A 72,089-nucleotide genomic window follows, 5' to 3' on the forward strand; every position below is an offset into this window, starting at 1 on the left:
TAGGGACAATGTTGAGTGTTCAATAAGCCTGCCATGCACGTGTTTTTTGGAATGTGGGAGGAAACCGGAGTACCCGGAGAAATCCCACGCAGGCCCGGGGTGAACATGCAAACTCCACACAGGAAGGCCGGAGCTGGAATTGAACCCGGTACCTCTGCACTGTGAGGTCGACGCGCTAACCACTGGACCACCGGGCTGCCACACACACACATGTTTCCCAGTTAAATTATTCACTTGTGGGATGTTCCAAACAGGTGTTTGATGAGCATTCCTCAATGTCTTTTTTGCCACCTGTCCCAGCTTTTTGGAACGTGTTGCAGCCCAAAAAAAAAAAAAAAGTTAAATATCTAATCTTTTTAGTGTATTCAAATAAATATAGGTTGAACATGATATGCAAATCATGTGTTGAACGCAACTCACCAACTTCTCTGGAATTGGCTTTGTATTAATAACCATGGTCCTCAGTTTTGTAGCAAAGCAACATTTAGCCACTTCACATTTGGCTTCCATATTGATAATCATGTTACCCTGTGCTAAATTCTAATTAGATTGTATAATCACATTAGATGCTGTAATGTTACCGACTTGCTCTGAGCACGGGTTAGTTATTGATTTTATTATTGAATGTGTTAAACAATGTTTACCAGTCAGTCGCTGTCAGCCTATGTAATTGAAGTAATTATATAGCTGCATGTCTTGCATTCACAAGATGATCATGTCAGCGCAATGCCAATGATCAGATCTATTTATGAAAAAATAAAACAGGCATAACATGGACCAGGTTTACACGCACACACACACACATACACACACACACACACACACACACACACACACACTCACACACACATACCGGTTAATGTGTTTTGTGGGGACCACTTTTTAGTTCATCACTTTCGGGGACCACCCTTTCCAAATGACATACAGCTCTGCAAAAAATCAGGGATACACAAGGTGGCGGTGTCTGCTTATAAACACCTTTAAATATCAGAAAATAAAAGTCATTATGAAGTCATGTGGTTGGACCGTGTCAATTGGGGACTTCAGAAAAGTCCAGTTTACATGCGTTATGAGGACTTAATTTAAATATATTTAAATGTATTTACATAATTCACACAGGATCTATACCAAGTACATGTGATTATTGGGGACCTCACACAAAAAGCATTACTCATCAAAAATGGCAAGCATCTGAACCTAACTGTCAAATGAAAGTCAATTCATGTGAATAATAATCGTTGAAATAATCTATTTTGATATGTTTTGTTTGTTAAATGTCATGTGACTCGAATATTTCTGCTTCAGAGAACGGAAGACATCTCCGGCTTGTTCTTCCAATCAAAGAACCGGTCAATATCCGACCAATATGATGAGTTTTTATTTAACGGAACTGAATGTGTGGTAAAAAAAAAATGTAAAATGTCTATCTAAAACAAAAACATCAAACAAACTGTTGACATTGTCTCAAAATACATTCAAATTTAAATATCCATAATGGAAATAAAAGTGCCTAATCAGTGAGTTTTTGTTGAAAAACTTGTTTGCACAGCAATTTCCTTTTGGCAGTCGGCATGTAGTTATAAACATAAACATTTGAGGGTTTGCCATTCTCGTTTTTTAAGGGCTTCTGGTTCAGCCCTTAAATATCTTTCACACTCCATTTTTCCTGGGACGCGAAAAGATTTGATGAGTCTCATCGTGTGCCTTTATTTCACTTTTCTCCCAGGGAGTTCTCTTCCTCTTCCTTGAAGTACTGAGAAAAAAAAAAGTTTTGTTATTGAAAGATTCAAGGAGAGTACATGATTGAAATCCAATCTAAAGCTCTTTACATAGATTCACACTGTCATTCTAACATCACAATGCATACTGTCATTTGGACTGACATTTTGCTGTTCAATGAGCAACATAAGCTGCACTGTTGCATCCTTTCACAACATTTTCAGAACAAACGTACCATTCAGAGATGATTTTGAAATGCACATGAAAATGAGATAATCGTGTGTCAGTGATAAATTACATTTAAGTAAGTATGCCCACACCTGCTCTGCAACTCTTGCCATGGTCAACTCCAGAGTAAAGAGAATCCAACCCCTCAAAGGTGTTGTTAAAATAAAACACATTGTCGGAACATTCCTGTAAACACTGTCAGTGACTTATGGGTCCCACAGTAAAACATTTCACTTTTTTTTTTCCTCACACACAAATCTGAAACGTGTGGTGTGTGGGGACACCGTGAGGGTCCAGAAAAGAGACATAATTCCAGAAGATAATGATCTCTGTGCCAAATTAAATCGACCTAAAATAGTCCGCTCGCATTAACCTTTCCAATGCATTATGTGAAATTGCCTGTTGTACATACATACAGTACCTTATCATGAAAATTACTGTCCATCATCACAAATGCACAGATATAGAGATACCAAATATCATGAAACAGTGATGGATATGACAATACCTGATGTATGTTGCTTGGACCAGCAGTATCGCAACAGTTTTCTTGTAAAGTAGTCTCATTGGGTATTGTCTTGGTCACCTGAAATACAATTAGGAAAACAAAATTGGAGGATATGATAGAAGAAACCGAACTGAGCCTCAAATAAACCGTCTAAAATTTAGATGCACAAATCTGAGAGAACAACGTCATCTTTTAAAACTGTGTTTTCTACATGTTAAAATCAAAAACATTGTGGGGACATTCTTGTTAACACTTTGTCAGTTCTTCCCCCCTTGGACACCGTTTTTTCTCCCCTCACACACACTTGGTAAACGTGTGCTGTGGGGACACCGTTTTTCCTCCCCTCACACACACTTGGTAAACGTGTGCTGTGGGGACACCGTAAGGGTCCAGAAAAGAGACATAACTCCAGAACATAATGATCTCTGTGCCAAATTAAATCGACCTAAAATAGTCCGCTCGCATTAACCTTTCCAATGCATTATGTGAAATTGCCTGTTGTACATACATACAGTACCTTATCATGAAAATTACTGTCCATCATCACAAATGCACAGATATAGAGATACCAAATATCATGAAACAGTGATGGATATGACAATACCTGATGTATGTTGCTTGGACCAGCAGTATCGCAACAGTTTTCTTGTAAAGTAGTCTCATTGGGTATTGTCTTGGTCATCTGAAATACAATTAGGAAAACAAAATTGGAGAATATGATAGAAGAAACCGAACTGAGCCTCAAATAAACCGTCTAAAATTTAGATGCACAAATCTGAGAGAACAACGTCATCTTTTAAAACTGTGTTTTCTACATGTTAAAATTAAAAACATTGTGGGGACATTCTTGTTAACACTTTGTCAGTTCTTCTCCCCTCACACACACTTGGTAAACGTGTGCTGTGGGGACACCGTGAGGGTCCAGAAAAGAGACATAACTCCAGAACATAATGATCTCTGTGTCAAATTAAATCGACCTAAAATAGTCCGCTCGCATTAACCTTTCCAATGCATTATGTAAAATTGCCTGTTGTGCATACATACAGTACTTTATCATGAAAATTACTGTCCATCATCACAAATGCACAGATATAGAGATACCAAATATCATGAAACAGTGATGGATATGACTATACCTGATGTATGTTGCTTGGACCAGCAGTATCGCAACAGTTTTCTTGTAAAGTAGTCTCATTGGGTATTGTCTTGGTCATCTGAAATACAATTAGGAAAACAAAATTGGAGAATATGACAGAAGAAACCGATACTGAGCCTCAAGTAAACCGTCTAAAATTTAGATGCACAAACCCGAGAGAACAACGTCATCTTTTAAAACTGTGTTTTCTACATGTTAAAATCAAAAACATTGTGGGGACATTCTTGTTAACACTTTGTCAGTTCTTTCCCCCTTGGACACCGTTTTTTCTCCCCTCACACACACTTGGTAAACGTGTGCTGTGGGGACACCGTTTTTTCTCCCCTCACACACACTTGGTAAACGTGTGCTGTGGGGACACCGTGAGGGTCCAGAAAAGAGACATAACTCCAGAACATAATGATCTCTGTGCCAAATTAAATCGACCTAAAATAGTCCGCTCGCATTAACCTTTCCAATGCATTATGTGAAATTGCCTGTTGTACATACATACAGTACCTTATCATGAAAATTAATGTCCATCATCACAAATGCACAGATATAGAGATACCAAATATCATGAAACAGTGATGGATATGACAATACCTGATGTATGTTGCTTGGACCAGCAGTATCGCAACAGTTTTCTTGTAAAGTAGTCTCATTGGGTATTGTCTTGGTCATCTGAAATACAATTAGGAAAACAAAATTGGAGAATATGATAGAAGAAACCGAACTGAGCCTCAAATAAACCGTCTAAAATTTAGATGCACAAATCTGAGAGAACAACGTCATCTTTTAAAACTGTGTTTTCTACATGTTAAAATTAAAAACATTGTGGGGACATTCTTGTTAACACTTTGTCAGTTCTTCTCCCCTCACACACACTTGGTAAACGTGTGCTGTGGGGACACCGTGAGGGTCCAGAAAAGAGACATAACTCCAGAACATAATGATCTCTGTGCCAAATTAAATCGACCTAAAATAGTCCGCTCGCATTAACCTTTCCAATGCATTATGTGAAATTGCCTGTTGTGCATACATACAGTACTTTATCATGAAAATTACTGTCCATCATCACAAATGCACAGATATAGAGATACCAAATATCATGAAACAGTGATGGATATGACAATACCTGATGTATGTTGCTTGGACCAGCAGTATCGCAACAGTTTTCTTGTAAAGTAGTCTCATTGGGTATTGTCTTGGTCATCTGAAATACAATTTGGAAAACAAAATTGGAGAATATGATAAAAGAAACCGATACTGAGCCTCAAGTAAACCATCTAAAATTTAGATGCACAAATCTGAGAGAACAACGTCATCTTTTAAAACTGTGTTTTCTACATGTTAAAATCAAAAACATTGTGGGGACATTCTTGTTAACACTTTGTCAATTCTTCCCCCCTTGGACACCGTTTTTCTCCCCTCACACACACTTTGTAAACGTGTGCTGTGGGGACACCGTGAGGGTCCAGAAAAGAGACATAACTCCAGAACATAATGATCTCTGTGTCAAATTAAATCGACCTAAAATAGTCCGCTCGCATTCACCTTTCCAATGCAATATGTGAAATTGCCTGTTGTGCATACATACAGGACTTTATCATGAAAATTACTGTCCATCATCACAAATGCACAGATATAGAGATACCAAATAACATGAAACAGTGATGGATATGACTATACCTGGTGTATATTGCATCTGACTCTGTAAAGAGGGTTGAGGAGCCACATTTGTGACTGTCAAGCTGGTCATCTAGAAATACAGTCAACAATGATAGAGATTCAGAATATTATTGATGAATAGGCCAATAGCCCATCTAATCAAGTTATGCAGGATTGTTATTTGCAACCCTGAAGAACTTGGATCAGATCTGCAATTTGCAAGGCAGGTGGAAAACTTCTGGTAAATTTGGTCATCCATAAAGACATAATATTTTTTTTCTGAGAGATAAATCATTGATCGAGTAGCACTTAACTTTCCAAAGTATTTTAGAAATTGAATTAGCACTTGCTTTGAGTTTAGGTTTCAGAAAATAATTATTTGAAATGTGTACCAACCTATTCCATACACCTGCCATAACTGATCATTTTGATCCATGCATCCATCCATTTTCTAATCAGTCTATCCTGACAAGGGTTGGTAGCATGCAGGAGCCTATCCCAGCTGTCTTTGGACAGTAGGCGGGGTACACCCTGAACTGGTTGCCAGCCAATCGCAGGGCACAGATAGACAACACCCATTTACGCTCACACTCACACCGAGGGACAATTTAGAGTATTCCATTCACCTGCCACGCATGTGTTTTGGAATGTGGGTGGAAACCGAAATATTTGATTCACAATACTTCGAGTAAGATTCTACTATTCTGATTCTTTCAAAAGTTACTTCCATCCTTATTACACAGAGCCATTCTTTATAATCTGCAATGTATACATACTTGTGTTCTCCATGGGCAGTCTTCGCCACCATAATCATCGGTCATTTCTTCTCCCTCTTGAATGTCATTGAAAGCAAACAAACATAGGTGTGGCACACCATCCACATCAATCCTTTTCATCTGGCAGTTTGGCCTCCTTGGTTCATCATTCACTGGTCGCCCAAATGACTCATCTTCTTGTGAAGCATCATTGCTTAACAAATATGTGAAAAAGAACAACATGAGATCATTATCACAATATTCTGATATGGTCTATAGTGGTGCAGAATAGGTGGATAATAAGTCTTAACACCATGTTTTCCCTCTCCACTTGAATGCAAACATAAACGCAGCACATGATTGGTGGTAAACTCATCTTCTGCTCTAGTATTCTGCATCATTTATCATATCTCCCCGATATTCAGCAACAAATTGTCCTCTGCCGATTGTACTCTTTGCAAATATTCCACATCCTGTAGCAGACAGCAACAATAGTTTTTAGGGGGAAAAAACAGGCTTTGCAATCCATTCTTCCATTATTGAGAGGTCCATGGTAATTTAGAAAACATATCTTGTCGAATAAAATTGGTTTTATTTGTTCGGTTTCACATGGTGTTCTTCTACTGAAGTAAGACAAAACATGGAATTAATTATTTATATAACGGCTTGTTTACAAACTGAGTCGGAAACTGGAAAAATAAACTCAGGGTTCATATTTAGTGTTCATCTGATAATAACTGTATATGTTTTATCCACAGTTTCTGCCATATCATGTAATAATTACGCAGCATATAACATCAGACAACGCCTTACCTTTGACTGCATTTATGTACCTCGCACACAATTTGCCTGTTTTGTTGGTCCTTAATGAAATGTGACGAATGGTGTCCTGAAGGGGGCTGACTCTTTGTGGGATTTCAAACTTGAGAGAGAAAAAGAGTTTGCATTGTATTCAGTCAGAATTGATTAATATATCGAACATATAAACGCAATATGAAAGACATGAAAAAAAAAACTACATAAAGGAAAAAATATCAATACATGTCTTGGTTCAGTACAGTTTACATGCTCAAAGGAAATAGCAACAAGTAGAAAGTTTGTCTGGTTGTACACCTTGATCTTGATAAATTTAGGGAGTTAGCTTCAACTTGTTTGATTGGAAATTGTTGAACTGTGCATATTAATATTATACAACACAGTTACTTTCATAGTGTTTTCACAACAGTGTAGCTGTCATCTGAATAGCTTTTCAACCATTTATGTGCCAAACATCTGATACCAGGGGTGCGCAACCTTTTTTGACTGAAGATCTGACTTTTGAAGCGACCAAACTCCCACTATTGACCTGATCGCGAGCATGCAAGCATACACACATGCACGCACACGGGTCTGCAACCACGCACATGCGTGCATATGCACGCACACATGCCACAATGAGCAACAGTCTTAACGGCCCCGAAAATGAACAAAGCTGAAACCTACAGGCACATAAATCTTTTTTCCTTCCCATGCCCCTCTCCACCCCTCGCGATCGACTTGGGACCAGTCCGTAATCTACTGGTTGATTGATTCTTCCACAATTTCCATTATTGCCATAGATGTTGCCCTTTTCTCTATGAAACCGTATTGATATTTGCAGATTACATTATGCTTTGCAATACATTTGTAAAGTTTGTGTGCAAATAGTTGTTCTGCAATTTTTGCCGGAAAAATATTGGTCTGTAATTTGTAAATAAGTGCTTCTCTCCGCTCTTGTAAATTGGAATAACTTTTGCTGTTTCCAGTTTTGATGGGAAAACACTAGTTTTGAAAGACGGGTTAAATAAATATGTGGGAGGTTGCACAATATATTTTTTAATACTTTTTATTAATGCCATATCAACATTAAAATAGTCAATATACTTTTTTATTTTTTAGTGTTGAAACAATCTCCATCCATTCATTTTCTAAACTGCTTATTCTTACAAGGGTTGCAGGCATGCTAGAGCCTATCTTTAACAATATTAAATACAAATTATTTACAGAACTAAGGAACATAGTGCAGGAATTGTACTTTATATAGTTATTTATTTCATATTCTTTGAATCTGGAATGTCACACAATTAGAAATATTATTGTTTCACAAACAGTGTGCATGCCCTCCATGTATTAAGATTATCACTGCTCATCTCACTTTACGAAATCAATACATTAGCTGAAATGCTTAAACTTTTAATTGTTCATAAACTCCATCATTATAATTAATGGGTAGAAAGAGCAGAGAGACCAGGCAGTGGCGTTTGAGTGTTTAGCATTTAGCTTTAGCCTAGCCGTAGCCGATCTCGGTAGCTCACGTTTTGTTTAGCTTGTCTCCATTACCTACGCTACTTGCTATACTCGACAAATATCCACGCCGGTTTCACTAGTCGCGCTAGTGCGTAATGAATTTTGAAACTGCGGTTAAAAAAAAGTTAAAAAGGAATAGTCACCGCTCGTTCGTCAACACATTTGAGTGTTTAGCATTTAGCTTTAGCCTAGCCGTAGCCGATCTCGGTAGCTCACGTTTTGTTTAGCTTGTCTCCATTACCTACGCTACTTGCTATACTCGACAAAAATCCACGCCGGTTTCACTAGTCGCGCTAGTGCGTAATGAATTTTGAAACTGCGGTTAAAAAAAAGTTAAAAAGGAATAGTCACCGCTCGTTCGTCAACACACTCAGTTGTGCTAGCCGTTAGCCGTTAGCCCGTGACTCGGCCATTAGCCCCGAGACGAGCCTAGCCCCGGCTCTCATTCAGGCCTGAGATGCGTGCACCCGAAAAAAAATACCTCGAGCTTCAATGTTTATAATACATTTGTCATTTAGAAGGGGGGGGGGGGGAGACTTCGCCTAGTTGAAAATGTAAGAACTATAATTACTGTATTTTCAGTCGCCAAATAGGTTAATAAAGCACAGGGGGAAGCTCTGGCATACAATAGTATGTTGAGATTGCTTAGTTATTGTTAATACTGCGTTGCCGCGATGCTTGTTAATTCATAGAGAATAGTGACAATATTCTTATTTTAGTATGTACATTTGTAACATTAAACAAATAAATAACTTGTTAATTCATAGGAACTTGCTTACCTTGCGTTTTACTTTTGCTTCTTTTGCTGCCATCTTCTAGCTTTGCAGGCTTCTTCTGATGCTCACTAATTGAATGATGACCCCCTCCCACTTGTAAAAATCCTTCCATTAGGGGACCAAATGGGCGGGGCATATGCAAAGTGTGTGTGTGGAGGAGTGAGTGCAATAGCACCGAATAACCATGTGGAGGGCTGCTGAGCACCATGTACACACACACAATCGGTAAAAATGGTGACTTGTGGGCTTTTGCTAAAAACTTCACAGGCACATTCAGGGCAGCCCTCTGATGCTTTTTATACGTTATTCTTATGGGGACCTGCTTTTTTGTCCCCATACGGAAAATGGTCCCCAAGACGTGACTGTGTTTCCAATTTTATGTTCCCACAAAACATGGAAACGAGTGCACACACACACACACACACACTTTAGCATCACCAAACACAAACAGATATACCTATACAGTATTTTCAAATATTGTTGCAATAATATTTATGGGCTGGAGGGCGTCACCCTTGGGCTCTCTATTGTTGAGATGCCAATGCATGTAATACTAGTAGGATGATGTGTAGGATTGAAATGTGTTTCAACCAGGGCGAATGTGTAAACGGCATGCTGAACGGAGCACCAACCTCTTATATTATTGATAATAAAATGACTTTTAGGTTTTCCTTTGGACATTTCTGTTGCCCAGAATGTAGTAGATTCGTGTTCAGTATTGGTTTTGAATAGTCATGGCTATAATATTGTCCTTTACAGTATATAGGTGTACTTTATACTGATATATAGCATCTCTAAGGCGGTTGCAATTCCCACCAGGCAGATTGTAGGAAATGTAATACAAAGACAGTGTCCACTTATGCTTCCTATGACTTGGATTCTTACAAGGGCTCAAGTAGCCACAATGTATACTACCAATGATGTCGTGTAGGATTTTTGAAGGTTGCCAAATGACCTTGATAACTCTCTTTATAGCATCTCTGGCTGCACTGCTTCTGCTCAAAGGCCAGAGAGACACAACTATGGATTTCATGCTAATGTTGTCCAAGCGCACAATCCTTGAAGTTTCTTTGACATGAATGTATCACACCACTTCCAGGAGGATATAGAGGAGGAAATTGCATGTTGGGCGGCCCGGTGGACCAGTGGTTAGCGCGCCGACCTCACAGTGCAGAGGTACCGGGTTCAATTCCAGCTCCGGCCTCCCTGTGTGGAGTTTGCATGTTCTCCTGCGTGGGTTTTCTCCGGGTACTCCGTGTCATGATTCGGTTTGGGACCAACAGGTGGCACTGTAGGGCTCCCCCTGCAGCTGCACACCTGTTGGTCATTAGGTAATTAGTGCTTTAAAAGAACTCCCAGCCCAACCACTCATTGTTGGGTCATTGGTGCTCTTTGCTACTGTCATGTTTGTTTGTTGCTGTGTGCTACTGTCATGTTTGTTTCAGTCAGGTTTTGGTCATTGTTATGTTTTATCTTCAGTCATGTTTTTTGTTTGATACTTTGGACTGTTTGTTTTGGATTTAGTTTTCTCGATGTTTTAATACAATTTGTCAAGCACACCCTGCTCCTCCCTCTTGCCTGCTTTTTGGGGTCCACCACCACCTCGCAACGTGACACTCCGGTTTCCTCCCACATTTCAAAAACATACAAAGCATCTAGCGAAGATTTGAAAATCAACCAGTGTTGCTCTTTAATGAAGAACAAACCAGAGTACAGGATGAATTGGGAAAAAATATATAATATTCGGTAAGCCTACCTTTTAAAGATGGTGGATGATTAAGAAGCTTGCCGTCCTATCCAATCTGCACACGTTGAAAACTGCTGGGTTCCTGAATTTGGACCGACCTTGCCATTGGTTATCTTAGATCAGATGGGCTATGGATGTGACCCTGTGTGTTGGATTGGGAATGTATACCACAAAAAGGTGAGTTTGCTGTTCATATGTCACTTTTCTGTTGAGGTGAAGGGACACTTGGATGGGCTGAACATTGGCACTTACTGTATTTAATGGGTCTGTATGTAATAACAATGTCTGCACTAAAATTCACCGCCCTGAAATAATCTGTAGTGATTTCAAGGCTTGTTTCATGGTTACTAAAGCCAGAGTTTGGCATGCCCCCTTTTGATGCATAGCTTGTTTTTTTCCTATCATATGAGCAAAAATAAATAAATAAAAGCACCTCCGTAAAATCAAAAATATTGTGCTGATCTTTTTTTTTTTCATTATTCAAAGCATCACTTTCGGAGTTACGCGGAGTAAAAAAAGTAAGCTAAAATAATGCTGATGAATTAAAATCTAATATATATAATATATATATAAGCCCACCCATCTCCCCCCAAAAACCAAAAATAGTTCTTTAAATGTTGTGTCTGTCTCTGTACGGCCCGATATCAAGAGGACCCTGGGCTAGCGGGTGGGAACCACTGTTTCAGAAGGCAAGTCTCACAGTAAAAAACAAATTCTAAAACTTATTTTGTCATTTGTCTCTGGAAGAGTACAAAGGAAGTCAGCCCTTTTTTATTCCGTGCCAAACCTTTGCTCTTCTCCCATCAGGAAGAGTGAATATTCATACTGTGTTTTATTTCAGGACCAATTATTTTGGAACCTCATTTAGAAATACATTCAAATTCATCACCTATTTTTGTCAAAATCCATCACTGACATGCGCGGTTATATTTAGGGTTAACGGAATTACCCAAATGTACCAACAACACGGCAGCTTTTTGACCAAGTGTGTTTCATCTTCTGCCTTTTCCTTTTTCCTGGGATAAAATATTCATTCCAAAAGACTGATGAAATGATGACAACCTCTAAATTAATGATGGGATTAAACATGTTGGGATATAAAGCACACATGTTCCTTTTCATCGTGTGAAGAAAGGACTGATGCCATGGAATATTTACGATATGCATTAGCAATTTGACCCGGCACCTAAAAAGTATAAGGCAAGACTACGAACCACAGCCTGATGGCATGTGAGCATCAGTTCACCCACATTCGATCAGTTCGCCCTACTCGTGGTCAAGATTGGATATTGGAGATCAGGCATCCCCTGTCTCACTTTTTGTCTTCTCATGCAATATGCTTAGTCTGCAGAGCAAAAGTTGTGACTTATTTCGTGGACTGTGCAACAGTATTGTATCAGAGTCAATGGTTATTTCCTTTAGTGCAGGGGTGTCAAACTCATTTTTGTTGCGGGCCACATTGTAGTTACGGTTTCCCTTGGAGGGCCGTTATGAATTTAACGAATTAATTTTTATATAAATGTTTAATCCCCTCCACATCTTACAGACACATCACACAACAAATTGATGAATAACTAGTTTTAAAATCAGACGTCAAGAATAATGACTCTTATTGTGGATTACATATGACAATTTGAAATTTTGGTTCTGACTTTAGCAAGCAACGTGGAACTTGATTTGCTTTTGTGGGCCGCATAATATGATGTGGCGGGCCAGATCTGGCCCCTGGGCCTTGACTTTGACACCTGTGCTTTAGTGCATGTTTATCAGATCCTAAATATTTTTCTTTAAAGTAAAAGTCAAAGACTATTTGTATTCTAAAGACAATCCAAGGTCTTCTTTGCCTATCTGTTCAAAACATAGTTTTCACGAGAATGTTTTTGCATCTTTAAAGCTACCGCTCATTTTATGTGATACAGTGTCAGTTAATGTAGTTTGTGATGTGTGACGATAGCTTTACAGTGTACATCTGGACCGACATCCATCTTCAAAATAAGATAAATTGCAAATATTGATCGGTCCAACGTGGCAGCTTTGCATGACCTTGAAAACACCAATGAGGACAAGACAAGCTACAAGCGGATTTATTTTCCTTGTGTTGGCACCTGAGGCCTTACCTTAGTCACAGAATAGATCATCACAAGAGTGTAACGAGATCACAACAAGATTGAAGCATCAAAAAAGTCTTTATACACACGTCTTCAAGGAAAGCAACTGTTTGGAAAAACAGGAGACACCTCCATCCAATTTCTGAACAATATACTGTATATTTCTCGGGGTCACGGGGATAAAGTGGGAAATGAAACCTGGGATTCCTTTGTGCCGCACGTGCATTTTAACCATCCCCGGTCAACTCTACAAAAGCAGCTAAGAAGAAACTTCGAAAACATCACAGCTTAGTTTTGATTGATCATTGCCATTGATGTTTTCATTTAACAATAAATGTATGTGTTTGTTAGTTGGTCACACAGATGAGGATTAAAAAGAAAGATCATAATTTCTGCGATAAACATAGGAATGCTGCATGAAAATCATCACATTGAGAACCAGGCGACAGAGGGGATTCCACACTACATCATGTCTAAAAATAGAGGCGCAAAACACAATTTTAACCAGCAAGAGCCAAATTTTCTGAGAGTAGCACAAACACACACCTTTTGTGGGTGATCATGTACCTAAAAATGGTGTCAACAGAAACGTGTCAGTTGTCACATACCTACCGTAATATCCAATCTGTCCATCTTGCACATGTTATTCATTCTGTCCTTATCATCCAAGTGAGATGAGAAGTCACTTGGATGGAACGTTAACTGATAAATGCAAATTTGATCACTGCTCTCCAGTGTAAATCCTTCCCATGCCACTGTGACAACCCTGCCAGAATGACTGTGTAAACAAATGCATCCGGGGATCAGTAATGTGACATCAGGAGCTCTTTCTTTCCATCAGGATTGGCTGAAAATCGTCATTGTTTATTGTACGGGTGTGTGATTTGCCCGCAATGATATGAATGACTGATAAATAAACAAATGGCAAAATAATGTGGAATTCAATACCTCCCTCTGGCATTAAACTAGGCCCCTTGAGTGTGTTTCTTCGTGAACTGGTGCAGCAGTGAAATGACTGAGAGAAAGTTCAACAAGTGGCAGAATAATATAAAACTATTCAGACTTCTGATAGGCCCTCTTTTGGCGCACACTGTAACTGCGGACATGGCGCTACATGGAATCACCTCCGGTTTGGTCAACTCAGAATAGAAAGTGATTGACAGAAAAATCAAAAAATTTGATTTTTTGTTTTCATTTTGTTTTGTAATAGGCCCTTGATGACTGTAGGCCAATGGCCTCCAGCCCAGGCAAGCATATTGGGAAAGGCGGGCCCGGTCGGGGTTGACTCAGCCCAGCACATGTCACAATATGTGACCTTACAATCTTAACTGAAATCAACTAATATGTGTATGCGAATCCATGGGTATCAATTTTATTATGTGTGAGCCCTTTGCACTGGAGAAAAAAAAATCCAGTGTGTGGTTAATTTTTTGTTTGGTTCACCCTTTGTTTTTTGGTGAGGATTGTGGAAAAATGAAATATAATAAGAGCACGTATTTTGCACATCTGCTTGTATTTTGTCCATGTTTAAAATTGCATTTTTACCATACAGTAGTACCTCTACTTATGAAATTAATTGGTTCTGGAAGAAATTTCTGAACTAGAAAATTTTGTAAGCAGAGACACCTTTTCCATGTAAATGTCCTAATCCATTCCAAGTGCCCCCCCCCCAAATTCAGACATAAATGTTTTCAAAAGCATAAAAATGCTTTATTAAATTACATTAATTAATTAAATTTAATTGCATTATTGCACAACAAATTAGAGGTGTGCATAATGTAAAAAACAAAGAATAGAGTAAAGAATAAAAATGATGGTCATTTCAACTTTTAACTGCATCCACATCGTTTTTTGCCCTCTTTAGTCCATGTTCTCTCTCAGAAGTGGTTTTTGCCTGGCATTTTGGGAAATAACCGATCCAAGGACGTTTGCTTTTCTCGGTTTTTAACATTCCTTCGAAAATGTCCATGGCAGACATCAGCATCGTGAGCGATCACCTGACTGGTGAAAAATTTTCTGGGTGATTAACATTTACATAAAACTATAGGAACACCTCGAGGCCCGAGGGGCAAATGACGACGCTGTATATGGTGAAGTCCCTCTTAGCCAATGGGATGCCAGGATGATGCTCGGTAATAGCCAATGGCAGAGGAGCTACAAGTATGTTGCGTTTAGAAACCTCGGAGCTCTGAGTAGCAACCCAGGCTGTATTTTTACCTTTCATGTCTTGAAATTCATTTCGTAACAAGAGACAATATTTTCCTGTTGAGGCGTTTCGTAACTTGAAAATTTCGTATGAAGAGACGAGAGAGTAGAGGTGCCACTGTACATGTGATGAGGAAGTGTGTGGTCCGATGTGGCCTCCCGGGAGCACTGATAAAAGTGCATTTACGGTGCCTATCTCTTCTCTAGATGCACGACAATGTTAGTGTGTTATGCACTATTACAAAGGATTACTTTCTGCTCCGAACAGAACAAAAGAATACTACATTTCATCTTTTGAAAAATAAACTTTAATCCAGGCATTTTACAGTCAGCATGCACTTGACCTATTGCATGCAGATAAACTGACAAAATGTTTTTTGATGCCCACCACACAAAGAAGCAGATCCCAAACATGCAGACATGAAAGGAGAGGTGTGAGAGTGCCAGGGACACACAAACTATGCTGGACCTCTTACCTTGCTCAAGGACACCTCAACATCATGAAGAAGCAGACTGGCAACAACTAGTTGCTGGGTTGTTTTGTTTGGTTTTTGCCCACAGTTTGTCAGGGTACTCAGACTCAGACTCCTGGAATGAAAGCAAAAGTGCTATTCCTCTGGTCCCTATGCATACAAGACTGGCCACATTACTAGCCCAAGAGGCTCATGAGAAGAACCACAAGGGGGTCGTAGCAACTCTCCCCAACACTGCAAAGAGCCTGGATCATACAGGGCCACCGAGTCATCAGAAGAGTAGTAAATGACTGCATCCACTGCCGAAAGCAAAGAGCTAGAGCAGAGATGTCAAACTCATTTTTGTCACGGGCCACATTGTAGTTACAGTTTCCCTTGGAGAGACGTTATGAATTTTGGGAAACCATATAAATGTTTAATCCCCTCTACATGTTCCATAAACAGAGCACAACTAATTGATGGATAACTAGTTTTAAAATCAGAAGTCAAGAATAATGACTGTTATTGTGGATTATGTATGGCAATTTGAAATTTTTCTTTTAGACTTTAGCAAGCATCATGGGACTTGACATGATTGATTTGTTTTCGCGGGCCACATCAAATGATGTGATGGACCAGATCTGGCCCCCGGGCCTTGACTTTAGCACCTGTGAGCTAGAGTATGCCAGCAAGTGATGAGGGACCTCCCGTTGGAGCGCACACAAAGGGCGGGCCCTTTTGAGTATACTTATTGACAAGTTCGCCAAGGGAAAAGTAAAAAACAAACAAAAAAAAAAACAAATAAACTTTGTTGTAATGCGTATGAACTGCCTTTTGATTATGTGTTGATGTAAGTAACTGACAGGTGACGGGTTCGCTCGACGTATAAAAAGCAGCATCGCAGTTATTCATTTGAAAAAAATCATTCACTTTGTCATCAGCATGGCCCCAATGGTGAGCTACGCTTTTCTTTGTCCGATCTGTAGAGTTATATTTTAGATTCAATTATTTTGTTTGTCTGCTCTGTCTTGGGTCCGTTGCGCTTTACGTTTGCTGCATCGCAATCACAGTTAGTTGTCGTTTGCGATCGGCAGTTTAAACAACATGGGCAAAAGTATTACAATCACAGTGGTGTCTTTACTTCCGTTTTTTTGCATTAATTAATTTCCCCCCCCCCCCTAATTTTGCTGTTGTCGACTGCAAATTTCCCCAGTGTGGGACAAAAAAAAAGTTATCTTAATGTCAATTATATATATTTACATTGTGATGCATGAAGATATATTTATTTTTGTTGCATTTATGTGTATTTTAAGTTATTACCTGCTGCTGCTGCTATACTTCAATAAATGATCAAAAAAGTACAAAGCAAGTAATCCTTCCGTGCTGACTGACGATCCCTATTCAGAGGGGCGTGAAAAACAGGAATAACTGAACACATACATAGTAACCTTCCGGTTCCAATGGTCAAAACCTCACAGATAAGCTCCTGCTGAAATTAAATTGTCTTTCTTTCTGCGGTGTTGCTTTACTATAATTAATAATTGCATGTTCAAAAATTCTTCTTGAATATGATTGATATTCCAAAACTTACCTGTTAAAATAAATGCTTATCTGACACATTTTGCTTGACACCAGACCATATGCCGATTTCCACCTTGTTTCTCTTCTACTTGCATCACACTTGCCACCGACAGTGGCAAGTGTGCAAGTGTAGTGAGAAATAATTGATTTAAAACAAAAATAAACAGACACACCAATAGTAAACTCAGGCTCGGGATAATTGAATAAAAGGGCGGATGAGTGGAGACAATCGCTCTATCCTGCTGCAAAGCAACTTGACAATCACAGTTAGCTGTGCTTTTAAGGATGTTCAAATTTATTGTCTATTTATGTACACCATAGACCAGCAATTGATGACGATATCAAGATGAAGGTAATAACAGACATGTACAATCTCACTTGTCATATTATACGGATGAAAATCATAACACTGTATCTATATCTGCTATAATTCTTAAATCACAGTTGGGATAAACAACAGCGTGTTCTAATAATAATCATGTCAAAGCAACAAAGTAAAGATGCACTGACACAGATTTAGTCCGATACGTGACTGGTCGCAATTTTAAACACAAAGTCAGTACACAGTACACATACCATAGGATTACTTTCAGAACATAATGCACCAACCATCTTGTAGAATTGACAGTACAACAGTTTTGGACACAGACGAAGAAATATATGACAAACATGCACCACAAAGGTCAAAGTCAAAATAGAACACTCTGTTACATTTACATCAGTGTGTGTGTCTTTAACTATGCGGACACAATTGATCTGTGCTTATGTTATTATTTCATCGTTTTTGGCCATGGCTGCTACATGGGTTTCTTTTGTGCTCAATTTATGTAAACAATATTGATTGGAACATGCTACGACAGAGAGTTCACCATAAAATGACAACAGATTGTAGTTCAAATGTATGAATACATATACATATTGACAATATACTGAATATAGAAAATTGTATCAGTACACCATCATGGATTGATTAGACACACGACAGCGAAAACAGCTATTACTATTCTGGGAAAATGTTTGGTCCATTCATTAAGAAGAACATTTACGATCACCATTGGAACAGAAGGCCTGGCTCACAATCTCTGTTGCCGCACCTCACGAAGATGTTCGATGGGACTGAGTTGGGAGGTATTTGCCAGTAAATTTCTACCATGCCAAGCTCATCCAAACAAGTATTTAAACCTTAACCCTTTCATGCACCAATAATGACAACCTGTAACCTGATAACATGATAAGCTGTCCACTGTAGTAAGCGCTGTCCCTGAAAGGGTTAATATGAGGTTCCTGCCTGTATGTGGATGTTCTCTGGGTCATGATGTACTGATGCCAAGAGTATTTAGTAGGCTATAGCCAGAATTACTGTCGGTCTTTGGTGAGCAGTTTTCTGGCTGTATATCAGGAAGTTGCTAATTCCAATTAAATAGCTGTCGTGTGTTGCCCGATTAATTCTGTGAGGGCAACTAAAGTGGTGGTTAAATCAGCAGTTATATGTTCCATGTACAGCACTTTGTATGCTGCGATAGCTGTTTGAAAGTGCTCTATAAATACAGTTGAGTTGAGTTATGAGCGAGTAGCTGCTAATGCTAGCTAGTCTTAGATGTCATCCCAGAGTTCTTTGTTTTGTTTAGCAGGAGAGCCAGAAAACTGGAAAAGTTTGCACACAGACCGTGTTGCTGACTTTTCTTGCAAAATTCACTCCTACGCCAACATAGAATTTCCCAAAATGGCTTATGTTTTAATACGATGAAAGGGAAAAACTGATCAAGCCCATGAGTAATGAATTAATTAAACTGTGTGTTAACCAATACCGTATTTTCCGCACTAAAAGGCGCACCTAAAAGCCTTCCATTTTCTTAAAAGCTCACAGCGCCTTAAAATCTGATGCGCCTTGTGTATGGTCATTACGGTAATATGTCAACCCCAAAATGGCTCGTTGCTCGAGACATGCTTACAACGCAGCTTTCAAACGTAAGGCGATTGGTTGCGCAGTTGAACACGGAAATAGAGCAGCGTCAAGAGAGTTCAACGTTAATGAGTCAATGTTATAACTTGCTGTTGGTGAAGTGAACTGTGTTGCTGCATTATTAGATAAGCTTTACTGACATCTGCTCATCGCTATATAAATCAGGGTGTAGTGCAGTGTTCTGTTGGTATTTCCTTGAGCATAGCTCCATCTAGTGGATGCATTGTAGATTGCGTCTTATAATGCGGTGTAATATATGTAATACATATCCATCCATCCATTCCATCCATTTTCCGAACCGCTTGATCCTCACTAGGGTCGCGGGGGGTGCTGGAGCCTATCCCAGCCGTCTTCGGGCAGTAGGCGGGGGACACCCTGAATCAGTTGCCAGCCAATCGCAGGGCACACAGAGACGAACAACCATCCACGCCCACACTCACACCGAGGGACAATTTAGAGCGCCCAATCAGCCTGCCATACATGTTTTTGGAATGTGGGAGGAAACCGGAGCACCCGGAGAAAACCCACGCAGGCCCGGGGAGAACATGCAAACTCCACACAGGGAGGCCGGAGCTGGAATCGAACCCGGTACCTCTGCACTGTGAAGCCGACGTGCTAACCACTGGACTACCGGGCCGCCCGTAATATATATCCAATATATGAAAAAAATTACAAAATAGGCCATTCATTGAAGGTGCGCTTCATAATCCAGTGCCCCTTTTAGTGTGGAAAATACGTTACCATAGCTGATATATGTGGGGCGAGGTATTTATTGTGTGCATCTTTGTGTGCGTGTTGATCGCATCTTCACCGCATTGTGCATATTGCCCTTGTATCTCAGCAGTCGAGGCAATAGGGACCATCTGCAGCACAGATGAAAGTATTGCCCGTCACGAGTCAACACAGTCTGAACAACAACAAGTCTACAAATCCAGACGGGGGTTTCTAACTTTTTTGACGGGTGGATTTGACTGAAGATGCGCTGCCAAAGTAAAGTACTGAAACAGCATAGTAAAACAATGCTTCCTCCATAGGGTCTCAGAGCATGAAAAAGAAAGGAAATTGAGTCGATGAAGGGCAGAATTGGGGGATTTGATTTGAATAGTGTTGACTAGGCCGAAACTAACGTATGCTGTGATTTTTCCAGAAGCTTCTATTCACATGGAGATACAGTATGAGAGTCTATCAAGTCAGTTAAAGTGCAGGATGCATTTTGTGGCACGCTGCAAGTTGTGCATGTGGGGTCAGCAGAGCGACAAAGACAGCCACCAGCAAGAAACAAATATAAGGCAAGCTCATCTTTACAAGGTATCTAATGGCTAAAGCTTTCCTATCTGCACAGTTTCTTTCCTATAAATAGTTTGGATTAATGCAAATAAAATTTTGAGCAAACTGTTCCAATGCGCATCACGAGAAACCTTCATTCGCTTTTGAACTTTTGTTTCCTCGTTGACTGCATGTGAAGTACAGAAGGTTAACCTTGATATCTTGAGCTCAACCACTCCTTCCAAGAATGAAAACGAATACTGGTATGGTCCAAAGTTCCGGGATGGCAAGAATTTTGTTTGTTTGTTTTTTTTACCAAGGAAATGCATGCTGGAGTAGACCCGCTCTTAGTCGCTGTTACATTGGACATACTTTGTTCTCCGGGATAGGGAGCTGAGCAAAGGAGCCACAGTCAGTCGGAAAATCTTCAGATCCTGGCGATACTGGTATACGGGCCGCAATGGCAGCCATTTCTCCTGTTTGACTGTCCGCAGTTGTTCCTGGTCGCTCTGACGTCTGGTTCAAGTTGCTTTCTGGCATGGCCACGATGCCGGTGAAGAGCTGGATGATGCACTTCCGGAACTAAATACAAATCAAAAGCATGAGAAGACATCTGTGTGCTTTAAGTAAGGGCAGATCTAGTCAAAACATGCAAAGAGCTATAAGAGCATCAATTAAGGGGAATTGTTAACTCCTGTATTATTCAGGTCAAAACCATTTCCTCCTAAAGCTGACGGTACAATCCAAATTCCTTCATTCTCAATTTCAAACCCCTTTCACACTGCCGATCTAAGGTGGCTTTTCCCCTGCACGTTGTCCTGTGTGTAAAGGCACTGAAACAAAACGGGCAGTTGAAGCCAACTAGCAAAAAGGCAGACAGCACAACACGTACAATGTGAAGTTAAACATGTGAGAACCACTTCTCATTTTGTGTTAAGGATACCTCTGACGGTGCTTTAAAAAAATGGTGCTTAAAATTGGCTCGAAGAGATTAAGTTAGCCCATGAGTCCCATCTCTGTCTTTTTAGAGCGTTAACACCAGCTCATGTGAAGTTCATTTTTAGTTGCTTTTATTTTTGTTGTATTTTATTTCTTTCCAATTAAATTCTCATTATTTGCTACTCTTTTCATAGTAGTTAGTTTCCTTATTATGGAATTCTTCCAATTCCCATGTAGGTTTTGAGAATAAACGTGCACCTCATGAAAACTGTATTGCGCAGTGTCAAACTCGCATCTCTCCAAATGTACCATCCTTCAAATCAATGACTGATTTTAAGAAGTTTTTCATTTGTTTGACCCTTTTACATTGAATTCAAAAATGGATGATGTGCCTCTAGTGGCAGACAAGTGTACTGCAGGCAGTAAACTCAAGCAGTCATTCATAAAATAAATTGACCCCTTTCTATCACTTCAATATTTTAGCTGTAAATTTGTGTCTTTGCCGATGTCGAATTGCTTTATAGGAGAAATGGTGGTCTTCCCCATCACTCACGTCCCGCCGCTATTTCGACAGTCACCCTTCTAACACTGCCCGCATTATCACCCCCTTTTTATAAATTGCATTAAGTGTGCACATTTTTTTTTGTTTTGGGTTTTTTTTTAGTATATTGCGCAGGCAGCAACAAAACAGCAACAAATGGCCCCTAAGCCACATATTGGATACCACTGCTTTCTAGGGTCACAGTCTTTTGAAGTTGTGGAGGAGTGGATCTGACACAAGTAGTGCTTTAAGTCCTTTTGTATCAGCTCATTTCTTGATCAGGGTCATAAGTGGTTTGGTGGAACACGTCCATGTGAGTCATTCAATTATGTGGACGAGCCAATTGTAGCAGCGCAGTATGATGTGTTATCCAGCCATAGATTGCTATGTCCTGTGAGTGAGGTATGGCAGCACTTTAGTAGGCTTCTCTGTAATTGCTGCCATTCATTAGTCTGTAAATACATTCTGATAACCATTAGGAAACTGTGCTCATATGATCTCTTTTCCGAGATAGAACTCATTCCCAGACCTGGAACAGGGCCTCCGCCAAAGGCTGTTGGTGCTTTATAAAATGCTGTGTTTCTCAGCATGTGTTTCTTCAATGTAATTGCATTATTGTAAATCTTATTCTGAGCATGACGTAAAACAAGTCACTTGACTTCAAGTACTGGCTACTTAGCCGAAGTAGTTGCCGTTCTGATCCAGTGTTCTTATTTGCATCTACTTTTCATGTTGACAGAGGCTGACCCAGTTAAAGAAGTAAGAAGTAGAACACTCCCATGGACATACAGACGGCATGCAGTTTCCTTGCAGGGGAGTCTGAACTTATGGCCTTTTTTGTCATGCAATTACACACTTACAGTAGTTGGCGGTGTGTTACATACACCCCCCCCCCCTACCCCCCTCTCCATTTATAATGTTTAGGTACATAATATTAGGAAAGCCTCTTGGTGAAACCAAGACCTCATATAAAGAACAATGTAATACATTATAAAAAAATAATAGAAAACATCCATCCATTTATTTTCTGATCCGCTTAAGCTCACAAGGGTCACGGGAGAGTTACCTTTAATTACCGTATCGAACTCGCCTTTATCGTATTAAGTTGTCTCATTAAAAAAAGTGATATATCATATTGTGTCGAATCATTAGGCCTTATATCAATACTGTTGAACCTCGTTTCAACGTAATCCGTTTACATTTTCACCCCTATAAGGTTTACGTTTCAAATTCCCGATTTAACATAATTCATTTTCCATTTGCCAATTTTGTTTACAACGAACACCTTTATAATCTTCTATATTTTTATAATGTTATAATACCATCATAACAACCGGATTTTCCCCCACAAAATAGTGAAAAGGCCTTTATTACAACAAACCATGGGAAGCTAACTGCCGCCACATTGCTTATGAACAAAATGTACGGTGCGGGATTCCCCCCCGTTGCTTAGCAACGCTATTGATCGAATCATTACATTGTTGTTCTTCCTGCCGTAACTCGCTGTCCTGAGCACATTCTCTGAAAAAAATATCAGGTCAACGGAAGCAAATCTCGCTGTGTGTGAAGCCTGAAATTGTCTCTCACTTTCGAAAGGGACTCTCTCAGGGTCGGCAGCACTGGCATTTGCTGACTGAATGTTTTCAGAGATGAAGTAGGAACGCCACAGTTGTTTGTTTCATGTCTTGTAATTTTTTTTTTTCATATTCACATATTTCTAATTGACATGTTTATACTGTATTACACACTCATGTTTTTACATCTGTTCATACTGTATGATACATCATAGTTGGCGGCCATTTTATAGGAAATGGTTACAACGAGCTACCGTAATAATGTGCAGATTCGTTATGTCTCTCGACGTACATTGTAACGAGATTCGACTCTATGTATTTTATCAGTCCAAAAAAACTATCATTAGACCCCGAATGTTTACTATGATAGTATGGTATATATAGTATCGGCACCTCAGCAATTGCTTCATGTATTGATCTCAGTGTCAATGTGCTTCTTTTATACAAGCTCTACTCTTGTCAATCCTGGCTCACTCAATGATGTTGAGCCAAATACTGTCCCAATCTCACTAACAGTTCAAGGCAGTACAGTGCAAACCTTAACAAGAGAAATGTGACTTGAATATTCCTAGCAGTACCAATAGCCAACTTTACAAGCATTACATAGGTGGGTTATGCATTTTTCAACAGGGCCTCATATGGACAATTGTACCCACTGAATTGCACATTTTATTTATTCATATGCCGTGCATTATTTAGAACCAGGCAAGCTCCTCCAACAATACAGACATCTTGGGATTCACGGCAATTTTCAACTGCGGTACACACAACATGATATCTCTAAGCTTCAGTTAAAAGAGGAAATATTACCTGTCTGTTCATGAACACGTAGATGATTGGGTTATACACCGCAGCTGTCTTGGAGAAGAATGCAGGAATGGAAGCCAACCTTGGATCCAATTCAATGTTTGGATGAATTGTAACCAGTATAGCAAATACAGCATATGGTGTCCATGCCACCATGAATGCTATAATCATCACTATCACCATCCGGGTCACCTGGCGCTCGGGCTTCCTGGCATTGGCCAGACGACCGTGGGACACCTAGAGGGAAAGAAAATTCTTGATTTTATTTATGGTTTTAGATATTGCTGATATGGCTTTACAAGTCACATTAAAGTGTGCTTCAAACTCACTTTTAAGTACCGGTACACTAGTACATGTATAGTGTGGGTACACTAAGGTCAGAAAAAACAGTATGTGTGGTCTTTTCTCAACAGGTCAATAAGCATGAGTTTGACAGAGTTTTGGAATGTCAATTCCTTTGCACATCTGTGATGGTCAGATAACTGCAATATAAGTATTGACTGCTTTTTCAGGTGACATACTTGGATATTCTGAACATCAAGAATACAGAACTACGTTGACATTTCACACTACAACAGTCCTCCTCAAATAGTGGGGTGGGGCCACTTCGGCCGCCATGCTGCGATGTGACCTTGGGCAACATGCGTTTTATTACTTGTTGATAATTGGTCTATATTCGTTTATTTATTTATTTATTTCTGTTAATAAAGGTTAGCACCGGTGTTCATGCGGATGGCTCCTGCGGCCAGCGGTTCGCTCTCCAGCCCTGAGGTTACTGCGAGCGGCTGGGACGCCACGCATCGGCATCTCCTCATGCCCCGCGAATCTGGCCAGCATTCGGGTGAGCTCCGCCTTTCACGCACCCTCCAAGCGAGGCCGGCCAGCCCCGGCCATCACTCCGTTTAGCTCGCACCGATAGCTGCCACCATGACGGAGGCTGCAGGCAAGCGTTTACTGATCCTGCCAGTATGCTTGTCTCAAAGATTAAAGCCATGCAATTCTGAGTACACACGGCCCGTAACCGAAACATGTAGCCTCCCGAAATTTTGCACCGACATTTTAAAATGGGAACGATTCCGGGAGAACCAGAATTTAAGTCCCAGTTCCAATTGATTTCCAAACCTAAAGTGTGATGAGAGGTTAAAAAAAAAAGAAGAAAAACATTTAACTCAATACTGATTGTGGTATCTCATGAAGATAATGGTGGATTTCATTCAGAGTACTTATAGTGAGGAAAAGACTCAGTTAGGCCTCTTGTATCTATGACTTCAGAAATATTTTCTCAAATAAGTGAAAACAAGGCCATTCGCTCCCCAGGTGTATTTGAAGCCGCACTGACCTTCCGGAGCTTCCGCAGAAGCTTCCCATAGCAGAAGAAGATTAGTCCAAGAGGCAGAATGAAACAAGTGGAGAACAAGGTAATGATGTAGCTGTGGTCAATGATGTTGGATGAATACCTGGTAGACACACATCCATTCAAACAGTGTTCAATTCCCACATACAGCAATGAATAATTATAGCAAAGCCATTGTGAAAAAACACTCTTGTGGCAAATTGTCTACATTTTGAGGATGCTTCTTGTACGGATTCAGTGATTTCACTTCATCAAGGAAAACTCCCAATGCATCTCTATTTTTTGAGATGTGTCAATATTTTTCTATGTCAAAGTCCTCAGATACATTTATTGCAAACCATATTGACTGCAACCATTTTTTTGCCATGTAATTTTGTTTCAAATCTCTTTTCCAGTATCTTGGGAAATTGTGTCAGTCGGAACATTGGCCTGTAGTAAATTACAGTATGCGCTCCCTGTGGCTAATTTCACTTTGGGGAAGTGGGGGCTGTTCAGTTCTCTGGTGCCGCATGACACGTTACATCATTGGCCTTTCGGTCATTTTGGGATGTGATTCTCTTCAGCATGCAGCCACTGATATACAGTAAAGAGTGCAACATCACGTCCTCTTGTTTGATATTAACTTTGCAACTATGTAAAACAATAACTTGAGCACATTATTTGTGATTGTTCGACCGAACTGCTTTGCTTTTAGCTTGAGTATGTTTTTTTTACACAAAATACAAATTTGAGTTTCACCAAAAAATATCTTTTTGTGCTCAAAACTATTTTGTATTTGGTATTGTGGCAGAAGAATAATGGCACAAACCCACGCGGTTGACTAGAAATGGATCACAATCCACAATAGAGGCAAGGAACAGGGACAAAATATTAAATGCACTACTACCCTTAAAATCAGCGGGCCTCAAAATGCCGTTTACATGTACACAATTTCAAATGACTCTCATCTTGACAAGATTTGTTCCAGGGGGGTGGCGGCATTTTTTCATTGTTTTGATAGTCAATTGTTACATGAGGTTGTGTGATTTCCTCTCTGACTCTGAGGGCTCTTTATTCATGTTGAAGGCATGCGCAGCCACGCGTACAGAACTGGCGTATCTTGATTTTCAGGTCAGGTAAAGCCTCTTTTCGTGTGTTTGGCATTGCAGAATACTGGGACATTTTCTTTGACATGCTCCCAGTGTATCTGACAATTAGTGGCTAAAAGTAGACTGAAGTTGATGCCTGCTAGAAGCGGGTCTACGTATTGGTGCAGGTGGCGTAATGCGATTTGGGTGATTTTGATATATAGATGATTTCCTCTGCAAATGTGTGGTGACTGAGATTGTATTTCAGCCCTAAATACAACAACACCATGCATGGGACCCTCTGAATCATTGTAGTAATAAATTCAGTGAACACATCAGCTTAATTGTACTTGGAAAATCAACCTCCTACTCGCGGCACAGTTATGGGGTGATGTGCACGTAGCATCAGGGTAAAAGGCGGTCTCCAAGTACCCATTTCACACGGTGATCTGTGATCACCCGAGCCAACTTGGACTCCGGCAAATCAGTCTCAACTTCGACTATGTCAAAGACTGTGTGCCATTTTCTAAGGGAATGAGAGGAGCCGCTGCGAAGCAAGTCGACTGTGTTCACAACTCAAAAGAGGCAAACTACTCATTTCTAAATGTACCAAGCTGTGTGTGACTGAGAAAATAGCAAAATTTGGTGTTGCTCACCCCTGCACACAGTTAGACTGCGTTACATGCCGGACTTGCACTGGGTACAAATACCTCGAATGTTCCCCGACTAGCCAAGAAACAAGTTTGAGTTTTAAGTAACTTTTGTTTCATTTTTCAACATGGCTCTCCAGCTGGCTCTCGTCTAACTGTAAAGACACACCATTTTCAGTGACATGATCTGTGTGTCTTGTCTTAAGGGCAATTTGAAAGAGAGTGGCTGTCGTTTTGTTTCTTCTTTTTCAAACTTAGATTAATCCATCTATCCATCTTCTGAACTGCTTATCCTTACAAGGGTCGCGGGGCATGTTGGAGCCTATCCCGCCTATCCCAGCTGTCTACGGGCACAAGGTGGGTTGCCAGCCAATCGCAGGGCACACATAGATGAACAACCATCAGCACTCACAAAAGCACCAAGGAACAATTTTGTGGCATGTGAGTGTTCCACTCACATGCCATGCATGTTTTTGGAGTGAGAGAGGAAACCGGAGTACCCAGAGAAATCCCACGCAGGCACGGGCAGAACATGCAAACTCCACACAGGGAGGCCGGAGCCGGAATCGAACCCTGCACCTTTGCACTGTGAGGCCAACGTGCTAACCAAATTAAAATAAAATTAGTGCATGATTTAGGCTTAAAATGTATGCACTATTTGATATAGGACCATTCTTACATTCAGGTACAGTATTATCTCACAGATTAATCACTTTCTCTGTGTCTGTGTATCCCTAAGACTTCAACTGAATAGTGGCTTCCTTGAAGTTTAATAAAATCTGCATGCCTTGATTCAAGCAGCTAAATTGCATTTCCCAGATGGCACCCTTTAGGCCAAGGTCAGTGCTCGCTTCTTCTTGAATTTTACCCTGGGACATTTTCCTGCAGTGTGAGTTTATAACTCAATGTCTTTTGATTTTGTTTTGATGAAACAGCATACCATTAAAAAAAAAAAAAAAAAAAACTTTGCAAAATGCTCAGTATTCTTCCGTATTCAGTTAATGCTACATGTAATAAATTATATGCATTCTTTTTAAATGATGAAGTCTGAAGTTTATACTTCCATATTCTTCTTTTTGTGCCTTTCACTGTACATGTACCAAAACTAATAGCAAACTAGGAATAAAAGGACCGCAATGTTACCCGAGCATTCTTTAATTGAACAAGCTATAATCTAACCTCCACGTACCAAAAATAGCTCTGCATGTTTTTATATTAATTGATTCACCATAACAGTTTGTCTCACATCTTTCTGTGATTTTAGTCATGCCCATTGTAGTAAAATATTATGGAAAACAAAACATGCAAGACTCTTAGCTCTCTCAGCTTCAAATGGAAGCAAATGTACTTACATTGATACAAAAATCTCAGACTCAGCTTTGGTTCGTCTTATCTGTCCAAAGCACATTCTCTCAGAAATGTTATGACATTAAAACATGACGTTATGCTAAATACCAGGCTTATGACTTCTTTTAGTGACCATCATATGTGTTCTTGCTTTCCTACAAAAAGCTAGAATGGTAAATATTTCTCGTGACCTCTTCTCCAGCACAGGAGCAACAGACAAAACTTTACTCTCTGAAACCTAAAATGAATTTAATACTAATTAATGTCATTGCCAGTACCTAAATCTGCCCTAGAATTGACTCTTCTTTTATGGTAAAATGACTACTGTGAAAAAGTTGAAACAACATTTCCTGTGACTTGTTGAATGTGCCCTATATCTGTGAATTATCTATCCATCCGTTTCCTATTGCGCATGGCTTGATTAGCATCACAGGTGAGCTGGATCCTACCCGGCTGATTTTGCGTGTCTTATACATACAGTCTACTGTAAACAAGACAAGGACGTTTCTCACCAGTCAGGCTCGCAGGTTGTTCCAATCTTACTGACGGTATATCTGTTCCAGCCCAGCACCGGCGGGAAGGTCCAAACGAAGGAAAAGATCCAGACAAAGAGCAGACCCATGACGGCGTGTTTGGCTTGCAGTCGAATGTTGCCCAGAGGTCGACAGATCACGAAGAATCGTTCGAAGGACAGAATGGCCAAAGACCACAGGGCAACAATTCCTGAGGCGAACAGCAGATCAGTCACAACCAGGCATGAGTACAGGATCCCAAAGCAGTATAGAGGAAAGTGTGGACAGAAACATGCGCCATATTGTTACCTAGCCTGACTTTAATGTCACTTTGCGATGCCATGCAACGCAATTAACAAAATGCATACATACAACACCACAACACACACGCACAGACGCACACATGCATTATAAAAGAAATAGGCTGTGATTGTGATGAACAGAACATCCCAGAGCCACAAATCAAGCAGTTTGTCAAATGTTGAAAACATCCATTAATTATATGAGCCGCTTATGCTCATGAGGGTCGCGGGCATGCTGGAGCTTATCCCAGCAATCTTCAGGCAGTAGGCGGGGGACACCCTGAACTGGTTGTCAGCCAATCGCAGGGCTCACATTGACTAACAACAATTCACGTGCACACTCACACCTGGGGACAATTTAGAGTGCTCCATTAACCTGCCATGCGTGTTTATGGAACGTGGGAGGAACCGAAGTACCTAGTGAAAACCCACACAAGAACATGCAAACCCCACACAGGAAAGCCGGGGCCGGATTCCAATCCACAATGCACTGTGATGGGGGACGTGCCAGTCTACCACCGTGTAATTGCACAGCCACTACAATAGGTGTCAGTGTCCCTTATCAGAGTTTATCCATCCATTCTCAAGACAGCTTATCGTGAACGGGGTCAAGGGGGTTGCTGGAGCCCATACCAGCTGACGTTGGGAGAAAGGCGGACTACACCCTGAACTGGTCGCCATTGAGTCGCAGGGGCACATATAGATACAAACAACCATTCCCATCCACAACCACGCCATCACTGAATAAGAACCAATTCCGCGCTGCCCGCACACAAGTCAGGCAAGTGTACACCTACACCGTCAGTGACGTAGCCAAAAAGATGACATCCATTAATCAGGTGACGTGTGTTAAACCAAGGGTGTCGAGACTTTCCACTAATACAGCTTTGCGGAAGAGGACACCCTTCCTCAGTAAAAAGGTTGTCTTTAATACTGTATCTGTAATAATCGCCGCTCAGTGCCTCTCATTTGTCATCCAACACAGTAATCGAATTACATGCAAATTTTCCGCTTTGTTAAAATGTTACGTGTGTGTGATTTCTGCATTTGATAATGTATTTGAAATGCCTTCTCTCTTTTAACTGAAAATGGTATTATGTTTAATTAAATTATGCTTAGAAGCATATGGGGCTGGGATGGCCTGGTTATAACTTCCCCTACAGTGCGGCTATTTATTATTGCTTGACAACGGATCTCAGCTCTGGAAAGCCAAAGAGATGTGAGTAAAGTTACTGATGCTAGAAATAGTTAAATGATCCAGGGTGGTTGAATTAGGCTGCCTCATGATGGACTAAAAAAAAGCTCTCTTTAATTATGGTAATAACTCATTCTCACCAAGCGGGTAATTACCTTTCTCTCTACAATCACAGACTCGCAGTGTCTGAGCTTAGTGTGGAGGACAAAAGAGAATGGTGGAAACCAGGATGTTCCATTATGTTTCACACATTAAAACATGAAACGATACAAAGATTGACTAATGAAACTGGCAATTTTTTTTTTGGTCTTGTTTTTTTAGTAGCCCATAATAAGAAGCGAAAATGGTGCACTGATACAGGAACTCTCTCTCTCATACACAGGCACACACGCACACACACGACCATCTACATATTTTGTTACCACCATCTCTTAATCTATTCCCTCCTGACATCCTGAGCAAAATAACAAGCACGACCTGCAGCCGGCTTATTTTCATCAATGTCTAATTTATCAACAAATGCCAAAGCAGGTGGCTACAATGACACACCTGTCGGACCCTAAAACAAGATGAGACTGAACCGGATTTTCCCTCCAGTCCATTGCTCATTGATTAAATATCACTTGAATAACCGCTGAGTTTATGTATTCTGCAAGGTTTCTTTTGGTCAACCTTGAAACGCGTTGGGCCTGTTTTACTTGTATCCCAAATTGCATGTTTACTCTGACAGATTGCGCACACTGTTGGTGGGCGTGTTGCTGATTTACTAAGACTGCAATCTAGACTAAAATGTAAAATAGCCAGCAGTAAATTTCAACACACTGTGGGGAACTGGTGAAAGAGTGGTTGGTCAAAAAAGAAGGCTTTACAGTCAATTAAGAGCTGATGGTTTTGCCATGCAACATTTACTTTTGCATCGCTAGTGCAATTTTAACTGATGCAATTGAAAGTCTTATTCAAAGACAAAAAAAACATATTACTGAGTTGCAGAAAAGAAATCTATCATTTTGATCATTTTGGTCAAGCCAGCAGTTCATCATAAAACGTTTTGTTTATTTTTATACTCTTAAGTGCTCATCCAGACCAACCTTGTATTGTATTTGAAAACTTAAGACGGCCTAACCAAGTAAAATGCTCTGGAAAATGCCAGCACAAGAGATGTATCGCCTTACATTTTTTGACGGAGTTATAAAAAAAATGCACACAAGCAGAAAAGATCGATTCTCCCCATCACCTCTCATTTTGCCCATGCCTCCTCGTATAATTATACGCACCAGCGAGCGTTAGCCAATTTGGTGCCCGAGGCGTGACTTTATACGTTTATACGTTTTTCTTGACGTTGGCCTTGAAATTAAGTGTTAATAGTCCTCATTTATTTGACTATGATTGTATTGAAGGTTAATTTTCAGACGTTTTGGCGCCCCCTAGCGTACATGTCGCCGCCTATCTCCCCACATGGGCGAACCAGCCCATTTCAGACATGCTATCTTGAAGGTCCAGTTCATCTAAGGTTTTGACAAATCACATTGCACATGCTAAATTCGCCCATTTGCGTATGGCTACGCTTCCCAGCATGCGCAAAATGAATTGCGTGGACATTTAGCACATTTGGCAGAGGCAATGCTGGGTGCGCGCTGTGACTAGATCAGCTTTTCACGTCACGTTTGCGGGTTCAATCAAGTTTACGCCTGTTTTTGCATGCATAAATCTTGAGGAAGCCAGACCAATTGTGTTGTTTGCCACCATTAAAGCTGCCCTTTTTTGCAGCTATTTGTTTCAATATCATAAATCCTCAAGAAACACTTTATTCATATCAGAACATCAATATTCTCAATACTTGAACCGTTCTAGTGACAGAAGAGAACAAAGCACAGTGTAATTACACATGGAGGATTTTGGCAAATTATACAGGAAAATTACTTTTACATAACATGTTTAAATAATTTGTCTTATTCTCTGCCAAGTAACTTTTTTTAATGACAGGAATATTTCTAAATTCTGAAATTGACATCCTTTGACTTATTCATCTGTAACCTGCCGGCCATTCAGGGTGCCGAAGAAAGATTTTTAACATTATTCTCAAATCCATGCCTGAATCAACGCTTATGTTATTCTGACCTCAACAGACACTCCGAACAGATCTGACTGACAGGTGAACATATTCTGTGTTGTCAGTGCTGGTAACTCACTGATGATAAGGCATGCACAGTGATGGACGACTAGCATTTTCTGAGTGCAGGAATTTCTGCTTTTTGGACACACAGACTTAGTTCCCAGTCCAGTGGTCGATTTTAGGCATATTAAAAGGGAGGAGGGAAATTTATTTCAAGCTGCATGGGCTTACTTTACCAACAAAACTGCATTAATAGTACAGACGTAGACTAGCTGTGTACTACGTAGTCAAACAAAACATTTTTACACTGAAAGCATTTATGTTAAAAGGATAAGAGAGAGAGAGCGTGTGTGTGTGTGTGTGTGTGTGTGTGTGTGAGTGTGTGTGTGTGAGTGTGTGTGTGTGTGTGTGTGTGTGTGTGAGTGTGTGTGTGTGTGAGTGTGTGTGTGTGTGTGTGTGTGTGTGAGTGTGTGTGTGTGTGTGTGAGTGTGTGTGTGTGTGAGTGTGTGTGTGTGTGTGAGTGTGTGTGTGTGTGTGTGTGTGTGTGTGTGTGTGCGTGCGTGCGTGAGGAGTGCCCCACTCCACTGGCCAGTGATCGTGATGGGCTGAGCTGATTGCCGTGGAAAAATTGGTGATTGGCATTTTGTCGATCAATGCCTCTCATTGACGATTACAAAAGCAGATCATCCACAGCTCATACTTTGCAGCCTACAGCCAACTAAAGCCCAGCCGTTACGGAGTGAAGCGTCCCCACCCACTTTCCTTCACAATGCACAATACAGACCAAAACTGGAACTGAATCAACTGCATTATGATAAACTGTATGTTTGTGCATTTTCTGCACTGTCGGTTTCTAATGATTTCAAATGATTTTTTGTATAATAAGGGGATGGAATTTGGATAGAATTATTGTTTGTTTGTTTTTTTATTCATCAAATAATTGAAAAATAATTGACCAATGAATCTATGATCAAAATACGTGTTAGCAAGCAGCTGTACAATTTAATCTTCTTATTTATCTGATTGATCAGCCAATCTCACCCATTGATGATTGGCATTGAAATCAGCAGCATAAAACTATGTTCGGAATACCAAGATAGATATATACTGTAGATAGATAGATCATTTTATGGGGGTGTGTGAGGACAAAAGTAAAGCTACTTAATTTTGAGCGACTCTATCAGAGGCATGTTAAATTAACCGCATGTAAATTATTATGGGAGTCGTTTGGTGTGTGTCTTACTTAATTTTCCTTACAAGGTTAATGAAATATCCACTTATCCTCCCTTAGAGGTGACTGTATGAGAGGTTTAAAATATCAGCTCTCAATTTAAAAAAAACCCTTTTAATCAAAAACAAAACAAGGGCCAATTAACTGGATGTTATTAGATTTTAAAGCCAAGTGCCAATTGATAAGTGAGTCTTATTTTTATATTCCTCAGTGACTATCCTTAATGAATATGTTGATTGCATGAACATTCATCAAAATTCCTCACAGTTAACTTTGATCTGATGTTTTATTTTGGCACAGAGGGTAGAAACAAATGTTGGAGTCAGTCCTGAAGAAAACATGCAATTTTTATGTCATGCGAAGCGTTTTGTTAATCATCCATCAAGGTGTTAGTAGAAGAAAAAAAAAAAGATCCAACACTGAGACCTGCAGCTTGAAGATGACGCACAAACAGAGATGGATCTTGTCACTCTTAAGCAGGTCACACATAAGTCTTAAACCTTGAAGGCTGCAGCAAGTGCAACAGAATGCCATTTTGTCTCGGACAAGTCAAGACACACAGTTATCTCGAGTCAAGCCAAGCCACTTTATTAATGCAATCTAATCTGAAGTTTCTGATCTCTACAAAGAGAGCACTGTAATTCAATAAGGGTAACTGATGACATTACTGGCCAATTTATCTAGCCTGTATGTGCTGTACGTACAGTAAACCCATGTGTGGATTACACTCTTGAGAGCAATTAACACACTCCACTTCAACACAACTTCAATAATCATCATGAAGTTTAAAATCAATCAAAACTAGTTTTCCACCACCATCACCTTAAGTCAAAAACGTGTACGCTGCAAACAACCACAGCATGATCTTTTTGCACTGTATCTGACAAAATTATTTGTGTGACACAACTGTGCCACTGCTAAAAATAAATAAATAAATAAATAGAGGTAATGAGGCATGTACCTACCGAAAAAAGTGACAGCAAAGCCCTCCACCACACAAGCCCAACGTCCCAGGAAGAAATAACCTCTGGCATTTGTCAGGAAACTTATGAGTCCTCCTGTGAGGGAGACTAAAAAGTCAGCTATGGCCAAGTTGACTATGATGTAGTTCAGTGGTTGTCTGAGTTGTTTGAACTTGTATGTGGCAAACATAACCAGGAAGTTTTCGGTCAGAGAAAGAGAAGTGACCACAAACATGAGCAGCGCCAAAATGGTGAAGTTCCATGGCGCGATGTTCTTGATGGGTCCGACGAACGGGTCGTCGTCGATCGGACTCTGCTCAGCCACCACAGTGTAGGACACCGCGTTCACGGACAGACTTTGAGCCTCCATCGTCCATGACCACAGAGCAGACTACTTGCTTGATGCCTGCAACGCAGACAAAATCCCGATTCGGATCATTTTGTCAACTTCACGTCAAACGCGTTCGCTGCGGTTATGGCGCGATCTGCGCGCCGCAACTCTCTTCTTATAAAGTTTACGCCTTGGCATCCGCGCCATCCAAAATGCATGACAGAGCGAGGGAGACTGGTAAAAGTACAAGAAAAGTGAAAGCTGTCGAGGAAAAGGAAAAAAAACGTGAGCGCAGGGCAAAGCCGGGCGTCGTGCGTGCTGGACTCGCCGCCCCACCGTATTGCTTGCAGGGGAGCATGAGCCGCAGAAAGCTGCCGGTGGCGTGTTCGAGTGTCTTTTATAGGCTGCTGCTGCTGCTGATGATGATGATGATGATGATGATGCTCTTTTGCACTCCCGCCCTGAGAGCGCGTAAGAGGACTCATCCTCTTCCAAGTGCGACCGAACCTCTTACTCTTCATTACCACCACCAAGGGGATGATTCGCTTAAGAGTGATTTAAGGCTTCAGAGTTTTGGTCACCGGCTTCGTTTCTACTTTTAAGATAAGATAAGATAAGATATCCTTTATTTGTCCCGCAATGGGGAAATTACAATCAGAATTCAGAAAGGAAAAACGCTGGGTAGGGAGAGGGAAAAAAAACCACGCTCGAACTATCCTCTTCCGAGGATAATTTAAGTCCAGGATAAAAAAGACCCTAGCACATGAATAAGCATTAGACAGTTACAACAAGTCACAAGACATAACATGTATAAGGGGGGGATGAATGGGAAGGGGGGGGGGGGGGGGTTGGGTAGGGTAACCGTGACCCGGCCAAAATGACCAGCTGCACGGATTCACACGAGCGCTCTGCATGTCGAACCACGTCACGGGGGAAAAAGAATCGGAGCGATGAAGACGGTGATAACAAGGATGTGTATGCTCGTGTGGTTGTCCAGTTGTGTATGTGTATGCGTGTACAGGTCATAGCTGCTTCGTCGAGGTCTGCTCATCATGAAGACAGGTGAAAGGCCAGATAGCGTTGTTTGTTTTGGAGAGACGGCCGCCAACAATTCCAGACAGCCTTGAGTCCTTGGTCTGTATCTCTCACTGGCGCCGATCAGCCAATCCTCAATTCCTTTTCGAAGCGAAAATTCCAACGTCTCCATGGTATTATCGATCGCGCGGAGTCGCTCCAAACCGCAACAATATTGCGGTTGAGCTCAGTCACCGCTTGAGTCTGAGTGTTGGACATTCGCGCCAAGCCATCCAGAGTGACCGGCAGCTTCTTCACTTCCAATAGAGCTGCTCCCGTCGGTTGAATTTTGCGACAGAACAGCAAGCTGCCAACACCAAACAGCAGCATACCTGTTATCAAAAGGCCAATAATGTAGATGTCTTCCACGTCCTCCACGGACAGTACTGTCAGGCACACCGGTCTCCACTTTCTCCATGGATCCAGGGCGTATCCGGCAGCAAGTGTCCCCGGAGGGCAAGCAGGCTCGCCACTGCCTGCTCTTTCCGTCGAAAATCTTTTGTCAATTACATCGAGAGACCAGCCAACTAATTCCATGGTTAGTTCTTCGGATGAAAACACGGTAGGAGGCTAGGGAAAAAAGTTGGACAAAAGACAGCACAAAAAGACTAAGTGGCGAGCAGGGAAAAAAAAAGGTGGTGCGGCAGGGAGCAGAGCAGAAGCGTCCGCCTTCATCGAGAGCCAAGCAGAAAGCGTGAGGCTTTCATTGAATTTAGGTTCGATTCATTCATGAGTGTGCCTCAACACGCACACACATTCATTCATTCTATATATATATATATATATATATATATATATCCATCCATCCATTTTCCGAACCGCTTAATCCTCACTAGGGTCGCGGGGGGTGCTGGAGCCTATCCCAGCCGTCTTCGGGCAGTAGGCGGGGGACACCCTGAACCAGTTGCCAGCCAATCGCAGGGCACACAGAGACGAACAACCATGCGCACTCACACTCACACCTAGGGACAATTTAGAGTGTTCAATCAGCCTTATATATATATATATATATATATATATATATATAATTTATTTTTTTCGAGAAATACCAAGGGCTCAGAGAGGAGCTGGAGAGAGCCTGGAAGGTAAAGGTGACAGTCGTGCCTGTAGTGGTCGGAGCACCACGGGGGCAGTGACCCCCAAACTAGATGAGTGGTTGCAAGAGATCCCGGGAACAACATCGGACATCTCAGTCCAGAAATGTGCAGTGCTGGGAACAGCAAGGATACTGCGCAGAACCCTCAAGCTTCCTGGCCTCTGGTAGAGGACCCGAGCTGAATGAGGGACGGACACCACCCGAGGGGTGAGACGAGGATTTTTTTTTTAAACCTGAAGTATATGTTTTTCTTCACACACACACCTTTTATTCCATAATGTGCAGATAAATTTCATAATCCATAAAGTAATGGTTTTGGGGCTATTGCGGAACATTATGCACATTTTTCGAGGCCGACAAAAGGTAGCTTAAATCCTTCCGTGACCAAATTCCTTCCTGAATTTACTCATCCATCCATCTTCTACCGTTTATCCGGGGCCGGGTCGCATTGGCCAGCAGCTTTAGCAGGGAAGCCGAGACTTCCCTCTCCCTAGCTATTTCTTCCAGCTCTCCCCGGGGGATCCCGAGGCATTCCCAGGCCAGCTGGGTGACATAGTCTCTCCAGCGTGTCCTGGGTCGTCCTCGGGGTCTCCTCCCGGTGGGACATGCCCAGAACACCTCACCAGGGAGGCGTTCAGGAGGTATCCGAATCAGATGCCCAAGCCACCTCATCTGGCTCCTCTCGATGTGGAGGAGAAGCGGCTCGACTATGAGCCCCTCCCGGATGACCGAGCTTCTCACCTTATCTCTAAGGGAGAGCCCGGACACCCTGCGGGGAAAACTCATTTCGGCCGCTTGTATCCGGGATCTCGTTCTTTCGGTCACGGCATTTACTCATCTATCAAATCACTTTTCCCCATGAAAGGATTTCACAAATCAAATTTGAAGTAGTGCAGTACTTCTGCATTGTTATATGGATGAGTATGAGTGCAATGTATTGCAGCATGTCTGAAGTGGAACATATACAGATGCAAAAATGGACATGAATCGTGTACATTGATCTAGTAGCTGAGGTAGAATGCTCTGTGTATCATAGTCCAGTCACGAGTGGTATAGGGGAGGAAGTTCGTGGACAGAGAGAGCTCAGCATCCTTACAGCCAGATAGATGAAGCTGTTTTACAGCATTGAGGTACCAGAAGCTCCGGTAACCTCATCCCTGAAGGCAGGATGCTGAGGAGGGAATGTGATGGATTGGCGGTTTCACCAGCGACGTTGATGGCTGCGAGGGTGTGGCGGGTGAAGTAAATGTCTGTTGTTGAGGGCAGATGAGCACCAATGATTTTGCTGGCTGTATTGACGTTGCCTTTTGGGGTCGTCTGTCAGTAGGAAATGCAAGTTCCATATTCACATACAGCCAATGACGATGCTCTTGGTGGTGCCCTGGTAGAAGGAGTGTTTGATTTACAAACAGACTTGTGCATTTGTAATGTGGTGGTTTTTTTCCAGGTAAGGTCCCTCGAGATGTGAACTCTTTCCGTCACTGGTACTGCTCACCCCTTCCTCAGCAGCACCATTAATGAGCTGAGTTAATGTGTATGACAACTTGTGAAGTCTACAAACTGACATTGAGGAAAATATTGTTGTTTTTGCACCACTGGACCAGCTCACTCACCTCGGTGTAGTTGGCCGCGTCATGAATGGAAATGAAGCCGACCACTGTCACCTTTTCCAAAAACGTTATCATGCAATTGGTACTTGGTTGGGAAGCGATCATAAGTTACCAGTGTCAAGGGCAGCGGGCTAAACTTGTATCCTTCTAGGGGCCACCGTGCTCAGAGGTTGAGGGCTTGGTTAATTGAAGCGTTTTTGATCCTGTACTTGTTTTCTCTTTGTGCCTTTTGATGACAAATTCATTCCCTTGAACTCCTGCCTTCGCTGACCGCTTGTCTGCGCTAGGGTGCTTTGGCCTGCACGCTGCTATGATTAATAATCAAATATGACAGAATCATTATAAAGCTGGCCTTAATGGAGGAACGGCAAAACGAAAAGCTATTGTTGAAAAAAAAAGTGTAAAGGGAGTCCTGTTTTTTTAGTTTGCCAAAGCCATGTCGCGGACACAAAAAAAAATGGAAGAAATTATATAAGATTGAAGTAGAAGTTTTGGGCCAAAATACAAGACACTGTGGGCTCTATTTTCATGCCTAGTGTGTCTAGTGCAATCTAAGTGTGCACATGGGTGGAGTTTTCGTTTTTTTGGGGGGAATATTTTGCTTTCACAAGCACAAATCGAAGAGGGCGTTTGCACTGCTGTGGGATGCAACGTAATGCATAACATGACGTGCATAATTAGATGAACAAGCATTCACACTTACAATCACACCGAGGGACAAGTTTTTGGAATGTGAAAGGAAACCGAAGTACCTGGAGAAAACCCACACAGGCACTTGAAGAACATGCAAACTCCACACAAGAAAGCCAGAGCATGGATTAGAATCCTGGACGTCAGTAATGTGAGATGGATTTGTTTTTACAGAAGTCTGGATCAAACTGGTAGCCCTTTGCATTAATCCGTAACCAAGAAGTAGCTCTTCGTTTCAAAAAGGTTGATGGACTCTGAGTTTAAATGTTGTAGATATATATCAAAATACAACATACCAGTGAATAGAGATTTGTGGTTGAGCTTCAGCTATTTTACAAAGAAGAATGGACAAAAATTTCAGTATGATGACCTGCAAAGCTGGTAGATATCTGCCAAAGGTTCTGCAGCCATAAATGCAGAAAAAGCTGCTTCTGCAAAGACTCAAGTGTGCTATACACATACATTTTGAACCTCGTAACTGGTTAAAAGAAAACGGGTGATACCTCACACAATAGAGCACACTACACGCATAGCAGTGTATGTCACACTCCCATCACTGACCTGTGAGAGGCAGTATCATGCCATGGGGCATCCAAACAGACAAGAAATACAAAGGAAGAAATGGAGCGGTCGAAGAAGAAATAAAAGAATCCATCCATTATTTATCCTCATGAGGATCGCAGGCGTGCTGGAGCCGATTACAGCTGTCTTCAGGCAGTACACCCTGAAGTGGTGGTTGTCAGATAATCGCAAGGCATACCTAGACAAACAACCATTCACACTCACAATCAATCACCTATGGACAATTTAGAGTGATGAATTAACCGACTGTAGAATCTAGGCTAATTATTATGTTGCCTAGTAACTACATTGCTATGAAGTCTCGACTTTCTCATGCTTCTTTCCTCAGAATTCATGTGCAGATAAATGGAAGAAGATTGATGGATGGATTTCAGAGACACTCAACACAACTACTTTCATAGGCGCTCGGCGTAAAAACTGGTGCATCTTCCTTTTCATGCAAGTATAGTTTACCTTGCTTTGGAATTTGGCTTACCACATTGCGTCTCGCTGGGCTTTCGGACGGACCGATGGTGTTTTCTTTCACATTTTTGGACAGAAAGGAGACTAGATTTTAGAGCAGGCCCAAGTTGTGGCGCAGGTGGTAGAATGCGATTTTGGTGGATTGGATCCAGTCACAGGCAGACTCGTTTTCTGTGTTTCACTGATCGGCCTAATCCTTATACCCACACTTGCACCCTTGTGCTCCTCAATTGCACGTTCCTGTCAAGACTGCGAGTTGTAGGGTATCACGATTTTCCGAACTGCTCTGTCACCACGCCCTTTTTGCGCCTTGTTCCACACTTATTCATTTATCATTTTTATTTGTTTGATTTCCATCAATGTTTTAAAGTCACCTATGTATTTTTAAAATCCCCTGTAGAGTTTGTGCTCATGTATTTGGATATCATTGCATTTCATTCAAAAGTATGACATCAGCGAGCGTCAAACACTCATTGTCATCGTAGAAATCACGTCATTGAAATGAAGAGGGTCGGCCCGGTGCGCCAGTGGTAAATGCGTCAAGCTCACAGTGCAGAGGTTGTGTGTTCGATCCCGGCTCCGCCCTTCCTGTGTGGAGTTGTGTGCATGTTCTCCCCGGGCCTGCGTGTGTTTTCTCCGGGTACTCCGGTTTCCTCCCACATTCCAAAAACATGCATGACAGGCTGATTGCACACTCTAAATCGTCCCTTGGTGTGAGTGTGCGCGCGGATGGTTGTTCGTCCTTGTGTGCAAGCCTAAATAATGAGGAGGTTTAGCGTTTAGGATTGTCAGCCAGACTGTTCTCTGAGCAGCTCAGAGAGGAATAATCACTCCTCAACACCCCAGGTGATAATCACTCCGTTTAATCTTTTCGTGGGCGTTTGATTGTAGGGAGGAAAATGCTCCACTTTGGAGTGATTGATTCAGGTGGCTGAATACTTTTGCATGCCACACTAACCTTAAAAAAAAGGCAGGATTTGAAAAGCGGCTATTTGCCTTTCTTCTTTCAAATTATGTGCCACTTTGCGTTGGTCTATCACTCATGCATCTATGTTTTGGACACCCTCTAAAAAGAGATGACTGATGAATCACATGAACTCGCCCCCAGCCCCCCCAAAAAAAATTTGCAAAAGTTCAAGATGCATACTTTTGTAAGACATGACATAGTAAACGTTGCCAAGCCAAAAGTGGCCGCAGAAACAACAAAACAAACCTGAACATTTCTGCTAAACTATGTTGACAGTAGAAAGGTGAAGTTAATTTAGTTTCAATGCATTCATTTGTATATAAAAGAAACAAGAATGTTTTTTTTACCTTTTCAAGAAAGGTGAATTGTAAAAAAAGCGCATCATTGTTGTTTCTTCATACGGTACCAAAATAAGTCGTGGACATCCCTTACGAGATAGAATGGCGGAACTGCAGAATGCGTTCCTGACTTCATACCCTGCTGCGTTTTAAGATGATGATACATAATGAGAACATTTTCCAAATGTTTGCTAATCTTACAGACACCTACTGTTTCAGTCATTCTCCCACATGAACTTGAAGGTCAAAAAAACCAAGCAGATTTTTTTCTTTTTTTTTTTTTGTTCCAAAGGTGAATCAAAGTCCGCTTTTCTCCATTGTTGCTTGGTCCTTGATAATGTTCCCTCTTGTGGAAGCCAACTTGTCACACGTCAGTGACCATGTCCTAAATGAGGATTTATTGTCTAGTCTGTCTCTCCAGACCTCTGTATGACTGACTTAGTTTGGCAGGTTTGGAAAGCAACGCTGCCAAGTTTATCCATGTGATTTGGTCAAGAAGAGGCCAAAGACCACATCCAATTAGTTTCACTCCAAACCTTTTTCGAGTAGAACCAATTTCACAAGGTGAAATCCGAATATGTAGCGTGCACATCTAATTTTAAACATTTAAATTATTTTTTTTAAATAATAATAAAGTAGCAACAAATGCAGGAATCATCAACTGTGAAATATTACGGAGAAGAGGCCATGTCTTTTTATTTTTTTTTTTACACTGTTGTTTCAATTTCATTCTGTGAATATCCAATGCAATCTAATCTTACTGTCCACCCTCTTTGCACGATACTTCAGCTCGGTCACTGACCTGTGGAATTTCATTACATTTCATGTTTATTTGAAATATACAGATAGATGCCACAGCAAAGATGAATGAAGAACAATCCCAAAGCACAGTGTCACATCATTTTATTTATATCTAATACTCATTTAAAATGCCTGTCTCAATAAGCGCTGAAACCCCGCGTCCAACCCCACCCCAACAAAAAACAGCTTTTAAGACATTAGAAAACACCATCTTTTTTTCTTTTTTTTTGTCAAAATATATACAGTAAGTGAGAAAAGGTTTATGGAGAGAGATTCACAAGAACAGTGCGTCTGGATTTCATTCAGAAATGTATTTTTTTAATGTAATCAGCGCTACATTTCTCTTCTTTTTTAGATGAGCTGTTCAGATCCATCCATCCGTTTTCAACACCGCTTATCATGACCAGGGTCACGGGGGGGATGCTCGATCCGATCCCAGCTGAGTTCGGGCGGATGGAAGGCGGACGATACCCTGGTCTCCAGTCAGTTGCAGGACACATATAGAGATAAACAATGCTTCACACCCACACCGTCACTGAGTTGGAACGGATCCCAAACTCCCCGCACACAAGTCAGGTGAGTGTATCGCTACGCCATCAGCAACATTATTCAAATCTTTCAACGCAATTTTAATGATGAGTAGTTATATTTCTTTTGGCAAACGCTATCCGTCCATTCATTACCCGAACCGCTTATCCTCATGAGGATCACGGGCGTACTGGAGTCTATCCCAGCTGTCTTCGTCCAGTGGACGGGGTACCCCGAACTGGTTTCCAGCCAGCTGCAGAAAAGTCAGACGAATTTCGTATGATGTCAGGGGCTCAGCAAAGACTAAATATGGTGAATTCTGTTTGCTGTCACGGCTTTCTCTGTTCAGATTCAGATTCAGGGTCGCGTCATACCAAGTGGTGAAAGACAGACGACACAATGGGCTGAACTACAGTCTAAAACATTTTGTAATGACTATAATAAATTAAAATTCATTAATTTTGAAAAATGAACATGCTTTGCTCCAGGGCAACTCAGCAGTGGGAGCCTAAACCAATTGGGGGAATTAAGCCTTTCAGTCATCAGCCAGAACCTGCTCACCATGATTTATACCTCAATTAAAAATTAAATTAACAATGATGTTGATAACCCTGTAGAGCACCTTCGAAAATTTAAACCCCAAGCATAATTTTAGTACTGTTGTTTCATCTTATCATTATATTATAACAATTACAGTGCCCTCCATAATTATCGGCGCTCCTGTTCCAAATGTGTTAAAAGCCTTCAAATGAATTACATTTTTACTGCAGAAGCATCATCCTGAAAATTGTAGAAATGGTTTACCACACACAGAATCAAGCTCTTCCCATGGCCATCTCAATCCCCGGAAATCAAACCCGTTGGAAACCTGTGGAGTGATCTTAAGAAGAGAGCGCAGTGTCATCGTTGGATGATTTTGAGAGATTGTGCAAATAGGAATGTTCCAAGATCCCCATTTCTCTATTCTTCCATCTTCTGAGATATATTGGTGATGATTAGGTGCCATTTGTCATGTTTGCAAAAGGCGGTTGTACAAAGTACAGTCAGTGGTGTTGGTAATTGTGGCACACATGATTTGATGTATAATAACCATTTCTCAATATGACGCCCCCCCCCCCCACCCCTGTGTCCCATAGCCACGCCCCACCACCACCACCACTGAATAAATGCACTTGAAGAAAAGTTCGGATTTTCCCCTTTTTGTAATTTTTGTCCTATATTATTTAAAAACAAAAAGATTTAATAGAGGCCAAAGACCATATCGCAACCAGGGCTGCCAACAATTATGGAGGGCAGTGTACTGTAGATAATGTTCTTATTAATAACTTAGTCTTAATGCGTTCTTTATTTGTATTGTATAATTTCTTCACAATTCTGTAGATACAAAGTATCACCATCATTCTTAGGTGCAGATTGGTTTGAAGAAATCACATAGTCGTTCTACCTCGAAACAAGGTCCAGAATTTTTCACAAGCGAAACAGCGAAAATAAATTTTCTGCCATAATAACGATCGAATACCACATGAAAAAAGCCACATGAGGCAGTTTCCTTTTGTCTTTACTTAGCCTGAGTGAAGGTTGCTTTGCATGACCCTGATGGGCCTTGTTTATGTGGTGTTCCATGGTCTGGAGCGAGACCCTGAAGCTCTGAAGCGCTACTGTTGGTGATGCGTGCGTGGGTATGCGTTTCTGCGCACGTTTAGGTGTCTATGTGCGTGCATGCACTAACATTCTGTGACTTAATTAGGTGAGATTAGCTATTTTTGCTTTGCTGCTTATATAAAACAGACATTGCTTTGAATTCTACTGGTCATGCCTTCCAAAGCTCCACTTGGACTCAATTCCACCTCAGCCTGTTATTGTAGCAAAAAGACAGGATTTGTCTTGTTTGTGGAAATGTCTTGCCGTGAAAAAAAAATCACCTCTTGGCACTTTGTGCAATGCCACAAAATACCACCCAATCTCCCTGCTCCTTCTAAGCAGCCTTCATGTGTGGAGGTAGATCTTGGGTCGGACACCAGCTGATCACCGGCTGACTTGACAGCAAACAGCAGCGTGGTGGAAGATTCCACTACAGTATAGATCTGACGGGCCGGCGAGGCGCCTTGTACCAGAAAAAGCAGGGTGGTAAACTTCTCAAAATGATGCAGAGAAAGGTCCAGATTACTATTACACCAGCTGATCAGCGGGTTGAAGGCACAACGATGAACATGCAACCTCCACATAGGGATTCGACCGCTGAACCTCAGAATTATGAGGTACATGATCTATCTACTTGGCTCTACTTGGCTACTGTCAAACAGTTTTTTTTTTTTCATTTTTCAATTATTGAAAAACCTTCGTTTCTGTGTGCCCTGCGATTGGCTGGCAACCGGTTCAGGGCGTCCCCCGCCTACTGCCCGAATACAGCTGGGATAGGCTCCAGCACCCCCCGCGACCCTAGTGAGGATAAAGTGGTTCGGAAAATGAATGAATGAAAAAACATGAACCGTATTTTGTGATTCTAAAACTAATTTTATCTTTTCCATTTTTGAAGCATGTCTTTTGATGAGTCTACTTTTTTCAATTTGCTGCACTGTAAAATTTGGTAATAAAATGGAAATGTGGGGTAATTTCCTTTCTTCAATGTTGTGCCTAATTTTCAAGAATTCTTGACTTTTTGTATAAAAACACACAGTAGGCTAGATTGAGGAATGTCAGTCTTCTGAAGAAACTGTGGAGTAGTACTTTTTTCACTTACAAGGTACAGTATGAGTGTATACTTATTGTATGCATCCAAATGAGCCTATAGTGCAAATATCCATCCATCCATTTTCAACACCGCTTTTCCTGAACAGGGTCACGGGAGATGCTGCAGCATACTATCCCAGCCAACCTCAAGCGGAAGGCAGACTACACCCTTGACCTTGTCGCCATTCAGTTGCAAGGCACATATAGAGACAAACAAACATTCCTACCCACATCCACACCATCATTGAGTGGGAACCGATCCCACGCTGCCCACATACAAGTCCGGCGAGTGTACTACTACACGATCAGCGACTAGTGCAAATATTCACTGACCTTACAATTTTAGTGACTCATACTTAGAGATGCTAAGCTTTATGCTAAAAGTACAGTACATCAGCATCATGTTTTGCCATGTTTTGAATATTTAGCGAGCCGCGTCTTTGGTGAGATGAAGAGATGATGTACGATGTCAGAGTGAGCACTTTACGAAAGAACATTATCATATGAAAGCATGACATGAAAGGGACTAATGTTTCGCGATCATACATACGCACGAAGAGATGCAAGAACTGCACAAGTGTATTGCGAAAATGGAAATGCAAGGTTGCTGATGTGGCGTTTTAAAAAAAGAAATCAATTTGACAGCTTTCAATTTTATTCTGATTGTGAACATCTGCATTTGGCACTTACGGATTTCATACTTGCACAAATGGATTATATTTTTAAGGGCCAGGACAGGAAAAAAAGCTTGCGCAATACATTTATTCTCTGTGAAGTGGCTTGCTTTATATGGAAGGCAGACAATCAATACTAACTTGCAGTGCTTTCAGTGGGCCGGTACGCACCGGTCCGGAGTACTAGCACTCAATTTTCGCCTCTAGTGTACCTGGACCTTTTACGGCAGAGCTAGACTTTTGTACTCGGGGTGACCATGAGGTGGCCGAGGCTATCTTAGGGGGTGCACTAAACAAAAACTTGGAAACACGTTATCAATAAACAACATCCATTTTTATATTGAATAAAATTTGCGCAGCCATGCAATTGTTAGGATTGCATTATTGTAAATGTTATGTTATGTGTTCATTCGTTTGATTGTTATTTTATGTTGGATGTTCTTTAAAACGCACACATTCGGTGTTGATGGGATGCCCACCTCTGGTACTTAGACCTGAGGCCTGCTTATGTTAAAATGTGATTAAAATGAAGTATCCCATGGAATGGGAACTGATATTTTCTTCATCAATTTACAAGCTATTGTTACAATATTGGGGGAAAAAATGAATATGCCAGGAATAAATCAATGAAAATCCATCCATCCATTTTCAACACCGCTTTTCCTACACAGGGACTAGGGGTTGGTGGAGTCAATCCCGGCTGACTTCGGGGAAAGGCAGACTACCCCCTGAACTGGTCTCCAGTCAGTCGCAGGGCACATATAGAGACGAACAACTATCCACACCTGCCTCCACACTGTTACCGAGTGGGAACCAATTCCAAGCTCCCTGCACACAAGTCAGGTGAGTGTACCACTACACCATCAGCGAAAAAAATGGAAATGTTAAATGAAATATTCTGTTAATATTGCGATAACTATATCAGCAGCCAATAAACCAAAATAATTTGATTTTGTTTGGATGGAAGTATTTGAATTCCGGCTCCGGCCTTCCTGTGTGGAGTTTGCATGTTCTCCCTGTGCCTGTGAGGGTTTTCTCCGGGTACTGCGGTTTCCTCCTACATTCCAAAAACATCCATGGCAGCTTAATGGAACACTCTAAATTGTCCCTAAGTGTGAGTATGAGAGCGATTGGTTTTTCGCCCATGTGTGCCTTGCGATTGGCTGGCCAGCAGTTCAGGGTGTACCCCGCCTACTGTCCCAAGACAGCCAGTGACTCATGTGAGGATAAGTGGATTAGAAGATGGATGTATTTGTAACATTTTGTTTGGTTCTTTACTTGGTGAATGTTGTAAAAGTTACCTGATTTCAGAAAGTCCATTTTCCTTTGACTGCTTCACAGTGATCCTTGTTGGCATGATCAGGCGAGGAAGAATTTGAAAGCCCTGAATACAACCACACTTCAGGGAAGAACTTGACAATTTGTAAACAGGCATCTGTGGAAAATCTTCCTAGAGGAGTTCAAGCTATGGAAAAGAAATCAGAGCCATATTCTCTTCCATTTTCAGTTGAATGGCACCCTGAAACAATAGGCTGCTATTAAGTGTAAGGGTGATCACATAACGATTTAAAACGGCACATAAGAGTCCATCATACCCCTTCAACATGTGAATAAATCTGTTTTCTCTGGTGTATGGCTGTCACAATGAGGTCACACTAATTCATTCTTTGCAACATTACAATCAAGCAGATCAATAGTCACCAGCAGCCACTGTAACTCAACAGGATGACCTCTGCTATTCTTGCAGCTCGGTGCTTTTCCAAGAATGCAGCTCTAAACCGAGTTTTGAGCAATGTCTAAATTATAGCTGGCGTCTTGATTGCTCTTGAAGCTTCGCTGGATGGTTCACTCAGTGAACGCCGGGGAATTGCATTACCCACACTGTGATTGAACACAAATCCCTGAGGCGATCTCTCCTGGGTTACCTATGTTCTTTGTGATCATTAAGCGTTTAAAGGGGCACTATCTGAAAATGGGATGACAGGTGCCATCAACACCACAGTATTTGGGAATAGATCCTTCTTTACTCTGCAATGTGTTTAATGCCACAATGAAACTCTTCAAAAGCCCAGAGTTGACTGCTGGTATCAGCAGATAGGATCCCCATTTCCAAACTGCCTTTCATTTCAAAAATTCTGGAAAAAGTGGTGCACATGCAGTTGAAATCTTTCTTGGATGAACATAAAATCTTGGAAGTCTTCCAGTCAGGTTTCAAGACGATGCATAGCACGGAGTCAGCCCTGTTACGTGTTTCTAATGACATCCTCCTGGCAAATGACACTGGGGACTACGTGTGTCTAATTTTATTGGATTTAACTGCAGCATTTGATACAGTGGATCACAGTACTCTGCTGACTCGTTTGCAGCAATTGGTGGGCATTGGCGGTAGCGCTCTTGAGTGGTTTAGGTCCTACTTAGCTGACAGAACCTTTTGTGTCAGCCTTGGCTGCTCACTTACTGCTCCTCTGTCATGTGGTATTCCACAGGGCTCAATTCTGGGGCCTCTGCTGTTCTCACTGAATCTGCTCCCATTGGGTTCCATCTTAAGGAAACATGGTATTTCCTTCCGCTGCTATGCTGATGACTGTCAGATCTATGTCCCACTGAGCAAAAAAGATGCTTTCTCATTAAGGCCATTTTTATCCTGCCTGGAAGAAATCAAAACCTGGATGGCACAAAATACCGTCTTTGTTACTGATTTATTGCTTTACTGATGTACTGTATATGTTAGTTGGTCCATGTACAGCACTTTGTGTGCAGCGATGACTGTTTGAAAGTGCTCTATAAATACAGTTGAGTTGAGTTGAGTTGAGTTATAATTGCAGGTCACCTACCGCTGTTGAATTACAGATCAGCTCTTACTCATTTAAATTGCGTACAAATTATAAAAGATCAGCAGTGGTGACTTATGCCTTGCCTGTCAGGTGCTTTTGTGCTACTATTAAAACAATGTATGTGGGTGGTCTGCTTATTACGACAAAAGTATGCCAGCATTCAGCATAAAAGGAAAATGCTCTCTTGAGTGGCATTGAGAAAATACAAATTATTTTCCATGGAAGTTTCAATGATCAATCCCTTGATTTTTGATTGGGCTTATCCTCATTCGAGGAGCCTATCCCAGATGGCTTTGAGCAAGAGGGAGGACACAGCAGACATTCGTAAAGTAAATATAATCAAGCAACAATTCATACTCTCATTGAATAGTTTGGGGTCTTGAATGAACCTAGCGTGCAATTTTCTAGAATGTGGGAGAAACTACCACAAGCTCACTGAGAACATGCAAACTTCACACAGGGGTGTCTGAGTTTCAACCACCCGACTCAGCTGTGTGGCAGACATGCTACTCACTATTGTATTCCTCTATGCTGCCGGTTCAAATCATATTTAATAAGAGGAGCAAAAGTACTTCATTCATGGAAAAAAATGCATCTTTTAGTTGTGTCACACATCCAAAACGAACGACAAACCGAAGAAAGAACAATGACTGTAGTTAGAACTTGAAAATTCAAATCAACATCTGGGTAGCTTTGCAAAATACCCGACAATGTCCAAGTACAGCACAATGCTGAAATTTCCCAAAACAAGTACTGTATATCTGACAGTCTACCACTACCATACAATACATTAAAACACACACACACACCTTCAATATGATTAATGGTGTGCATTCAAAGGTCACAAAAGTTGAGAAAACTGTTCAAAGTAGCAATAGTGACATGAGTAATATTCGGTTTAGTGTGACCTCATCGATCACAAAGGCAGAAAGACTCAGCGAAAGGTACCTGAATTTGTCCTCACTGTCCTCAGTAAAGAATGTTTGAATGGATTTCTTTTTGTCGTTTCCGTTCTGCTTCATCATCACTGCCATTGGAAACAATGGAGGAGCTGAGATTGTGTCTTATGTGTGTTACTTATCACACAAAGGACACAAGGTATATTTCAAGCAGTTTAACATCATCAGCTAATATAAAAAGCACATTGAGTCTCTGCTCCCCCAATATATTTTTTCATGTTTTGTTTTGGCAGCATGATCAAGATGGACTTGTATAAGAAGCACAACAAACTGCAAGGATTCCACATTTTTCTTCTGCGAAATCTGCACTTCATTCTTCAACCCCCAAATTTCACCTGTTAATTCATGTGCAGATCTGTACATATTGTGCATGCAGCAGACACATGGTAAAAACACAAAGGCCTCTTCCGCCACAATCACACTAATGGGGTCAAAAACTTATTGGGCATTTGATGTGTATCAGAAGCTAATGTTGTTTGTGAACGCAACTCTGTTCATCCAACAAAACTCATTGCAGTTCTGCTTACCTTTTTGGCTATGACAAACAGTTTAAGACAGTGTAGTCGAGCCGCCTGCACTGCCAACCTTTTGAAATAGACAGATAAAATAATTAGTTGGTGTATTATTACACACTTTCACACTATTAAACCGGCAATGAACAAGAAAAGCCAATGAATGGTGATCTACTCAATCGAAATGTTTACCTTTTCTGTTTGTCTGAAAAGTTTCAACAGAGTCAGCGGGAACTTCATCACGAGTCTTTAGTGAGTCACCCAAAATGTTGCTTGATCTCTACTACTTTGTCTGATGCTTCTGCCTTTGAACAAACACCTGCTATGTTTGTAGGCCTCTGGTATGTGAAGCTGAGATGACCTATGAGAAAGTGTCATAATCATTTCTATAACGCTAACCTCAGCTAATTTGTTTTCACCCGGGTCTTTGACAGATCAAACAGCCATAGTTCTGACTGTGCATCTCGCTGAGGTAATTTATGCTGTGAGTTGTTGCTCTGACACTTACTCTGGGACCTTTCCTCATATGCCAGTCGTCCCAGTGACATTACACGTTGCTCTCTGCCAGTTCATTTGCTTCCCCTCTTATCTGCCACATGAGAGAACCAGACAACCCCCTCCCATCAGGAGACAAATGAAAAGTGTCAGCCCTTTTTTTTCCAGGAAGACGCAAGCATGGCATTTATCGCCCATCAATTGATTGGTCAAGCTGAAAGGCTGCAAGCAAGTCTTTGGGCAGCTGAAAACAATCTGATTTTGCCACTCGCGCAGACTTCAGTTCTCAATATATGTGCATGTGCAACCTTAACCTCTTCATTTATTTCACGGCGAAATGAAAAACTGGGAAATTGTTCAGTCTATTCTTCAACTAATTTTCATTCTGATCTAATAATGTCAGATTTGCCAGCCTGGGCTTTGATGAATGGTTTTGTAACGTATTGTGGCTTTGGTAGGGATAACACAATTCTCTAATTAAGTCACCTTAGTCAGATCCCAGTCTTTACCCGGTATGTAATTATCATAATAACCTACGTCAATGCTAATCAAGCTTTTGTATTCGTCAGAAGGCTCACCACATGCACAATGTATTATTATTTCATAATGGCCAAATGGTATTAAGAAATGACTATAGTGTTAAACTGTTCATTATAACCTCTTTCCGCTGTGTTGAATTGTACAAGCCATTTTCATGTTGTCATGTTTTGTGACACCCCAGTCGTTAATTCGCCTTTTCAACTGCAATTCTGGGCGGGGGGTAGAAAACATTGAAAATAACATTTTTGACCTGACTTCCACTTCAAAAGGTAAAAATTATCATGTTGGACACAATGTTATTATGATGTCTCCGATTTGATTGGTGAAAGGAAGTTTTGATTCTTTTCTATAGCTGCTTCAAACAACAAGGTATACATAGGAATAATGTGGTATGTTGTATTATGTTTATTTTATTTTTTAAATGTTCTGTGAAGAGGCGGCCCGGTGGTTAGCGCATTGACCTCACAGTGCAGAGGCCGTGGGTTCGATCCCGGCTCCGGCCTCCCTGTGTGGAGTTTGCATCTTCTCCCCGGGCCTGCGTGGGTTTTCTCCGGGCACTCCAGTTTCCTCCCACGTTCCAAAAACATGCATAGTAGGCTGATTGAGCACTAGGTGTGAGTGTGAGCACAGATGGTGTTTTGTGTCTGTGTGCCCTGTGATTGGCTGGCAACCGGTTCAGGGTGTCCCCCACCTACTGCCCGAAGACAGCTGGGAAAGGCACTAGCACACCCATGACTCCACTGGAGCTTCCTGAGTGGAGTTTGCATGTTCTCCCCATGCCAGCGTGGGTTTTCTCCGGGTATTCCTCCCAAATTCCCAAAACATGCACGGTAGGTTAACTGATCACCCTAAATGTGTTCTTAGGTGTCTTTGTAAATTTGAATGGTTCGTGTCTGTTAATGTGCCCTGTGATTGGCTGGCAACCGATCCAGGGTGGACCCTGCCTACTGCCCAAAGACAGCTGGGATTGACTCCAGTATGCCTGCGACTGTCGTGAGGAAATGCTGTTCAGAATATGTATGGGTGTATGGATGGATGGCAATTTCTAGTACATTCTTCACTGATACCACACAAGTTTGATGTTTCAGTAAGTGGCTATTGGTAAAATGTGATTACAGAGATGTTCGCATCTTACGTAGCTGTGTTGCTAAATGAGCATCGCCCGAGGTGAAGACTGTTTGGAGCAGCTGGCCGGCTGTTGAGACCTTCAGCAAAACCTAGTCTGGATGCCCTTGATGCATTTCTCAGGCCGCAGACAAGTCTAGAAAGTCACCCAGATTAAATCTCCGCTCACACCCTCCTGCTGCATGCACATCTGTTCATGTGTGTGCGTTGTGTGTGTGTGTGTGTGTGTGTGTGTGTGTGCTTTTTCATGCTTCAAGTAACAGTACATGGATATCAATAAGCATATGGTGAAGCTTGCAGTAATGCTAGCATTTCTGTTTTTAAATTGATATGTGATACATGAAAGCATCTTGCATTTTATTTTCCATGTCATATGTATCGTTTCCTTGCCCACTGGGGCAGGATTACCTTCAAGTTCGAGTCCTCCACCAAGGAACTTGAGGGTTCTGCGCAGGCTCTTAGCTGTTCTCACTATTGCACTCTTCTGTACAGATATGTCAGATGTTGTTCCTGGTATCTGCTGGAGCTATCCGCTAGGCTTGGGAGTAACTGTGCCTAGTGCCCCGATCACTAGTGACACCATTGTTGCCTTTGCCATCCACATTTCTCTAGTTCTTCCTTCAGTCCTTGGTATTTCTCCAGTGTTTTGTATTCTTTTTTTTCCGGGTTTTGGTAGCATTTGGGGTTGTTACGTCTATCACAACTGCTGTCTTTTGATGTTTATCCACCACCACTATGTCAGGCGGGCGGCCCGGTAGTCCAGTGGTTAGCACGTCGGCTTCACAGTGCAGAGGTACCGGGTTCGATTCCAGCTCCGGCCTCCCTGTGTGGAGTTTGCATGTTCTCCCCGGGCCTGCGTGGGTTTTCTCTGGGTACTCCGGTTTCCTCCCACATTCCAAAAAACATGCATGGCGGGCTGATTGGACGCTCTAAATTGTCCCTAGGTGTGAGTGTGGGCATGGATGGTTGTTCGTCTCTGTGTGCCCTGCGATTGGCTGGCAACTGATTCAGGGTGTCCCCCGCCTACTGCCCGAAGACGGCTGGGATAGGCTCCAGCACCCCCCGCGACCCTAGTGATGATCAAGCGGTTCGGAAAATGGATGGATGGATGGACTATGTCAGGCTGGTTGGCTATCAGCAGCTTGTCGTCTGGATCTGGAAGTCCCACAGGATCTTGGCCTGGTTGTTGTCAACCACCTTTGGAGTTGTCTGCCATCTTGATTATGGGTCTCGAATCCATATTTGATACAGATGTTTCGAGACATTATTCCTGCAAGCTGGTTATGCTGCTCCACGTATATCTTGCACGCAGGCATCTTCCACCCTGCTGTGATATGCTTCACTGTCTCTGGGGCCAAGATAGGAGCTTTCGAGGACCAGATTTGGGCACCCCTGTTCTAAACCAGCAGCTCATGCTTGAAATGTTCAGGACTGCCTGATGCATTGGTGCACCATGTCCCCAGTTGGAGGACCAAAAGCTCGCACCACCTCTCTGTTTTTTGGTGCACACTAAATAACTGAACCGCTCATTTGAACAACACTCTGAGTTTCTGAAATGTTGCAGTGAAGCAGTGTGTGCTCCCAGAATATTTCCAAACATGTCCTAGAGTTTGTCACCGGAATACCTCGTTGTCTCATTGTAGGGGCGCTCGCAAATGCGCTCTCAACGTGCTGCTTCGCTCAGACTATTCGTAAATTCAGAACGTTCAAATGTGCCATTTGGTCATTCAGAGTGCCCCAGAAAATGAAAGCCAAAACAGGCAGTTTTGGCAGATTTTTTTTAAAATTGCCTTCCAAGAATTCCATGAGTGCTAGCAGCTCACTCAACTCATAACATTTGTAAATTGTAATTGCACAGTCCCAAGACTCTTCATTAATCCCCGAATGAGGTGAGTTATATATTTGAGATCAAATAAATCATGATGAGATGGCCCTTTAAAAAGTGGGGGAAGATAAAAGGGGGCTCCGACAGCCCGGCCAGGCGCAGCTGTTTGCCCGAAGACGCGACGAGGCTGGGGGAGACATTCTGCCAGCATGCTGTGTCACCTCCAACACATAAGCACCCAACATCCCTCCCACTGCGCCCACATGGGGACTGGACACACGTGCACCGATGAACATCCAGAGTACTGACATAGACATAGACATTTTTTAATATCCAGAACGCCACATGTTATGGCAGTAATGAGGTATAGCGTTCAGCAGGGGTTCCAAGACAAAATACAGACAATCCGTAAGAGTTGGCACCTCTGGAAAGATACGTTTGGCTGTATTTTTCCCTTAAGTGTTGACCAGATGTGTCATGTATAATTCAGGAGCAAACTTAGTGGATGGATGGGAAAGTAAGCAGGTTAGTCAGTTGAGAAGAGCAGCTTGAAGGCTGATGAGGCAATCAAGTGGATATCCTCTACAACAGGGGTCACCAACCTTTGTGAAAAAAAAAGCCACAGTTCTTCTTGAGGAGTGAATAATGCGAAGGGGTACCTTCACTTCTGAGATAACGAATTTGCTCATATTACCCATAATCATGTAATTATGACAGTTGTCCTTGGCCTAAGTAATTTTTAGCTGATTGGTATTGGGTGTAAATGATCGGTTTTATTTTCTCAATTCAATTAGGTTAGAAACTGACAAAATAATCATGTAATAAAATGTAATATTAGTGATCTTTCTGCCATGTTCACAGGGATGCATAGACCCCTTGATATTCAGCCACAGTTTTTTTAAATTAAATATTAACTCCATATTTTAAAAAATGAATATCTATTTCATCTGAATGTAAACCCTAAAATGTGTCTTCAGCAAAGAACATTTGATTCTTACACTCAATCTCACTCAACATCATAAATTGCAAGCCAACAACATGACTGATAAGTCATTGTATATTATACTATCCGCTGTCATGGTTTCATGAAATAAAATATAAACCAATCTTGCATACAGACCCATAATACAAGCAAGAACAAACCGAAGCAAAAAGCAACATGTTGAATTGTGAAGAATGATCCAGTGATCCAGTGGTTAGCGCGTCGACCTCACAGTGCAGAGGTCGCGTATTCGATCCCGGCTCCCGCCTTCCTGTGTGGAGTTTGCATGTTCTCCCCATGCCTGCGTGGGTTTTCTCCGGGTCCTCCGGTTTCCTCTGACATTCCAAAACCATGCATGGCAGGCTGATTGAACACTCCAAATTGTCCCTAGGTGTGAGTGTGAGCGTGGATAGTTCTTCGTCTCTGTGTGCCCTGCGAATGGCTGGTAACCGGTTCAGGTTGTCCCCCGCCTACTGCCCAAAGACAGCTGGGATAGGCTCCAGCACGTCCCGTGACCCTTGTGAGGATAAGCAGTTCAGAAAATGGATGGATGGATAGATACTCCCAGTAAGGTTTTCTTTCTTATTAACATGTTTAGAGGGGTATTTTCAATGTATTCAGAGGATCAGATCAGCAAAACAACTGGATATTTCACCATTTTGGAACCTGATTTCATATAGGCCTACTTTGCAATTTGTTTCTAATTTGACAGGTCAGTTCACAGCCAGCGGCCGTGTGGCCAGTGGTTAGTGCGTCGACCTCACAGTGCAGAGGTACCGGGTTCAATTCCAGCTACGGGCTCCCTGTGTGGAGTTTGCATGTTCTCCCGGGCCTGCATGGGTTTTCTCCGGGTACACCGGTTTCCTCCCACATTCAATAACCATGCATGGCAGCCTGATCGTACACTCTAAATTGTCCCTCGGTGTGAGTGTGAGCGTCTCTGTGTGCCCTGCAATTGGCTGGCAACCGGTTTAGGGTTTCCCATGCCTACTGCCCGAAGACAGTTGGGATAGGCTCCAGCACTCCCGCGGCCCTTATGAGGATAAGCGGATCGGAAAATGGATGGATGGATGGATCGATCGATCACAGCCCTCTTCACTGTGATGAATCAAATGCATAATATATTTTTATTTTGATTCTGAAGGACCTGGGCATGACAAAACACATAGGGGCTGAAATCTAATTGGACAAAAACATACTTATCTTCCACATACAATACTTAGAGCATTGCAGCCAAGACCATTATTGAGCCAAGATGATATTTTGCAGCCAGAATGCCTGCCACTGATTAATAGGAGCCAATGCATCACTAAATACAGAATTTCATTGTTGACAGCTGATGAGAAATACATGAACCGAAGGGATGCAAACAATCCATAGTTCCTTCCGGTTTATGTCCGTGCATTCAGCAGTGGCTACAACTTGCTCTGGAGCAGAAACAGGAAGTGAACCAATTTGTTTTTGACTCACACTAAGTCACTTAAGATGTGCTGCACTTGCGTGAGCAAAGAGGCATTTGTGCACAGCAATGCATGAATAGACATCAGTGACGTTTTGTTTCTGCTCAAGCAAATTTGAGTAACGATTTTGTAATCCATACTTGATCATGTTCTGCATGTTTGTCTTTTGCAAGGTTTGGACTACACGTATAATGTGCATTGTTTGAATACTATGGAGGAGAACTCATCACTGAACTGTTAGTCAGTTGAATATAGGCAGTGTTCCCCAAGCACGGACATCCACCTCATCCTCAGGTGAATTCATGAGCCCAAAGGTGTGTCAGTGACTCTTTCCTCTTGGTTACAGCTCTCCGGGAGTGAATTACTAAATGGGCCGCAAGCAAGCAGCAGCACCCAGGAGAGCGCTTACAGCCAAAATCCTGCAACACACTCATGTAGAGTGGGTCACCTGGATGAGGAACTGAACATTGTTTTATCGTAAAGCGACGGTAGCTGGCATAATAATTGGGCAACTTTGGTCAATCCTCCACACCCTTCATAGTGATGTTTTTTTGTGTGTGTGTGCTTATTCTTTTGTACAGTTTCAGAAAGACTGTTATTGTACACTGTGAAAGCTCGAAAAATATATGAAAAGGAAATCAAAATTGGTCGTAACAGACAGTATACAACATTTGATTACTCCTTATTATAGTGATCTTAGATAGTCCCAAACAGTAAACAGCAGAGTAAGTCTCTGCTTATTGTTACTATATTGAAATAGATTTGACGCTACATCTTATCGACAGCATTTCCACCTCGGGGGTGAGATCCTGCCCCAAGTAGAGGAGTTGTAGTAACTCGGGATCTGGTTCATGAGTGAGAGGAGAATGGCGCAGGAGATCGACAGGCGGATCAATGCAGCGTCCGCAGTCGTGTGGACTCTGTATCCGTCCGTCATGACGAAGAGGGAGCTAAGCTGGAAGGCCAAGCTCTCTATTTACTTTCCTACACTCACCTGTGGTCATGACCAAAAAAATGAGATCCCGGCTGAAATAAGTTTCCAACGCAGGGTGTCCGGCCTCTCCATTGGAGATAAGGTGAAAAGCTCAGTCTTCTGGGAGGGGCTCAGAGTTGAGTCACTGCTCCTCGGAATTGAGAGGAGCCGCGGGCATCTTCCAGGATGTCACCTGGATGCCTTCCTGGTGAGGTGTTCCAGGCATGTCCCACTGGGATAAAGCCCCGAGGAAGACCCAGGACATGCTGGGGCCAGTATATCACCTTGGTATTCTCCGGAAGAGTTGGACTAAGTGTCTGGAAAGAGAAGTCTGGGCTTCCTTGCTTAAATAGCTGACCTTGTGACCTGAACTTGAATAAGCAGAAGGGAATGAATAGATGAGGCAGTTCGAGCATCGCATTGCACTCACCGGTGCCAGCCCAAGTCTCCATCAGGCGGACAAAATCCATCTCATTTGAAAGAAATTACTCCCTCAAGAATAAATGTTTTGTTCGTCAACAAATGAGCATTTAACTCCGCAATCCTTGTGGGAACAGCAGTGGCTCTTCCATTCAGCGAGCTTGAGGAAGCTCTTTCAGAAGCTGGAAATTGTATCCGTGTTGGAGGACGTACGGATGGCAGCATAGCCAAAGCTTCCCGGGAGAGCCGACGATCAATCACAGGCAGGGATCGACAGGGTCCCAGATGCGCCACATGGAAGTACATCCTAGTGTTTGGTAAGGCGCAGGGGACGAAGCATCTTTTAGTTCTCTTTTTAGCTTCGTTGGCTGGCCAGCACACTTTTAGATCACTTGGACACGGAAGAGGTCACAAAGCCAATCTTGATTACGCGGCGTGAGAAAAGGTACAATACAGAACCTTCAACTTGTCATGCCAAGATTGCAAATTGAAAATACAACAACAACAACAACAACAACAGTATTTATAGAGCACTTTCAAACAGCCATCGCTGCATACAAAGTGCTGTACATGGAGCAATTTAACATGCACAATAAACAGTAAGACAAATCGGTAATAAAGGCGGTAGAAAGCACCAAACAGTAAAACCAAGAACAAATCTAAGTCATGCTGAGTCGAATGCCAAAGAATACAAGTGAGTTTTGAGGAGGGTTTTGAAGATGGGCAGCGAGGAGGCTTGCCGAATGTTCAGTGGGAGGTCATTCCAGAGAGAGGGACCAGCAACAGAAAAGGCATCGAGCCTTTTCTGTTGCTGGTCCCTCTCTCTGAGCCTCAGTTTAGTTCTTGGTACTTCTAATAAAGTCTGGTCCACAGACCTGAGACCAGAATCAAATAGTAAGTGAATTAGGATATTTTTCTTCCTCAAAATGTTGTTTCATTCATTAACCAGGTCACTCATAACCTCATAACCTGAGGTTCCACTTGATCCTGATGGATATTTTGACGTATGGTCAAGGTACGTGTCCCAAATAAATGTACAGTACACGATATGAAACTGAAAATTTGCCATTACACTAGTAATCCCATTGTTTTTGCTGCAAATCTCTTCCTGAAACCCTGGATTTTCAGAAAGTTGGCTTGTGTGTGAGTCAACGTTTTCATAACATTGAATGAGCTGACTCAGCATGTGTTTTACTGTATGTTATTGTGCTGTACTTGTGCAGCCTGACTCACAGGCTTATTGTAGATTCCATCATTATTAAAGGACAATCAGGGAAAAAAATGGTTGTTATTGAATTTAGGTAATAACAAGCCCAATGTCTTCCTCTCGTTTTTGCGTTGAAAGTCGTTAATCGTTTTCACTGCGGGGAAAATGGAAACTCGTGAATAGGAATGATACGAAAATGTTTTTTGACTCCTAAGTCCACCAATTAAGGCATGACCTACAAAGATACAGTCCTCTAACAAAAGAGCACAAATAAACCTGGGGGCCTCTGTGCTCTTGTTTCGATAAACCTTTGATCACAAAGCATCACCCCATGTCATCTGAAGGAATATAAGTAATCCAACCAGGTCAAGCACATCCATCAGGGGCTGCGCAACCAGGTGAAATGAAACATACTTGCAGCATAGAAATAAACCGAGAGAAATTGGAACAACATATGGAGTCTCCTTCAATTGATAGTGGCAACTCTTGGGGGGAGACTTTGCACAAGATTGTATAGAGTTTGTTTTCAGTTCGAATTCAGGTATTTGTGAGCTCAAATGCCATTGGCAAAGGTGTTTGGCAGCATTTTGTTATTCAATGTTATTTGGTGCAACTCGGGACATCCAACAGAAAAGATCACAATCCCCTGATGGTATACTCTACTGGATGCAAAACCTGCAATCAAAATTTTATTGACATTGTCAAGAAATTACAACATAGAGACAATGTTTCTCCAAACATTTGTTGTCCTCGCTCCTCTGTGGCTCTCAACTCCTCAACAGAGTTTCATGGGACACGTAGCGAGGACGTTGCAAAAGAGATTTAGCCTTAAGTGTCCACTGGCATCTGAGTGGAAATGGATGTTTGTCAATATACCCTGTGAGTGGCTGGCGATGAGTACATGGTGTACCCGGCCTCCAGCCCAAATCTTCCACCAACGACACTACTGAGGAAATGAAAAATGGATGGTCACTGTATCGATTTTAATAGCCGTTGGATTATTGTGAGCAGTGTTCATGAAGGTAGCACCGATGCTAAATCTCAATGAACAACAATCTCTTCACAAATTCAAAACCACCTCCATGGAAGCCAGTTCATGCTGTCCTTACAATGCTGAATCTCCACTAAATCAATCAATGTGCTGAGGCATTCAGTTGATCTGAATGGCACATTCAAGGTCCTCACACTCAAACATTTAATTTGCTCTTCCCTTTTGTGTCTTTGGACGTTTACCTGTCTGACTTGAAGATGTCAATGTTTTCACCACACTCCCCTTTATACTGCACATAATCCACAGAATCCTTGTCTTTTTAAAGCCTGCATAGTCATAGTTATCAGATACAATGACGAGGGCATGAGAAAAGGAGCAGAACCGATCAGCATAATCGGCGCCTTTCCTTTTATCCCTTCGACGTGCAGAGTTCTTAAAGGCCGGCTTTGTCAGTAAACGACATCTGTGTATGAAAGTTCACCAAATTCTAAAGAAAAATAATTTGCATTAATGGAGCTGTAACATAATACTGTTTGGTGCAGTTTGTCCGCACGGTTACGGAGCACCTTGACCTTGAAATACATTGTATGAATGGAGATGAACGAATACATACATAGGTTCTCAGTTTATTCTCTCCCTTTCAGAGATGAATTATCAGCCACTCAGTACAAGTACAGTAAAAATACTGAAATATTGTGACGGATTCAATAAATGGTAGTGGCGATTGAAAGCCTCTCACAATGAGGAAGCAGTATCCACATACCATCCGCCGCCAAGGACACCTTCTCCCTCTCGACTTTTACCCTTTCCACTAGTTCGCCTCTGTTCGGGACCAAATTAGCTGTCCAGTATCCAGCAAAAGTGCTCCCACAATAAGAAAATCTGGCATTTTAAAGGGGTATGAAGATGTATTATATCCCTTATACAGGGTTGGGAGGGTTACTGATAAAAATCAAAGAATACCTGACTAAATTCAATAAATTTAAAATAATTGCCATATCAGAAACTTGGCTTGATGAAGATAAAACAACTGAAATGGAAATAGAAGGTTATGAAATGTTTGCAACTAATAGGGAAAACAAAAAAGGAGGGGGGGTTGCAATATATGTAGACAAAGCACTTAAATGCAGTAAAATCGAGAGATTGACAAACACAATAGAAAACCTAATGGAATGTCTAACCATTGAAATACATAATAAAAAGGCATCAAATATCATCATAAGTTGCATCTATAGGACACCAGGATCATGTATTGACACATTCAATAAAAAACTAACAGATATGCTCAGTTACAACAACGATAAGAAAACACGAATAATATGTGGTGACTTTAACATTGACTTATTAAACCCAAATGGACACAAAAAAACAACCGACTTCATAAATACTATGTACAGCAACAGCTTTTTCCCAGTAATCCTGAAACCTAGCAGAATAACAGTTGACACGGCCACATTAATAGATAACATATTTATAAATAAGATTGACCATAAAATGGAAAGTGGACTTCTCATTAATGACATAAGTGACCACCTACCTGTTTTTGCAGTTTTTCATAATTATTTTGATAGAAAAGCTAAGTCAACAACTCATATAACAGAAATAAGACTAAGAACCCAACGCTCCACCGACGCCTTTAAGCAAGACCTAGAAAAACAAAACTGGACCGAGGTCTACTCAAACGAAGACCCAAATACAGCGTTTGAAGTATTTCAGTCTACCATAATCTCTTTATATGATAAACATTTTCCATTAACTAAAGTCTCCAAAAAGTATAAAGACCCAAGTAAGCCATGGATAACGAAAGGCATAGAAAACGCATGTAAAAAGAAAAACAATTTATATAAATTGTTTTTAAAATTGAGAACTGAAGAAGCAGAAAAAAAATATAAGACCTATAAAAATAAACTAGTAAATATTATAAGAACCAGTAAAAGAGATCATTATCATGCACTATTAGAGCAGAATAAAAGTAACACACAAGAAATATGGAAGATACTTAACCAAGTAATCAGAAATAGTCCTAAAAAATGTATTATCCAGAGTATTTTATCAAAGGCAAAAATACTATTTTGGAAAAAACTGCAGAAATAGCAACTGAATTTAATGAGTATTTTGTCAACATCGGCACTAACCTAGCAAAACAAATTCCTGATCCAACAAACTTGTTTGAAATAGATAGATATGTAGAAAAAAACTCCTCCACGATGTTCCTTACTGCTGTAAAACAAGAAGAAGTATCAAATATTATAAAAACTTTTAAAAATAAAAAGTCAACTGATTGCTTTAATATTGACATGACAATAATAAAGCAGATTATAGAATATGTAGTGCGACCTTTCACGCACATATGCAACCTGTCATTCAAAGCTGGTATCTTTCCATCAAAAATGAAAATTGCTAAAGTTATTCCAATCTATAAAAGTGGAGAAAGACATCGGTTTACAAATTATAGACCAATATCACTACTACCACAATTTTCAAAAATATTAGAAAAACTATTTTCTCGCAGACTTTATACAAAAGCATGCGCTGTTAAGTGAGAATCAATATGGCTTCAGGGATAAACGGACCACCTCAATGGCAGTTATGGAGTTTGTGGAAGCAATAGCCACTAATATAGACAACAAAGAATTTACTGTTGGGGTTTTTCTAGATCTAAAAAAAGCTTTTGACACAATAGATCACAGTATATTATTGAAAAAACTAGAAAGATATGGCATTAGAGGTGTAGCTTATAAATGGATAAAAAGTTATTTAGAAAACAGATATCAGTACGTGCAACTCAACAATAAAAAAACGAATCAACTAAAAATCACTCACGGAGTTCCTCAGGGGTCAGTGCTTGGTCCAAAACTATTCATCTTATATATAAATGATATCTGCAAGGTCTCAAAACAATTTAAATGTGTCCTATTTGCTGATGATACAACTTTCTACTGTTCTGGAATAAATCTGAAACAGCTCCTGACAACCGTAGAAAACGAATTAAACAAATTAAAAAACTGGTTCGACAGAAATAAATTGTCACTTAACCTGAAAAAATCGAAGTTAATTGTTTTTGGCACAAGACCAATCAAACACCAAGCTAAAATTATGGTAAACTCAATTGAGATAGAAAGAGCGTATGAAACCAAGTTTCTCGGATTAGTAATAGACTCAAAACTATGTTGGAAGCCACATATCGATAACGTAAAAAGAAAAATAGCCAAAACCGTAGGGATCCTCTACAAAACCAAGGAAGTGCTAAATAAGAGATCTTTGTACACATTATACACTTCATTATTATTACCATATATGACCTACTGTGTGGAAATATGGGGAAATGCCTGCAAAACAAACACACTCCCTATTCTCAACCTACAAAAAAAAGCAATTCGAATTATTAATAGATCAAAATATACGGAACCCACAAATCCACTATTTATCAAATTAAATACGATGAAATTTTATGACCTGGTTGACTTTAAAATCGCCCAATTAATGTACAAAGCACACAATAACCTGCTCTGCCAAAACATTCAGAAGTTTTTCGAAATTCGAGAAAGCAGCTATGATTTAAGAGGTACCAACTTATTCAAAAAACTCAAAACAAGAACAAACATCAAGCAAAGAAGTGTATCTATCAAAGGTGTTAATCTGTGGAATAATCTCGAAACGGACCTGAAAATGAGTAAATCGCTTGCTGAGTTCAAAAACAAATTCAAAAAAATAGTACAAACAACCTACATCAATCAGAGTTAAAATGATAAATTCAAAACATTAAATATAATGATAAATCAGAACTAAGTTGATAAATAGAGAAAGGTATATAAATATCCATTATGAATACAAGAGAAAATTGACACAAGAGTGTCAGGGTGTGGAAGTATATAATCCCGATACAAACCAAAGGTTGTAAAAATATCACGGTTAAGGGTAAAGTATGAGCCTTAATGGAGACTTCTTTCTTCTTACTTTTTTCTTTTCTGATTGATATAAAAATGATTTATTAGATACAATCACATAACGGGGTAGGACTAGATAAGTTTTTTACTTCTTCCTACTCCCTTGAACATAATAACTGTGTTGTATGAAGATTGATTTCTTTCTTTTTTTATCTACCTTAGTTTCTGTCTAATTATTACTGTATATATGTTTTATGTTCAATTATGTTCAATGTAGTCTGATGCAGTTATTAGTTACCACAAAAAATCTTGTTTGTAACGTAATCTCCTGCCATAATATTACACGTAACTTGATGAATTACTTTGAATTACTTTTGGATGACTCCAATACCAAATATGCTCATGAGGATAAATAAATGACAACATCAAAACAAATATTGTGACTATCTATCTATCTATCTATCTATCTATCTATCTATCTATCTATCTGATAGATAGATAGATACACACATACATAGAGATAAATAGATATCCCAGTTGTCTTCGCGCAGTAGGAGGGGGGCACCCTGAACCGGTCGCCAGCCAATCGTAGGGCACACAGAGGCGAAAACAACCATCCGCGCTCACACTCACACCTATAGGGGACAGTTTTGAGTGTTTCATTCACCTGCCATGCATGTTTTTAGAATGTGGGAGGATATCCGACTACCCGGAGAAAACCCATGCTGACCCGGCGGAGAACATGCAAACTCCAAGAAGGCCGGGGTCGGATTTGAACCCACGACTGCTGCACTGTCTACTATACATGTACTTATTGCTTTGCAAATCTGAATTCTGGGCGGCCTGGTGATCCAGTGGTTAGGGAGTCGATCTCACAGTGCAGAGGTCGTGGGTTCGATCCTGGCTCCAGCCTTACTGTGTGGAGTTTGCATGTTCTCCCTGTGCCTATGTGTGTTTTCTCTGGGTCCTCCGGTTTCCTCCCACATTCCAAAAACATGCATGGCAGGTGAATGAAACACTCGAAATTGTCCTAAATTGTCCCTCGGTGTGAGTGTGGTGGTTGTTTGTCTGTGTGTGCCCTGCGATTGGCTGGCAACCAGTTCAGGGTGTCCCCCGCCAACTGCCCGAAGACAGCTGGGATAGGCTACACCCCCCCCCCCCCCCTTGTGACGATAAAGCGAATCAGAACATGGATGGATGAATGGAAATTTGAATTGTGATCTGAGAAAGGTACCAAAGCAACTTCGGGAAAAAAACCTGTAAATTTGAAGTGAATTGCACAAACTTGTTTCTTAGGGATTTTTGTAATTAGAGGAGTGATCTAATTCAATATCCTAATAGTAAATGTTGAGTTCGTAACAGGTACAGAAAAACAGTACAATGCCACTCTCCCATTTGTCTTAATCCGGATAAAACTCCATTGTCCTTCATCTGACTTTAATACTCTCACTTCTTCACTCGCATTCCCTCGACAGCAGACATCAACAATGTCCTTGACAAATGCTGTGAAGAATCCACCCCCACCAAAAAAAAAAAAGATAAATATTTACAGGAAAATGGAGGAGATTCAAATGGCGGTAGCCTCAGAGACCTTCGTGCCGCGTCTGAGGCTGCAGTGCCCTGGCAATGATGACCTTTACGTGTCAAAGCAATCAATCAGCCTGACCCTGTGGGTGTCCGACTCTCCCAAACACCCAGTTTGTACCCTTGATGTTGGCCTAACCGGAGACATTACATTAATCTTGGTACTGACACTCATTTCACAAGCGTCACATACAGAACGTAGAAGTTCAAACTTTCAACATGCTCAACTTTCATATGATTTCAACTCAGTTACAGTTTTAAGGTACCCTTGCCTGCAAGTATTATTCAATCACAAATTCAACCAAACAATGTTCAAGTCCATTATATAATCCCAGTAAACAACCGTCTGCTGCGCTACGCAGGATTTGTTGAAACACTGTGACTCACCAAAAGGACACAGACATCATTTGTTAGAAATCCTTGACAAATGAACTTTCAGAATACTCTCAACCATGATTTTTTTCCCCAAGGCATTAGCATTTTAGGAAAAGGTTAATGTTTCATGATTGACACATGCTGTGTTTCATCCTATCCATCCATTTTCTATCTTGTCCTAATCACGGTCATGTGTGAGCTGGGGCCTTGCCCAGCTAACGCCAGGCGATGAATCACCAATCGCGTGTTTTGGTAACACGGCGAAATCAACAGGTCGTGGGTTCGCTCAGCAAATATGCAGTGGTGCCTCAAGCAGGAAGTAATATATGACTAAAAATGAAACTGATAGCATGGTCACTAGCAAAATATGCAAGTCTACCTCAAAATAAATTCAGTGGATGATAATTGTTTTGGGGTTGTCTCCTGTACAGCCCTGAGTTCAGCCAAAACAAATGTTTTTTTGTAGTTATACCACACAATATTTTTCCAACTCCCTATTATATTACTCATTGCGATTGGCTGGCAATGAGTTCAGCGTGTCCCCCGCCTACTGCCTGAAGACGGCTGGAATAGGCTCCAGCACCCACCGCGACCCTAGTGAGGATTAAGCGGTTCGGAAAATGGATGGATGGATTACTCATTGATCCGCATTCTAATGCAGCTTTCATTGTCTGATTTCCAAACTGCCTCAGAGCATCAAAACGAGAGGACAAATACATTTGGTGTTTGTGACATTGTGACACAAAAGTGTCTCAGCACGCTTAACAAGTGTGATGCTTGTTTAGCGTGCTGAGCAACCAATATTTATGGTGGGGGAAGAAAAAGAAGAAGAAACAATACTCTCACCTGCACTTACACCGCATACTCGAATGAGATCCATTATTAGAACATCAAAAATGTGGTCTTTGCAAAGATAACATGTCAATAAGTTTTGATTGACACGAACACTACAGTAACTTTTAATTACCCAACTACCTGCAAAATTTGTCATTGTTACACACACATCGACAAGGACAACAAAACTCAAGATACTGGCCTGGACAAATATGATGGAAGTAGAAACCTATTGCCATTCATACAGGACAATAAGTCATGCCTTTCGGTGAATATACTCACACGTGTTCAATTTAACAGGCCTAGATATCATTTCACATTGGGTAAGTAAAGTCGGCTGTCACCATTTCAATATTAATCATTTTTGTTTTGAGATTTTCCTCGTGTAAAATGACCGCCGTGGTTTATTAACGGTTGGAAACCCCTGCGAAACTGCATATTAGCACTTAAATTAATAAACGCTGCCATCTAGTGGTTACAAATGAAACACAAAGTGTTCATTTGGCAAATGGTATGATCACTTTGTGAGCGGTGAGCGACTGGTAAGCACGGAGGCCTCGCAGTACAGAGGTGCAGGGTTCGATTCCGACTCCAGCCTACCTGTGTCGAGTTTGCATGTTCTCACCATGCCTGTGTGGATTCAGTTCAGGGTGTGCCCGACCAACTACCTGAAGACGCCTGGGATAGGCTCCAGGACGCCCGCGAACCTCTTGTGGAAAAAGCAGATTAGAACATGGATGGATGGATGATCACTTGATGATGATCATTTTAAAATCAGATTCTGAAATCTGTGTTGATCACTATTTCTAGGTTTACCAAAGCGCAAGCATTAATGTGCAGTTTTATTTACGAATCTATGGCCCAGATCCTGGGGGGAAATAAATTAGGTTCACTTCCTGCAATGATCAGACAGTGTGTTTCTTTTAGTTTTGTTCATGAAGGCAGAAACTGGTGGTTGTATATAGAAGTGTCAATTTATCGCATTAAATGCAAATAATTTGTGCAGTGTACTTTACATTTTTAAAACCCGACTCAAAACTCACTTGTGTTCTTTGGCATTTGACTCAGCATGACTCAGATTTGATCTTAGTTTTTCTGTTTGGTGCCTTCTACCATCTTTGTTCCTGATTTATTGCTTCATTGTTGTGTATATGTTAGTTGCTCCATGTACAGCACTTTGTATGCAGCGATAATTACAGTTGAGTTGAGTTGACTTGAGTATTTCTAAACCACTGCAAACCTCAATATTAAACATCATTAAATGAACACCTCCCATAAATGTAACGGCAGAGTGGCCAGGGGGCTTGGGATGTGTTGCATCACACACAAAAATATATATACAGGTGTTGAATATTGTGGTATACTGTAGTGCAGGAGCTGGAGTTTATCTCAGCTGACTGCTTAGAGGTGAATTACACCCAAGACTGGTTGTTAATCAATTGGAAGGCATATATCGCGCAACAACCGTACACTCTCACATTCACTTTTCTGGATAATTAACGGGCCTCAGTTAATGTGGGACATAAATAAGGAAAGGGGAAAAAAAAACATCAATCATGAGGAGAACATGCAACTTCCTTTCGATAAAGGAAGGCCACAGCTGAGATTTGCACCACAAACCTCAGATTTTTGAGGCACAGTGTTCCTCTTCCCTATCACAATGAAAAATAATCAATCTGGTATTTCGTTATTGGCTGTCGGGTTTTGCACTTCAGAACCACAGTAACTTTTTCACTAAAGTAAATTTCAAAGTCTGTACCTTTTTACTTTTATTTCCATAAAGGGTTCAATTAGTACTGATACTTTTGTAAGACTTTTTATTTTATTTATTTTTTTATTTTTTTACAGGAACATCTGTACTTCCTTGAATAAAAAAGTTTTAGTACTTTTTCCAGCTTTGTCTGGAGGCAAACCTTGCAGCTTCCTCGATCCTCGTCCGTGGGATGATTCTCACATTACGATCAGAAAGTAAACAACTGTGTATTTAAGAACATGTTTCCTGGTCATGCTTGATACCCAATAGCATCTCCAAATCTTGTCAGCTGCAAAGTTACTAATTGTGTCACGTCATAACTTTAAATCAATTGTGATGTCATAACTATGCTTGAAACAAGAACAGACAAGAAATCAATTAATTGCCACCCAGCCAACCTGCTGCATGACACTGTTGACATTAGCAATTGGTAGAACAGGAAGCCGTGTGGTTTATTACACTCCGACTAGTGCTGGAATACAAATAGCATTTTGCCTAACACAGACAAGGCACGTAAAGCATGAGGTGAGGCAGAAAGTGTTCATACAGCATACAGCCTCCTTCAAAGTGACTGCAGAGGCCACTTTGAAGGGGGCGTACAAGAGCACACATTCACGGTGGCCCAATGGCCCTGGGTCAATCTGGCAATATGTCGGGCCATCACATACTTTACAGACTGACTCAACCAGGCCAGTACAAATGTAATAAATAAATATGATCAAATTAACACCTCTTTGTTTATATTTTAAGTTTTATCCCTGGAATCAATCAGTTTATCGCAGAGAGCCCTTTTTTTTCTCCTTATGTCAGGTTATCGAACCTTCCCATTAGTAATGGCTTAATAAGATACAAGGCTAGAAAATGTTTTTGTAAAGCAAAAAATGTGTTTATTTTGAGAGGCTTCCTTGCCTCCATTCAACTGACTGTGCCTGGCGTGCTATATACAGGACATGTGCAATCAGAAATATACCTCACATTGTGCATGGGTTCACTCGGGCAGAAGGTGGACTTTATGCAGAGATGCAAATCCACATCCACTGAACTAAATGTTGTGTTGAATTCAGAATGTGTGGGTATCAAAATGGAATTTAGCATCCAATTACGGAAAACATTTTTAGTCGTGGCTTTGAAGTTGAGTCAAAAAGTTTATATTTGAGATTGTCCCAGCAGAGGACTTGATCCAAAATCCCTAATCCATCCATCAATTTTCCGATCTTCTTATCCGAACAAGGGTCACGGGTGGTGCTGTACTACACTGCGAGGTCGACGCGCTAACCACTGGACCACCCGGCCGCTGATTTTGTTTGACCGGAACGTTGGTCAAGCTGACTTGGCTGTGTCGATTTAAATCTCACCACTGGGTGGCGTCACCTACCTGTGTTTTCCAAGAGCATTCTCTTTGTTTCGTGCGCATTTACACCACCTGTCCACAAATCTTTTCAGAGCTTTCCGCCATCGATAATACGTTGACATAACCTGTTGCCACCTGAAATAATTAATCACATGGAAGGATTTATTTGTGTATTATCAGGTTAATGCCGTTAAATGTATGTTTTTTCAATGAGGAGTGAGACTTTGAAAATATCGAGAAGAAATCAGACGCTGAGATAGCTGAGGTGGTGTCTTCATTTCTTCTGTGCAAACATCTGCTTATCTTCCCCCGTGAGAGCTCTTTCGTTGTCATCTGTGCCCAGATTACAGCCAGATAATCTTATCTTTTCCATCTTTATTAACCCTTCTCCCATCGATGGTTAGACAAAGGCCTTTGGCGGGGCCAATCTTACAAATAACAATAGAGTTTTAACGGCATAAATCATCCCGAGATATTTGTCCACACTGCGACTCCGGCGTGAACAGTTATTTAATTATGATGTTTTGTTTAATGTTGCATTGAACGTTGATGGTACCGTCATTGTTTCATCAACTAATCGGTAAACAAAATGCACGTGTAATTAAATATACTGTGCAGTATGAATGTATTTCAAATGTTTAATTCAGCGAACAAAATAACAACATTATAGTTTTAAAAGAATTCGTTATATATATATATATATATATATATATATATATATATATATATATATATATATATATATATATATATATATATATATATATATTCTTCTTTTTTGTGAGCGCCACAGCTAATTTTATCATTTTGCGGGGCGGTGTCTAAATGAAGTAATGAAAATGCAAGTCAATTATTATTAAGTTCAAAGTGACATTTAGTTGTGTGTGTGTGTGTGTGTGTGTGTGTGTGTGTGTGTGTGTGTGTGTGTGTGTGTGTGTGTGTGTGTGTGTGTGTGTGTGTGTGTGACGGGCCTGGGTTGGCAGTGCAGCGTTTGGCTGCAGATGAACTGGAAAATGAAAAAGGGCCAATTTTTTTGTCATTGATCTCTCACTGACTGCTTAATGTA

The 72,089-nt window shown here is 41.2% G+C and overlaps 1 protein-coding gene and 1 long non-coding RNA gene across 5 annotated transcripts; both read right to left on the reverse strand.

The window, feature by feature from the left end:
• Window positions 1-415: 415 nt before the first annotated feature.
• On the reverse strand, window positions 416-9,177 carry LOC147199443 (uncharacterized). 4 transcript variants are annotated; one of them, XR_015102134.1, is made up of 7 exons: window positions 9,121-9,177; window positions 6,830-6,938; window positions 6,038-6,230; window positions 5,283-5,352; window positions 4,729-4,806; window positions 2,456-2,533; window positions 416-1,753 (listed from the first exon to the last, which is right to left on the reverse strand). It is a non-coding gene; the product is annotated as an uncharacterized LOC147199443 (long non-coding RNA). The 4 variants fall into 4 exon arrangements; XR_015102135.1 differs by lacking the exon at window positions 2,456-2,533 and adding an exon at window positions 3,592-3,669; XR_015102136.1 differs by lacking the exons at window positions 416-1,753; window positions 2,456-2,533 and adding an exon at window positions 3,957-4,274.
• An 8,316-nt stretch (window positions 9,178-17,493) lies between these two features.
• On the reverse strand, window positions 17,494-35,711 carry valopa (vertebrate ancient long opsin a). Its single transcript, XM_086121870.1, has 5 exons — window positions 35,037-35,711; window positions 29,231-29,441; window positions 25,640-25,757; window positions 24,304-24,537; window positions 17,494-21,021 (listed from the first exon to the last, which is right to left on the reverse strand). Exons 1-5 carry the CDS (start codon window positions 35,401-35,403, stop codon window positions 20,797-20,799), a joined length of 1,155 nt encoding a protein of 384 aa, XP_085977996.1. The 5' UTR covers window positions 35,404-35,711; the 3' UTR covers window positions 17,494-20,796.
• Window positions 35,712-72,089: the final 36,378 nt, after the last annotated feature.

The sequence above is a fragment of the Hippocampus guttulatus genome, chromosome 10, assembly GCF_054856545.1.
Source record: "Hippocampus guttulatus isolate MCC_2025c chromosome 10, RoL_Hgut_1.0, whole genome shotgun sequence".
Taxonomy (NCBI): Eukaryota; Metazoa; Chordata; class Actinopteri; order Syngnathiformes; family Syngnathidae; genus Hippocampus; species Hippocampus guttulatus.

Bases quoted from the DNA above. Each gene is read 5' to 3' on its own strand.
- valopa (XM_086121870.1), bottom strand. From the start codon at position 35,403: ATGGAGGCTCAAAGTCTGTCCGTGAACGCGGTGTCCTACACTGTGGTG. The intron at 29,442-35,036 runs GTAGGTACATGC...TGTTCGCCTCAG, and splicing joins CTTTGCTGTCACTTTTTTCG to GAATTGTTGCCCTGTGGTCT. The intron at 21,022-24,303 runs GTAATATTTCCT...ATTTGTATTTAG, and splicing joins ACGTGTTCATGAACAGACAG to TTCCGGAAGTGCATCATCCA.